A 72,089-nucleotide genomic window follows, 5' to 3' on the forward strand; every position below is an offset into this window, starting at 1 on the left:
TTCCCATATTCTTTTACATTTCCCCATATTACCTTATATTTCTTTGGAATTCCCCTTATTTCCTCATACTGTCCCATAATTCCGAGTATAATTCCTTCATATTATCACCAACTTTGGACAATATTGCTTTAGTGGTGTCATCCCTCAGTTTCACTATACACCATGACTTTGAATTTAAAAAAACCTCGAAAAAAACAGAACTTCAAATGTTGAGATTAATAAAATCTACGTCCTTTAAGAAATACCTCGAGAAATACAGAGGGTGTTTTTTTGGGAGCTTTAGTTAAACGTTTCTGGGAAAGTAAAATAGGTAGGTTTTTGAAAATTTGTACTTAAGGAGTTACTCTCCCAGAGCTCCCAAAAAAACACCCTGTATTGTGAAATGAAAATGAAATAAAAAATTCGTGAAAGTATTGTTTCTACATGAAAACTTATTCCTTTGCTCTTTGGTTTTTCAATTATACACAATAGGCTATGTGGTGTCCAAAGTAAACAATACCACCCTTCAATCCTCTGATAGAATAGGGACATTTTTTTTCATTTCATTATATTATAACTTTAAGGCTGGACAGTACACCCGTTTCGGTCCCCAAAACGCTTGATTTCGTTCCACGATATCTGAATGTTGAGTGAAGATGCAGATGGGGTCGAATATTCCTGTGAAAGGTGAATGCTTTAGCTCGACAATAACGCTGGGATTTCTTAAAATGTGTTGAAATAATCTTTTTTTTTTTAGGGTAGCGTAGAGGATGGTTAGGGAGCCATATTTTGAAAAATAAAAAAGGAAACAAAATGTTCCTAGCGTTATTACCTAGATATTAACTTTACGAAATTATAGCAATTTTGAAATTGTACCAACTTCATTTATTGATAAATTATCTTAGAAAAATGACTCAAAAGTTTACCTCGAGACGACGAAAATGTGCATTATAATTGCCCTAAGTTTATGTTTCTACCATCGAACCCAAATTAATATTATAAATAACCAAATTTGGGGATTGACAAGAGGCAACTTTACATACTCCGTTCTGTATGTACTGTCCAGCCTTAATGCCACATACACACGCTGGCACTAGCAACAAACTCCACATGTTTAGTGTCGCAAGCGCTTGTGGCAAATTCTCTTTGATTTGTGACAAAAAAACCATACGGATCGACTACAAACGCTTGCAAAGCTACACCAACACTCTATCCACGTTTGAATGGCAAGAGTGTGGACGCAGCATAAAGAATTCCAAAATAAATTGATGTGCACGACAAATAAGCCACTCTCTAGAAAATAGAACTACAACCTTACATCATTTTCTTGTATTCCGAGTTATATTTATGCTTACAAAGCTAGCAATGTATTAAAACATACTCTCGTATAAACCCACCGTTATGCTAACCTCATGTTAAGGGTAAAAGACATGCATAGAAAATGACCAGGGTGGGTGCTATAGCGTGCAACAACTGTGAGAGTATTAAAACGTAAATGTTTACGTACAGAGACTATTCTTAGGGACCTGGACACTCCAAATGCTGGAAATGAATAAACTTATTATAAAATATAAAACTTAGCTAAGCGTGCTAAAATAAATTATGGAAAATGCTGGAGAGTGGGAAATTATATACTTTTGCAAATACTTAAGTAAATTAAAATGATACATAACATAGCACTCTATTTGTACCCACCTCGGTATCGGCGTGTTGCACTTGCCATGGCTCGAAGGAATTAGCTAACGGCATGTTAAATATTTTATCCTAATTCTTATCATCTGTTACTTCACTTTTCACTTAATTTCTTTACGAAAGTAAACACCTTCAGCACATTACATTGACAACTGTTGCACATTAAAAATAAGAACATCAATAAAACCAATATAACTACCAACAAAACAAAAATAAAAAACCAAAAGGCTACGTTCAACCATTTACTGCTTTCCCCGAGTGCGTGAAGCACTGTTGCCGTTCGTTGGGAACAGCTCATTTTGCAAGTTGTTCATTTTGCACACATTTGAATTGACATTCACAGTACGTAAATAACCACAAGAGAGTTTCAAGTTTCAATTCGAAAATTGTATCTAGATACATTTTTAGATACTTACATTTGTTTCAGATACAGTAGTCAGATACTTATATTTTGAATCTAGATAACATACTTTATAGCAAAGAGTAACAGTACGCTTTGCTTATAGTAGAAAAAAGCAGTCTAGAAGGCCTCGGAATTGAATTTAAAAAAAAATTTACATTTAACCGTTGGGGGTTGTGTAAAAAGGTGATCATTCCTTTGAAACTCAAACGGAAATTACTATTCGAATGTTACAATCGTTTAATTATTTCACCAAGACCCACATCTGCCCTCATGCTGGTATATAATAAATCCTAGTTGTTAATACAAAATCCGTAGTTTACCAGAGGATAAATAGGAAGAAAGAGAAATACAAGTGAGGGAATATGCATGTGGTTTAAATTTACTTGATTCTTTCTCCAGCAAATATTTATTGTCCTGACATTATACTTAAACCATTAGTTTCTTATTTAGTTTGTTTTTAATTGCTAAAAATGTTAATTCAAAAGTGCAAAATAAGCGAACGAAATTCAAATTTGCGAAACGCTTCACTATTGGACGAATGAAAGTGACGTCAAATGCCACGCGATCGCATTTGTTGTGTCAATATTCATAAGTAGTAGTCCAGTCAAATTACAGTTTGGGCAGATTGAGCTGGGTGTTGTCATTTCACTCAACGAAATCAAGTGTCTTCTATGTAAAAAGATCCGCTGAATCCGAAAACCATAGTCCCCCTAGCCGAAAACTCCCGGAATACATTGTTATGTATAAACAAAGAACGATGAAAAAATGGCAAGATGTCGTTTCTTTTCGCATTTGACTTCAATTATCTCGTTAACTATTACTCTAAGGGAAAAAAATGAAGAGAAATGAATTGGTTTAGAATTGAATTTTCTATAAGATACAATGGGTATGAAACCTTCATTTTCAAATGTTATTGTTTTTTTATGGAAAAGTATAAAAAAGCTGAAAAAGATGATTCTTGCAATTTGATGGACTGTGGAATTTTTTTTAGTTAACTAACAAATTGAATAACTCCCGAAATATAACAAGGAAGGTAACTCTAATAGGCCCTTGGCTTTCTGATTAATAAAAATCATACATTTGGTAAAATAGAAGCAATAAAAAGCTCACCCTTTAAAGAATCGTTCATGCCACCCGATTTGCAAAATCATTTATGTTTAGTCGAAAACAAGTCCGAAGTCAAAAGCTGATTTCTCGTGAACTCGGATTTGGACGTATTTTTTTAATGTACTTCCGAGAGCTTTCCGTTCGCCTACTATAGATTTACATTTCTTGTGGTATAGCCTAGTCAGAATAGGAAAAATAGAGGAACTAATTCATGTATTACCATCAGTTCCTTCAGAATTGTGTAAGGGACGTTTCCCTAATCAACATAAAACAAAGTCCCCCCAACTATACCGACTGTGCTAAAAGGGGGAGGAGAGTGAGAGCGGATTTGAAGGTCCCATTTTATAGAGTTTTGCTTACAACGTGGAAAAGGTAGGCTATAGCACAGACAACTTTGTCTGTGGCTATAGCAAAAAATGTTGTACCTAAAAATGAAAGCTTATTAAATTTACTATAATATAACTTTGAGTGGATACATAATTAGGAAAAAACGCATCGTTTTTATGTTATAGACTATCCAAGGTTGAATATTTTCATATGTGGATACATATCAATGTAGTATATGACCAACACCTACTACATCTTGATTTCCTTTGGTTTTTTCCCTCCAAGAAACCTCATCGTAACTGCATAAAGGAGGGGTAGTAATTCGAAAGTGGATCGTGCTTTATATAATGTGTAACACATATTAACAATACCTAAGACTAATTTTCGCTATTCGAAAAAATGATGTCTTCTTCATCGCCGTCCTAGAGGACCGGTGGGCCGTTAAAGTAGGTACCTACGCACTTTCAGATCCACAAGCTGAAGTGCAGTTGATGCCTGTCTTACCACACCCACACCTCGGGCCGCATCCAGTTCTAGTTGTTCAGTGCCAGAAGATGCAACTTAGGACATTGGCATTCGATCCTCTCCTCTCATACAACCCCACCGCAGTTGAGGGTAAATCCCGCTATACGTATCGAGGTGGCTAGTACGGTCATGCATGTGTATAATCTACATATTCAATCTTGGTGGGTCAAAAACTTAAAAAGGGTGGTTTTTTAAGAAAGTGTATTGAATCAAAGTTGTAGCAAATTTAATGAGCTTGTATTTATATTGAAAAGAATTTTTTCTATGACGCACCGTTTCCGAATTGTAAGTAAAAAACTATAAATCCACGGTCTTCCCCCTCACCCCTCTAGCATACCCAGAAGTCGGGGGGACTTTATTATATGTTGATCAGAGAACCTTCTGCTACGCATTTCCGAAGGAATTAGTAATACATGATTTAGTTCCCCTATTTGCCATTTTTTGATCTATTCTTACTGGACTATTATTTTGGAAATTATTCCATTTGTTAATTAAGAAAATTCATCGGATTTTGAAACAAAATTGCATAGTCCGTCGATTTGCAAGAATCAACGGCACAATTGTTGAAAAACGTTTAGTTGTTTTAGGGTTCACTAACTGTAAAAAAATTGAGAACGCTCTGAGAGTCGTCCTTTTGGAACTGCAAAATGCACTTTATCGGGAATATTTCTAATAGTGTTTTTGCACTTTTGTACAAGACAATACCTATAAAATGGTTTTTTAGCTTTTTCCATGGTCTGAATAGCTATATTGCAACTGAAATTTTGTTTAAATAAATCAACACTAAAAGTAAACAAATTCTGGTCGTGGCTTGTGACGTCATCCAAGGCCCGCTGAAAATATGGCGGCGTTTAAACACATCGAATAAAGTCAACGTTTTGAATATTATTTTACAAGTTAAATTGAATTGTTCTAACAGTGTTTACTCTTTTTACTATGTTAGAACGATGTAAAAAATTTAAAAAATTACATGCATATTCCCTATTACATTACCAACAACATATTATATTATAGTAGTATTGTTGAATTTTGAAGCGCGCCGCATAAGCGTCAGTTTGACAATTATAAATGTCAACGTGGAATTGTCTAACTATTAGAGGCTCAGACTCAGACTTAACAGGATATTTTTGTAGTTGTTTTCTAGCGCATTTTTGCAAATTTATTTGTAAAAAGGGAGCTTTTAATCTCACTTTGGCTGGCTGACTGGCTGGCAGTAAATGCGAGCCCGTAGAAGAACGCTTGTAAAAAGAAAAGGAGTGATTGATTGATTGATCGATTTATTGTGCTGAGAGACCGTACAGTCTTTACACTTGTCAGGGTTTGTATATAAATTTAACATAAATAATATAAGACACTATACACTTATATAAGAGACATAAGACACAATTGCAGAATTAAAATGACACGATTATAAAAAAACCAAAATGTAAATTTTAAGAGGTTAGGTGACTAGACTCTATGAATTCTTCAAGCGAATAATACACATGTGGCACTAAAAATGAGTTTAACTTGTGTCTGAAATTGTTATACTCGTACGACAATTGTCCGACATTTCGGGGCACAGTATTGAACACTTTGACTTATAAAGTACACCGTTTTGGGTTACAGCGAGGCGAGAATATGGACGTCTAACGAGTGTACATATACCTATCGGGACCGTGTAATTAACAACTTTAGGGACGGGGTTACAAGATCTGTGGTAGGCGACATCTGTGCGCCATTCCCGAGCGTGTCGTACCTACTAACCTGGAGATTTTTCAGTTTTTTTCTATCTTCTTCTACAGTTTTTCTCCGATTGTTTTCGAATTGGTGTCGTCAGAAAGATCTTGTCAACGCGCACAACTCCTGCGTGGTGGAATTTTATTTTTTTTTCCTAGGGGCGAAGTAAATCACCTTTTGCTCGGCGCGCGTCGAGGAGTAGTCGACTTTGGGCGCTCAAAAGTTTTTTAGAGCTCAACTCGCGGTCTCTAGCTGTTTCTCGTGTCGCCAATAAAAGCTCGAACTATGATAAGTACCCAAAAATTGACTACTGTTTTGTGCCGGGTTTTTAGCGAAATCCACCAAAATGCGAATTGCGAGTGAACGGGACGTCGGAACTGTGTACCGACAAAGAGAATATGGTAACCCCCGATGAGATCTTACTGATGGTGGAGTCAAAACTTCAAACTCAATTGCGGGTGAACGGGACATCGAAAGTGGGTGCCCACAAAGGGAGTATGGTAGCCCCCGACAAGATCTTATTGATGGTGGAAACAACACTGGCTAATAGCACACTGATCTGCCACACAAAAATGCGCTGAAGTGCCTTCGATCCCACACGAAGACTTTGATAATTTTTAGCGCATTTTTTAAGAATTAAAAACAAGTAGGTATAAATTGTGCACAACTCTTGTGCAGATAAAGCGCATTTTTTTTAACCGAAATAGCTTTTGTTTTGACATCACGAATGGATATATTGTGATGTACCCAGACCACAGTATATCCCTTTTTTTGCGAATTGTTGCAAATTTATTTGTAAAAGGCAACGTACATATACCTACCGAGGCCGTGTAATTAACATCTGTAAGGACGGGGCCACATGATGTTGGGGTCGACGTCATCTGGGCGCCATCCCCGAGCGTATTATATTAACGTGATGAATTTTCAGTTATTTCTACAGTTTGGGCCTGATTGTTTTCAAACTGGTGTCGTGGGAAACGTGGCAAACGCCAACGCGCACAACTCCTGCGTGACGGAATTTTGTTTTTTCCTAGGGACAAAATTAACCACTTTTACAAGGCCCGCGTCCTCGAGAGGTATAGTCGACTACTTTGGGCGCCCAACAGTTTCTTATAGCGCGCCTCTCTTTACCAAATCGCCAACAGAATCCATAAGTGCCCCAAAAAATGAGTACTATTTTGTGGGGAACTTTTAGCGAAATCCACCAAAATGCGAATGAACGGGACGTCGGAAAGTGAGTCAAAACTGGCAAATAGAATATACCTACCCACTGATCTGCGTCGCGACACAAAAATGCGCTGAAGCCCCTTCAATCTCACACACTTTGATAATTTTTTATTACGAATGCAACGATGTACAGCACGCAAAAAAACAAAGGTTGGAAACTGTTGGTTTCAACAGGATGGTGTACCTAGCAGTGGCGTAACTACAATGTCTCAAAGGTACGCAATGAGGACGGGCCCCGACTTAAAAGGGGCCCCGGCAAAAATGTACAAAAAATGTAATTTTTATATAAAAAATACTGAAAAAAATTGAAAATTTCCCGAACTCCTTCAATGTTACGTTTGTGTTAATTATTTACATAGTTTGCGTTACTAAAGGAACAGATAACATTGTTCACAGGCGGTAAATAGGTACCTATAGGTGAAAAATCCGGACCAATATCTACAACATACAAAATTAACAATCCGAGGAAGTAACTATTGAATTTAAATCATCATATCATATCATTTAAACCTGACCTTAATTTAATTCGAAATTTGATATGCTCAAAAGTAGCCAGCTCAAAGAGATTTAAAAGCAACTCCACCCGTTTCCCATTTGTGAAACATAAAATTCCGAAGTCTCTTACATAAAGTACCTTCATGAAACACTAATTAGCGGGACCTTCTGCAGTCCAGAAGATATCTGAAGGTCCTGAATACGGTAACCTTAAACTGAATTTGTATTTCGAGATGAATGCGACTAAGTACTTTTAACACTCTAGCATTTACCTCTGCATGGACGAAACAGTTACCGTCATTCAAAAAAGGCGGATTCATACACAAAGAATAGAAATTGCTAATCAAACTTAATAACTAAATGAGTTTAAATGTATCTCCAGCGGTGTCTGTAGATACGCCACCTGTACTTGTCGTTTGAAATTTTGAAAGCAGACATCTCAGAATGGACGAAAATACCATAGTGGAACCTCCAAGAGAAAAGCAAAAAACGAACGTTGAACAGCGAAGAAATAAGTTCAGATCGGAAGATCGATATGAGGGTGATATCTTTATTAAAGAATCCGAATCTTCTGGAGTGTATTTCTAGTGAACTTTCATTTATATATTTTTAAGGTGGTTTTCATTAGAAATCCAAGCGGTTATATTAAGCGTAAGGGAAAGGGCCCCCAAATATTTTTGAGGACGGGCCTTTAAAATGAAGTTACACGCCTCTGGTACCTAGCCGCGCACAACGCCCTAATCGTGTGAGACTGAGAATAGGTACCTATCGGAGAAATTTTCCAAGTTCCAGGAAAGCTTTCATATATTGTGAAATATTAAAAAGATAGGTAAGTGAAAGCGAAATGAGCAAGACAACAACCCGAAAATGTTACCGTTAATCGCACCGATAAAGTGATTTAATAACAATGGGATAGGAGAAATGGTAACTTCCTATCGATGATTCATATATTTCATCCAACTTTACTATGATTCATACTATCCAATTTGAATTGAAACCCTATCTTACTTGGGTACTTTGTATTCCACAAAAGTTTACATGTGATGCGCGCGATTCTGTTTCTCCCCCTTTAATGATTGGTTGGCTAGCAACCAACACCCATTTTGAAAACGCCGACAGACTGCAACGGTATTTCTGCTTGTATTAGCAATCTAGCATAGTTCGTGATTTCCCTTAGCACGTACGCTAGTAATCCACCAACTTCTTTTCCTTAGACTTGTGAACATACTTTACCGAACAAAAGGTAAGATTACTTTTAATTAAATTTTTTTTAATACTTGATTCAAGTCGGTTTCATCGTTGACACGTAACGGGGAATAGGGTGCGGTTCCACATTTCCTATTCCATATCACAATGTTCTTCACTATCACATTATTGTTGATAATGATATGAGAGACAGAAACTTCTTTTGTACTTTCCTCATTTGTTGTAAAATTACGACAAATAAACCGCCTTTCAAATTTTCAATACAAACAGAACAGGTGCAATTATCACTTATAATAGAAAGATGAAGAATGAAGCACTTTACATGTAAAATTGATCTTTATTGTTAATGAAAAATTATTTATTCATGCATTATGAAGCTACTTATAAATTTGTGTATTCGTAAAAGTAAAGTGCAACCGCAACCTTTCATCCTTTCATGAGTAACAATCTATTTTTACACAGACGTGTCTTTTTCTTCAAGTTTTGGGGGTGCGACAAAATTGATCCAATGGAGTATAATTTTCTAAATAAGGCCCACTGTTTGCTTGAGTGCGTCTTAATGGCCATTTTATGTAAAGTAGAGATGTTATTCAACCTTCACTCGTGTAGGACGATGGATAAAGTTAAATGCCCCCTCAACTAATAAGTTTTAAGCAATTAAATTTTGTGTTGTTATTTGTAGCGTGTAATTGTGTTAAAGCAATAATTAAAACAGTACGAGATTTTTAAATAATTAATCAATGCCGCAGGAGAGCTCTAAACATTCTTTCGATTCGTAAATAAACCTTGAACTTGAAAAATACCACGTAGACCATACAGCACTAATTCTAAAAATAGTGGTTAGGCCGCAATTATAACTGTTTTTAATTGTAATCGTTCTTAATTACTAATTACTTTCGATGCGAACCTTATTCCAATTATATCACCTGAGAGAAGGGGAAGATGACATGGTTTAGGGCAATAGAAATAATTCATTTGCTCATCTTAATATAATATGTGATGTTAAATTTATTACTTTTAGTAATGTGTGCAGCCATACAATCTTCATGTAGAATTCAAAAATTTGGTTCCGGTATTAGAACACATGTTGTGTTGCGTTACGGTTCATGGCAGTTAATTAGCAAGAATTCAGTATATACGATCAAGATTGCAATTTATAAGCACATGCCCCAATGGTAATAGAAATTTGATTATACTACATATACTATAGCCACACAGGTGTTAGTTGCGATGTAAGTACCTACTACAGCAGTCAATTTTTAAATTCAAGTCGATGGTATTGTGAGACCCAGTCAACCTTGTAGTCGTGACTCATTTACGCGAAAAGTAAAGTGAATTTAATTAATTATATGTAATGATACGATTTGAGAATCGATCTACTGAGCTATTCGAAAGAAGTACTGAAACACTATTATTTGATAAAGTCAACAGGCCGATAAGAAAGAATGCAATGCGTTATAGAGCAAGAGAAACATGGTTTTATTGTACTGTTGTCGTTTTCAAAAAAATTAACATACACTTATGGCCACATTTTTTTAATCTAAAAAAAATTCAAGGGAAATAAACTAAATATGTAAGAAGATATTTTTATTGTGGTTCTTACAAAAATATTTGAAATGCTAGTGACAGATGTAGAAGTTGCTCTACGCACAGCCGTTAGTAATTAATGCGATATAATCGGCCGAATTCCCAGAAAATAGCGCTTTTGTAATTTATCCAGTTAAGTGTTGGCTGTTAAAAAAAAATGAAGAATCGTAAATTTTGAGGGGACCAAACGAAACTTTTATAACCTTCGGTTAATTTGGAACAAAACAATTGGGTCTTCTTTACCCCCAAGTTTTTTCGGCATACTTTATATTATGTTCATGCATGTTGGGACCTATGACCTAGTGTCCTAGTATGTATATGACTATATTTGTGAATTGTGTACAATTCCAGCGGAGGAAATCCTGAGTGCATTTCTTCGATACGTAATAAATAAATTTCCACAAAAATAAAAAAAATGGGCTATTGTGGCCTCTTGTCCGTCCGCTCGTTTGTTGGTAGGCTACTATAGTTCTTTATCTTAAGAGCTATTGTTATACTTTTTTCGCTATTTGGTTCGTTATGGTGTCGATGCTTGCACCAAGGAAGGAATTTTTTCTGCGTTTATTGCTAAAAAACCGTTTTTTACATGTTCCATAATTTTACGCTTTTGCCGTTTATTAACGATTCTAGAGATCGTTTATAATTTTGTATTGCTGTCTGTCTGTTGGTCTGTTCGTCTGTTCCTTTGTCTGTCTGTCCCTCTATCTGTGTGTGACCGATAACTTTGTTTAGAAATGTCCGATCGCTTTGACATCTCCGTTAGTTATGAACTGAATTGAATGAAATTCAATATGGGCATAACTTTAGCCATATAATACGCAATGCCAAAGGTTGAGTCGAATCGATTCAAAATTCACAGTGCCCTTTTCGCATCTCGACCATTTATAAACCGAATTGCAAACTTTTTTATTTATGAAAGTATTTAAATGAAATTTGATACATAGGCACTTGGAATAAAGGAAAATCCGAGGGAAAATCTAGCGCCCGTTTCAAAATTTTATTTTGCGCATGCGCAGTGCAACTTTTTGGAAGCATTTAAGTAGGCGCTTGGAACAAAGGAAAATCAAACATTAGTTTCAAAATTTAGGTTTGCGCATGCGCAGTTCCAACTTTCTGATTTAGAAAAGCATTGAAATGAAATCCTTCTTATACACTGAAATTGAAGTAGCACGTCAAAAATGTATTGCACATGTGCAACGCTATCTTTCATATTTGTGGCCGGATTTTTACGATTTTAACAGAAGTTGCATCTTACAAATGGGAAATGAATGCAAGTGGAAATAAATGCGCTTTATGTTAATCGTTTACGATTACTTTTTAACTTGTTGTGATCTAACTGTGGACTCGATTTTCTATAGATAACGTGCATATTTACTTCTTGTTGTTAATTTTAACTTTATGGAAAGAATCTACGACAAGTGTGGATTCATTTAATTAAGTTGTAATTGCATCGATGCGTCTAACTTAACTAAACTGCACCGAGGCGATTTTATGCAATAATTACTACCGTTCTATTTCGTTGGAAATCACCGACACGGCAAATATTACAGTCGAACATTACCTAATTAGATAGCATTTTTTAAACCAATTTCATGTTTCAAACATACGGATTGTAATTAAAACTAGGAATTCAGTTCGTTGTTCGTTCTATCCTCGACGTTTAACAGTATGCCGAAAGAGTAATGAAATAAAAAGCAATACGTTACTAGATTTGCCTATCTTTTTAACGCATTTCCCAACTCATATTATGATGGGCCACTTTCTCCGTCCGTCCATCCGCTACAGTTTTCAAGATATTTTGTTCGTTCTTTTTGCATGCGATAGCTAATAGCTCAGGGACCTCAACCTAGAAAAATCTTGACGGTTAAGGTGCGCATGCGCAGTCTGCGCAATGTCAACTTTCTTATTTATAGATATTTTTTTCAAAATTTAACCACAGATGCTTCTAGTAAAGACAAGCATATGATATGGTATGTCGTATAAAATCGAACGTACGCATTATGTCAACTTACTTATTTATGGGGATATTTATTTGAAATTTTAATCACAGTTCCTCCCAGTAAAGACAGTAAGCATATCGCACACTGTAAAAATTAGACGTGCGCAATGTCAAATTTCTTATGTATCGAAATTTTAAATAAAGAATCTTGTAGTAAAGGCAAACATATCGCATTTATGCCGTAACTTATTTCCCTCTGTAGGTACACATAAATAGTTCGTTATACGAGTTTTCTTTAGGTTAGGTTATCAATCAATACGTGATGGGTGACACCTATACCGGGTTATTGTATTTTATTTATCGCTTATTAATAAATACTTAATAATCACTATGGTACTAGTAGGTAATTTGCACGATAAGAGATAACGACGAGGATAACGAGCATGAGAATTTGGTTATATTTATCAGGAATTTAGCATTAGAGCTAAATGTGTTTGTCGTTATTAATTTCCACATTTTTAATCAAGTTTTCTATTTTGATAGTAGGTACCTACTACGCCCTTAAAACTAGATGACTTGAAATTTACATAAATGTTTGCTTGTAAATTATTAATATAGAATGCTAAACTGACAAGAGTCATTAAAATGAGAATAATGTGCGTGTATATCTTCGAAATTGAATCCAATTATCTAGGTAAATTAGCAAAATATTTTGATCTATAGAAATACTCACGGTTTTTTTATGCATCATAAGACTGCGTCTTATTTTTTTGCAGTTCATGATGGTCCGTCCATCCCGCCACAGGGCTATATGAAAGAAATGTTTATCTCAACGAAATTTGATAATCTGGGTGTTTTTCAACATGAGAAGAATGAATTCACACTATTTTTGAAAATTTACCAAATAAAATATAACTGTAAAGCTGAGTCGGGCACTAAAAATGGTTAGAGTTTCATAAAGTTGGGTAAGGTCCACTCTCACTGTCTTTAAAAAAATGCACAGTTTCCCTCAGAATCTCTCACGAGCTCTCATGTGTGTAATCTTGAGTTTGGTGCAGCCCTCGGTGCAGCCCTACAACAAAATGCGTCAATTGAATATTAAAGTGAAACCATTTTTTTAAACAGATTTGTTCCATGGTTTAAAATATCTGAAATTGTTTCCTTATTTTCATTTTCAAAAGTTCTTAGGTACTAAATCGAAATAAGAATATTTTTCGCACGCCCGTTTATAGGCGCGTCATCTTGGGGTGGGAATATTGGAAAATGTTTACAAAACGGGAAAGACCTATGTTAATGTATGTGTTAAGATCAAATGAAGCAAATTTAGAGACTCTTGGGGAGGGAACACCTTGGAGTTTTGATTTATATTTATATAGGAAATATGTGTCATGTCATGTGTCTTAATTCGTATTGTAACTACGTGCAAGGGGAAGTGGGTGATTTTGAAGTGTATGCGTCGTAGAAGTGTCGTAAATTTGAACCGGAAAACTCTTCACGCGGTAAATTCGCTCCCGGAATATTCGCCACCAGGAAGATTTGGCTTTCGGAAAATTTTCCCGTAGAAGATTCGTTCCTAGGATATTTGCCCCCGGAAAATTCACCAAGATTCTCGCGCGAGAGTTTGGGCCTTCGGATTTTCGCGCAAAAAAATGTATTGTCCTTATGAGCGATTATTTCAAAAGACAGTTTTCTATTTGGATGGAACTTGTTCGGGGCCAGTATTTTTAAAAGCAGTGATTATACCGAGGTCAATGTATCGACCATAATATGTTACACAGTTTTTGGTTGATATCATGTAGGTATTGATGTATCATAATAATTAAGATTAATTGAGTTTAGGAATTACTGGCAATCATATCATCATATCATATCTTTTTACAGTACTCAGATTAGTTGCAGACGCAAATATAACAAGTTAAAAAAGTAATCGTAAACGATTTACATAAAGCGCATTTCCACTTGCATTCATTTCCCATTTTTAAGATTCAACTTCTGTTAAAGCCGACCCAGCTGAACTGTGGTGCTAAGGGTCCCTGGTTCGAATCCGGCTTCGGGCATAGATATTTGTAAATGTATAATGGGTTGGGTTGGTAGAGCAGCCTTGGTTGAAACCCCGCTCACTCAAAAATAAAGGCAAAATAAAATAATAAAATCGTAAAAATCCCCCCACAAATATGAAAGATAGCGTTGCATAGGTGCAATCCATTTTTGACGTGCTACTTCAATTTCAGTTTATAAGAATTTCATTTCAATGCTTTCATAAATAAGAAAATTGGCACTGCGCATGCGCAAACCTAAATGTTGAAACGAACGTTACATTTTCCAAGTGGCTATGTATCCAATTTCATTTAAATGTTTCCATAAATAAAGTTGGCACTGCGCATGCGCAAAACCACATTTTGAAACTGGCGTTAGATTTTCTTTCATTCCAAATCAAATTGCTTTTAAATACTTTTATAAATAAAAAAGTTTGCAATTCGGTTTATAAATGGTCGAGATGCGAAAAGGACGCTATGAATTCTGAATCTATTCGACTCACCTTTTGGCACTGCTTATTATATGGCTTACTTAGCCCATATTGAATTTCATGTAATTCGGTTCATAACTAACGGATATGCGCGGATATGTCAAAGCAATCGGACATTTCTAAACAAATTGTTCACACGTATAGATAGATGGGCAGACAGACACAGGAACAGACGGACAGACCAACAGACAGACGGCAGACAGCAATATAAAATTATAAACAATCTCTAGGATCGTTAATAAACGGCAAAAGTGTAAAATTATGGAACATGTAAAAAATGGTTTTTTGGTTTTTTACAATAACTTTTTGTGTAGGCGATACAAATTCCTTCCTTGGCGAAAAAGGTAGAACAATAGCTCTTAAAGAACTAGTAGCGTCCCAACGGATGGCCGGACGGACAAAGTGGCCACAATAGCGCACATTTTTTTTTATTTTTGTGGAAATGCGCTAAAAATTATTCATTTTTTTTTTTTTTTTTTTTTTTTTTTTTTTTTGAGTTGGATCCATCGTTCCTCGAAATGGGGGTTGAAATATATTATGTTATCAAAAATCTCTAAACCTTCCCCATATAGTTTTATTCGTTGAAGTTTTTAAAAATAACAGCGACTATAGTTTCGGCGTACTGCCATCATCAGGCGACTAGAAGTGTATCACAATATAGCAAATTTGAAAACATTAAGAGCTAGTACTTACTGTGAAAGTTAACAGGAAAACGGTAAATTACAAACGTTGAAGACGGATAAGACGAACATGTTGTTTTTTTAATTATAAACTGGCCGAAGCCAAGTGAAAAACCTGAAGGGTGGTTAAAACGGAAAGGTTGTCCTAAGTTTCAAGACGAATTAATTATCAAGCCTTGTTAAGACAACCAACCGGGGGGGGGTTGAATTTTTACATTAAAGTTGAAATTTGGGTTAACCTAAAAATGAACAAAGTTTTAGATTTAAATCGAAACTATAGTCGCTGTTATTTTTAAAAAACTATATGGGGAAGGTTTAGAGATTTTTGATAACATAATATAATTTATTCATTATTGTTAATAAATGAACATATACAAATTCGTTTAAGCTTTCTGTTAGACGCCTATACTCCTTCTGAACTCGGATTCCCCTTGCCATTACTAAACATTTTGCGCCTGCATTTTCTGTATTCAACATGAAGCTGTCTAAAATGAATATTAATATACATCGTTCAATTCATTTTTTATGCGATGACTTGCCATACAAATTGACTACAACGGAAGTCAAGACTCGCACATTTAAATTTATAGGATACTAGCCGCAACTATAATTTTGAACACGATAAACATTAAATATTTGATCAACCCCTGCTCTAATTTGGGGTGCGGCGAGCGGATTATATTTAAAATAGTTTTCGTATGGATGCCGTATATTCTTAGAACTTGGGGTTGATCTCCGTTTCTATAAATAGCATATTCTTTGTTTCTAAAATACAACATAGCAGACTATATTCACCAGATGCATAATGAAAGTATGCAAATTATTCTATTTCCAGGCACAGCTGTTTGAATGTGGCTTTACTATTTAATGTAGGTATTTTGCATTAAAAAAAATTGATTGCACACTTTTAGATTCTTTCTCGGTTTCTTTAAACTCGAGTTTTGGCCCTATTTATAAATGATATGCAGTGCCGGATTTAGGTAATGCTTGTGCGCCCCTAATAAATAAAATAGTAATAGTTCAATTTGAAAAAAAAATAGTTTAGCACTTTGAAATTCCGAAATTTTATCATTTCATTGTGAATTTATTGTGAACACCCGTTTTCATTATTATCTTTTACTCGGATTAACACTATTGCTCAAATTCAAACTTCAAGAAACAAGATCGCTACGATTCATAAAAGTGAGGCTTGCTTGTATGGAATTATAATTAAACTTGATAAGATGGCAACATTGACAAAAAATCAAAAACTGGGATGGGCTCAATGTAGACGTTAACAAATGCTATCGAAACAACTAAAAATATACAGGTTGTTCTATTTAAGAAATCAGTTATTTACTTACACCGTAAAAATGGGACACCCTGTACGTTCAAAAATAATGTACACGCACAACCATCTATAGTTGGCATTTGCACAAAGGGTTTTTTTCCTTTTTACCAGGCATGAGCTCGGAAAGACAGACGCACTGTTACAGGACCCTGTATAAAAGATTCTTTAATTTTCAGAAAATGTCGAAAGTCTTGAAAGCGTATGAGAGTAAAAAAATTCCTCCTACCATTAATAACAGGGCGCCCAATTTTGTTGAAGGTCTTATTGTACATTGTTTCAAGTGTAGGTTTTCAAATCAAATGTGTCATAATTTGGCTATCGCAACCCACACAGTTTTGTTGCCTAGTAAAATGCGAATATGTGGGCATAAAAAATGGAATATTTATTACAGTTACATACATATAATTGTGTACCTGCTCTATTAAACGCGATTCCCTATCGTGTAATTAAAAACAGGTACCTATAGGTAGTAGGTAGGTAATTTATGTTGAGCATTTTTCCCCAGTAACCGAATTGTATCGGAGCCGGAAAACCTCTGCGATTAAATTATTTGTAATATCCGATTTGGTGCAGATAATTTTGAGTGTTTGTTTAACACTACCTCATACCAATTTTCAACTAATTGTAAAACTAATAACTATTTTTTAGTCGATTTTTTATTGATACAGTTCACATGCCACAACACGAACGAACAACTGTTGTGTTTGAAGAAAGATGTGATAACCAGTCAACCACTTACAATTTTTATTGGGAATTGCAATAGAACATGTACCTATTATATTATACAGGGTGGTGACTTGCGTAACGCATCATAGGGATTTCAATGTAAAATTCATAACATGCGATTATTGGCTCCCCAAATTATTTTAGAGCAAAAATGTATTAAAGATTTTTGTAGAAAACACTTTTTTACGCCAATCAACCGTATTAGTTTTCAATTTTTTTCATATAAAGACGGAAAATTGGAAAAATAAAACCCGCGCATCTTTTTCAATAATCTGCGATGCCATATGGAATTTTCTAAAACAAAAAGATATCCAGTTATCAATTAGCAGCAGTTCGAAATGGATTTTTCGTACTTCCGAGACTAAAGTGACAACTTCACTCCACTATGACAAGGACTGAAGTGTCACTTTTTGTCCCTCCGGGATTAAAATTGAACGAAAATCCCGGAAAGATTAAATTACTAATAAGGCATTTTCATTAGGTTGTTCCTAATTTTTTATGCGGAACCACTTCTTAAACGCATCGTACTGCTGCTCATATAGTTTTTTGGATTTCGGTGGTATCAATTCTTTACCTACTTTGGCTGCTCTTTTATCAATCAAGTATACACCTTTGTCACCTACGACCAAACTTATGACACTAGCAATGACAATTTGCAAATTATTTTTGTTACCATAGCATAGGGTTTGTCGTACCAACGCAACGTTCCTATGGTAAAATGTTAAGCAGCGATTTTTTGAAAGAAGGCGTTCTCTAACTCCCTACATATTATGTGTTTCAGTTTCGGAAGTACGAAAAGTACCGTATGTACCTTGCGACTGAAGCAGTAGTCTTAATCCCTCAGGTAAATTATACTTTACCTTCGGGATTAAAAGTACTACTTCAGTCCCGCGGTATATAATATATAAACCTCTCGCCAGGAAAGATTGCCGATCACAGAACACTTGATCCTGGTCTACAATCTATGTTTTTCTAAAGATGTGAGCGACTTCCGGGATAATATCATGTCAATGTTGAACAAAAAGACTTTTCGTTCAACATTGACACGATCCTATTCCGGAAGTCGCTCGTATCTTAAGAAAAACATAGATTGCAGATCAACACAAGGTGTGCTGTGACCGGCAATCTTTCCTGGCGAGAGTTATAGATAGAATTTGATTTGTTTTATAGCAGACATTCCATGGCATGACGGATATTGGCGTAGTTTTTGTATTATAAAATTCCATGGCATCATAAAATATTGAAAAAGATGGGGGTTTTATTTTTCCAATTTTCCGTCTTTATTATGCAAAAAATTGAAAACTAATACGGTTGATTGATGTAAAAAATTTTTTTCTACAAAAAACCTTAATTTGCTCTAAAATAATTTGGGGAGCCAATAATCGCATGTTATGAATTTTACATTGAAATCCTTATGATGCGTTACGCAAGTCACCACCCTGTATACCTATTATTTTTGTAAACGCGTCGTTGTAAAACTGGAATGACTAGTGACATTATCACCTATTAGGTGGTAATGCTAGTGACGGCTCGTGAAGTACAAAAGGAATTATTTGAACGGTTTGGCGAATCGAAAAATTAATTCATATACAGGGTGTTGTATTTAAAATAATAAATTCGATACTGCATGTCACCAGAGTTGGACTGGGTCAAGCATAGAGTGACCCGGTGACCCAGTTAGTTTACTGACCCGGTGACCCAGCTTGACCCAGTGACCCATCTTGACCCAGCTTTACTCAGTGACCCGTCTTGACCCGGTGGCCCAGTAATTAAATTATTGTTAGGTATCATCCAAAACAATTTCAAGTAACTTTTAATTTAAAAAAAACTTCCTCAATAATATTCGGCAAAAAGCACGTAGCCCAATTTCATTCAAGACAACTAATACCTAAAAAAATCAATGGCATTTGTTTATAGTTTGTAGTCAAGTAGTCAATGAAAGTATTTAGAGAAAAGATTTATTTGGATTAAGCTAACAAGTAGAAAAAAATTAAATGTGAATGAACACCTGTAAGCAAACTGGTAAGCCCTGAAGCAAAGAAATAACATTATTCTAATACAATTCGGGACATGGAAAGTTTTTTACGGCAGTATTAAAGCAAACATCACAGAAATGGCGTTGTCAAGCAATCGAGTATTATTTTCAACAAACCCGCATTTCATTTATTGCATAATCTGTACACTTGAACCGAGGGCACTGACTTAACTGCGTTATTCGATCAAACTAGGTGACTGGGTCGAATTGGGTCCCCGGGTGAAATTGGGTCGCTGGGTCAAACTGGGTCACTGGGTCAAACTGGGTCTAACTGAAAAGAGTATGACGTGACCCAGCGACCCAGTTTAATTTAGTGACCCAGGTGACCCAGTCCAACTCTGCATGTCACTACTGTTATATGACACCCTGTAGAGAAAGTTTTATTGAAGAAAATGCCCAGTTAAAAATACCAATCGACGTGTTCGAGCGTTAGTTTGAACCCTCTTCCCCTCCGCAAGTTACTTTGATGCCATAAGAATATATTCCTCGCGCTTTGTGTTTCTTGATTTCCGTAATTTTGCACCCTTGTCCAGAGTTTTGCTTCACATTCCATTTATTAACGAGCTCCTAGCGAGTTTATAATTTTGCGGTGTCTGTCCGTTCGTCCGTTAGCACGGAATAAACGAATGGACCGATTACGATGAAATTATGCAGGTGGATTCTTTATCAAATTTGTAGATCGAAGTTCGTGAATTGGCAATGTAGACCAAAAAATAAAGTAGGCCCTATTGATTGATCTGTTAGTTATGAACCGAATTGCATGAAATTCAATATGGGCATAGCTTTAGCCATATCATACGCAATTCCAAAAGTTGAGCCTAATCGATCAGCATTCACAGTGCCCTTTGCGCATCTCGACCATTTACAGACCGAATTGCAAACTTTCTTATTTAAGAAGGCATTTAAATGAAATTTGATACATAGCCACTTGGAATAACACCAAATTTAATGCCAGTTTCAAAGTTTTGTTAGGTACGACGAGGTACTCATTGGTACGGGCTTTCTCTCACTGGGAAAGAGTGTCCAAGATAAGGATGTCTATCATGAAGATTGAAACCATACAAGATACGATGATGGTCAAATTAGAGAAAAGATGCGCAATGAAACCATTATTATCGTGCTTTAGAGAAAACAAAAAAATTCCGATTACTTCCGAAAATATAACAGAAAAACAGAAACTTGCCGATTTTATGTTTATTTTTTGCTTGTGTTATTTGAATAGATACAACAAGAAAGACACTTTCTCATTACCACTTTTTCCACTCTACAAGATAGCACCCGCGCACAACTTGCGAGCATACCTATCGGACAAATTCCTGGAAAATGTTCGATACATATGCTTGCACGATTAAGACGTTGTGCCCGGGTGCACCATCCAGTTGACACCAACAATTTACAACTTTTTATTTGTGTGACGTACATAGTTGTATTCGTAATAAAAAGTGCTACTAAATACAGTGTGTACTTTTTCCATTGGCCATATAAAAAAGTATAGTTTGTGATAATTTCTCCGAAACAAAACGTTGTATTAAGAATCTTCCAACGGTGCTCAAAAAGAGGCAATGAGAAAGTATTTTTTGGGAACAAGAAAACGGCAGTTCTAGGTTCTAAAGTAAACCCGAGTGTCTTCAAAAAGTTCATGATCGAGTCCTATACTCCACAGAATTCCTTCCGCTTTCAGGTTTCGACTAGAACCAGCAGGATTATATTGTGCCAGTAGAAAGGTCAAATGACCGCAACCTACAACGCGACCTGAACCACTGAATTCATTACTTCTTTCAGGACAAAACCCTCTATCGAAGCATTTGTTGCAGAATATTCAACATTATAACTGATGTGTATTCCAAATGACATCATTTTTTGGTGCAAATATAATTCGGGAAAGGGGTTTCAATCCAAATTTTAAGGTATATGTTTTCTGTAACCAACATCATACACATCTATTCCAACATGTAACTACGAATACGAAAATTATAAACACCCGTGCGAAGCCGGGTCGGGGAGCTAGTTTTGTATAAAAAAAGATGGAGACTACTACTGGCATAAGGATAGTAACAGTGGTGTGTTTACATTCATTAGTGGCTAGTTTACTAGGCCATAGTTTACTGGCGCCAGCGTACTTGTATCGTGTCAACGCGGCTTTATGGACTCCATAAGATGGAAGGAAGGGTGATGCACTGAGCCATTGACCATACGTTGGATTCACTTTGTGCTTATACTAAAGATTGGGAGATCATGACAATAATGCGCAACAATCATAAAGTGCACCCGTACCTAACAAATTACCAGGTACACCAACAACAGTTTGAAAATACTACCATTGATTATGTAATGATACTACTCTTTCTTTAGTCTAGTAGTATATCTTTGCTAACAGTTCGTTGCGCCTACAGTAACACCCACATTGAAAATATATATGCTCTGCTCTCCGTTTGCAGATCCAACATAAACGCACCCTCATGTATACAATACTTACACATTATATTGAATCTTCAAATCGTGTACTATCAGAGAACTCAGTCCCGGTTTCAAGAGCAGTTGCGGCAAGATTTCTTTATTGTGGATAATATTACATCGGTTTATTGTTGGCAAACCAAATTGTAACTTTTTGCAATGCTTGTGATTTTAAGAACTTGTATTGTCTGCAGATGTCTTCCTGCCCAATGCCACCACCAGCTCTTAAGGACCTTCCACGTGTTACAGGCGATTTAAAAGGAGAATTGGAATCCTTCAAAGCTAGTAGTTTAAAAAATGCAGAAACTCATGAAAAAATTGTGTTACCATCAGCTGAAGGTAAGTCTCCATATGGGTCCCTAAATATACCTACTTATTCTAAATGCGCTTTGTTTTTTGCATGATTTTCTTGCATTTCAGTGGTTAAGTCTAAAGTGCCCATTTTATTGTTGTAGATTTGAGGTATTAGTATTTAAACAAGCAGTAGACACAGACAGTTATTTTGTTTTTCAAAAGTAGGTCTTTGCATGTGATCAACGTTCGGATTCCTTTTTAAGACAACAAGCAGTTGTTCATTCCACTTCCATGTAAGGACATGACTGGGTAGTATGTCACTCTGTTTAATTGATCTGATCACATTCATCTGGTCTCCTTTTTTTTAAATATCACTAACAGTAGCAGGTTAAGAGCAATATAAATTGTTGTAAAAATCATTAGCTAGTAATGCTTCCATTTGTGTAGATGTAGCAGCGGAAAAAACTGAAAAGGAATTTATAAACGGCATTGAACATTTTGATCAAAGTAAACTTAAACATACAGAAACACACGAGAAAAATGTTTTACCTGATAAAGAAGGTTTGTTCCACTTTTTTTTTTGCTATACTTTATTATCTGCGCTTTGTATGATTTTATGTAATTACTATAATTTTTGCATGTGTTTTGCTTTTGCCATAACCAGTCGTCCAACAAGAGAAAGTCCACCAAAATCTTCTAGACGGAGTAGAACATTTTGATAAGACTTCTATGAAACACGCAACGACAACAGAAAAAAATGTTTTACCAGATCCTGAAGGTAGGTTAAGTTAGAATAACGTTTAACGCTTATTTGAAAGGTGTTTGAATTGATCTAATGGTTTTTGTATCTTGTAAGCTGTGGAACTCGCAATATTCTAATTTCTGCTTAATGTACTTATTTCAGTTATTCAACAAGAAAAAGGCAAACAAGAGTTGTTTTCTGGAATTGAAAATTTTGATACTAGCAAACTAAGGCACGCCGAAACCTGCGAAAAGAATCCACTACCAACTAAAGAGGTGATCGATCAAGAAAAAAGTGCTTAAGTAACGCATAAACTTACTTTTATATATCCATTTGTATTATTTTATACTTTTATATTCAAATTTTGATATATCTATTTATAAATTACTAATACATTACCTACTTTAGCATTCTTACTGGGCCAAAGCTGTAGGCATAATGTTAAAAAAATTGCAATAATTTGTACTTATTTTTGTTTCAATTAACAACATTGCTCATTAAAATAGTTTTTTTTTTGTTATGGTGCTTAAATAAAAATATAGAAAATTTATGTTTTTCTATGAAACTCAACAATGCTGAAATTAAGTGTAGGAAGATGATAATTAATAATTTTCTAAGTGGCACTTGTAAGTGTATGTACCGATAAGGTCATATTTTAGGGATATTGAATAAGTGTATTGCACCATATAGTGAAATGGCGGTTTCTATGTAACCAAATTGCGGATTTTTTTCTCACCAGATTTATGTTTTTGGGATGCTGCTTCATCCAAATTTCAAGTTTGGGAACAAACTGGGTGCCTGTTTCATGACAAAAGGAAACTTAATGTATGTAAAGGTGCTCTCTTTTTTAAGTTTCACTTTCTTGACTCAAAAAAAGCGGTACATTTTAGTTTGTAGAAACTTGAGGCAAAGTTCGGCTTTGAAGCAATCCTTAGCTGCTCTTACATTACATTCCTCATTCGTGGCGTACTAAAATGTAAAACAAAACAGATTTACCAATGTTGATTTAAACTTCGTTAAATTTCTAGATAGAGTCTGAAGTATAATCTTGAATATAATTACCATGGAAAAAAAACAGAGAAGAAAGAAATTGATGGGACTGTGCCTTTGTGTTTGACTTTACACTGAAGTAAGAATTTTTCATGTGTCTCAGAGATGGGAATTTCCTTAGATCAGTTTCGAGCATGGTGAATAATATATTATTCACCGTGGTTTTGAGTTTACTGCCAGCTACTCTGAATTATGTATATGTTTTCCTGCAGTTTTCCTAATTCGTAAGGTAAATATACAGGAGTAGTATAGAACAACTTTAGACCTTATGCACGAACAATAAAAACCATTATACGCTCTGTAATTGGGCACAAGCCTGTTGAGGGCCCAGAACAAGAGAGGGACAATAAATAAATAAAATTCTAAAAACAGAGAACGTTGGTTATGTAGGTATAATTACGGCCTGACATCAACAGGACAGATAGTTTTTTATTAATTAAATTGTACACACTTTTGTAATCCAACAAGGCATCGCATGTATGGTGCATGCCATTCATCATGCCTAAATTTTTTTTTTTCGTAAACCATCACAGATAGCGATATACATCAAGAGACAAAAAATGCTTGCAAGTAAACTGTCTATCAGTGTCTAAAAATTCAGAACCGTCAAAATAGTAGTTAAAAAGTTTTAGACCTCTTCAGATGTGGATGGTCAGTATTTTACTACCTCCATAACAACTACAATCAAAACGATGATATCACAAAGACCCTTTTTACATTAGACATTCACATCCCGAATTTCATTTTAATCGGCAAAACCATTTTCCGATAAAATAAAAATAACAATTTTTTTAAATCTTTGGCGGTAGATAGCGCCTTACCGAAGCACTTTTGGATAGAGGTAATTGGGTTAAATCCTCCTATTTTGATACCAAGAACCCCTGGTAGCGCGTTGTACAGACCTTTTAGGGACACCCTGTATATACAGCGAATTTTTTTTTAATGCGAACATAGGAGTTTGCATGCAATGTAATTTCCCTATGTTCGATTTAAAAAAAAACACATCAATCTATGAGGTGTGCGCGGTTCAAATTACCAAATCGCGCAACTTGTGTGACTACGAACAGCAACTCTACAGTCTTTATGATGAAGAGCACTCGGTAAGATTTCTTTAAAGAAGCCATGTGAGGGGGGGCGGGACACTTCGCCGAATGCCCACAACGCCGACCCGATTTTTGGATGGTCCATATCGCCGACTAGGGACACTACGCCGACGGACACTACGCCGACAGTGCCCACATTGCCGACAAGTGGACAAGGGACACAACGCCGACCATGCCCACATCGCCGACAGGTGTACAAGGGACACAACGCCGACCATGCCCACTTCGCCGACGGACACTACGCCGACCGTGCCCACATCGCCGACAAGTGTACAAGGGACACTACGCCGACCATGCCCACATCGCCGACAAGTGTGCAAGGGACACTAGGCCGAACGTGCCCACAACGCCGACTATTCGGAAAAAAAATACTAGGGACACTACGCCGACAGCGACCACATCGTCGACAATGGAGAAGTTTCCAGTTTTTTGTTATTAATTAATAATGACAATTCCTCCACAAATGGCAAAGTTACAAGACTTTAAAGTTGCGATTGGAAAAATAATTTCGAGACGTCACTTCATCTAGTTTGCTAAGAGCATGCCTTGACCATGCGATCAAAAAAGAGTGGAGTCGCCTATGAATCGCCTTTACAAATTTTTGTTTGTATGGGAAATCGTATTTCGTGGAATTACGTAAAATGACGTCACCGACACTGCCGTTCCGCGCTGAATACCTAAACTTAAATAATATATTTCTCAGTCATTTATTGCCGGATTTTGAAATTTCTTTTACTGGTTTATTAGTTTTGATCTATACTTTGATGTCATTACGCATAATATAGTAAGTAATATCATGTGGTTGAACGGTAAAAGATTAATGAATATCGCGATTCTTAAATTTCACATTTAGTCAAACAAAGCGAACAATAACTAGGGCTGATTGTATAAAGGCTGGTTGAACTTCGCTTGTAGTTAACAAATGGATTAAGGTATAAGAATGGTTAAAATTTGACGTTTTGTCAAACTTCAACCAATTACTTAGGTATCTTAACCCATTGATATAATCCAAACGAGGTTTAATCTGCTTTATACAACCGACCCTTATGCCCTTCAAGAATCAAGACGGGATTCATGAAACTAGATTAGCAAATACGATCTTAAATAAACAACCAGTTATAATCGATCATTTGCGCATGAATCTACCATTATATCAACTATTGGTGACGTTTTCTGTCAATCCCAGAATTAATCTTCGATCTCGGATCAATCTACGAATTAGTACGGGCATTAGTGTCCGCTTTACTAACAATGACACTTACTAAAAATCTTATATTGCTTGGCCACCTTGGATTATAAGGTACGGTGCAATTCCATTCTGGTGCTAATCAATAGCCAGGTTGCGGACAGCATTTTCCGTTATGTTAGACGGCCATTTTTTCTTATAACATAAGAAATATAAATTTTTGTAGAAATAATTTACGGTATGAGGGCTTTTTGTACGATATATTTATAAATAGCGGAACCAATGAAAATGAAGTTCTTATAATGTGTCACTGCGCAGTACGTAATCACCAGAGACTTTCCATGTCTCTGGTAATCACTCATAAAAATAACATTTTCCTGCTAACCTACAATTGTGCAGTGTTTATGTTGGCGGTAGTTCTTTTCTTTTTGTCTAAGAGCATAGTAGGAAGGAAGGCTTTATAAATAAGGATACTTTCAATGTCATCAACTTCTAAAAAAAGGAGTTCATTTTCACCAACTTTGGACATTTTAACACAATGTAAAATAAAAGTGAGGTTAAGACTCCTTCAAACTTATAAGCAAAATTGAACACGCCCAGCACACACCGCAACTTCACTTTGCTATAAAAATGTTTTATACTTATAAACTTATATTATAAGGAAAAATGGCCGTCTAACATAACGGAAAATGCTGTCCGCAACCTGGCTAATGATTAACTTTGACCATCGTTTATATAATAAAGATTTATTTTTATTGTTTAATGTGTACAGAATATGCTAAACAAGATTAGTTCATATTTTATGAATTTAATATTAACATAAGCACATATTTTAACTAATGAATTACTTTTTACTCCGTATTCACATCTTCTCATAGTGGAATACATCCGTTTTTTCTCATAAAATATATTTTTAGCGCATTTTTGCAAAAATTTTTTTGTGTAAAAAGTAGCTTTTAATCTCACTTTGGCTGGCTGGCTGGCTGGCAGTAAATGCGCGCCCGTAGAAAAACGCTTGTAAAAAGACAAGGAGTGTACATGTAACTATCGGGGCCGTGTAATTAAGAACGTTAGGGATGGGGCTACAAGATTTGGAGTCGACGACATCTGGACGCCATCCCCGAGAGTATTATACTAACCTGGAGATTTTTCAGTTTTTATCTATCTTCTTCTACAGTTTTTCTCCGATTGTTTTCAAATTGGTGTCGTCGGGAAGATCTTGTCAACGCGCACAACTCCTGCGTGGCGAAATTTTGTTTTTTTTTCCTAGGGGCGAAATAAACCACCTTTTGCGCGGCGCGCTTCGAGGGGTAGTCGACTTTGGGCGCCCAAAAGTTTCTTACAGCGCGAATCGCGGTCTCTCTTTCTCGTGTCACTAATAGAAGGTCGAGCTATGTGAAGTACTCAAAAGTTGAATACGATTTTATGCCGGGATTTTAGCGAAATCTACCAACATGTGAATTACGAATGAACGGGACGTCGGAACTGTGTATCGACAAAGGGAATGTGGTAACCCCCGACGAGATCTTACTGATGGTGGAGTCGAAACTTCAAACGCGAATTGCGAGTGCACGGTAAGTGAGAAAATGGTACCGACAAAGTGAACGTGGTAGCTTTCGGCAAGATCTTATTGATGGTACGTGGAGTCAATATTGGCTAATAAAACACTGATCTGCCACACAAAAATGCGCTGAAGTCCCTTCGATCTCACACGAGGACTTTGATCATTTTTATTTCAATTTGCTACCCCTCTTCAGCTAATTTCTTAAAATGTACTGATTATCTATTCAATATCCATAAGGGTTTTAGAAATTCTAATCTGTTTTTCTTATTCCTCGAGCAATAATGAAATAACCTTTTCTGTAAATGTACGCTCTGCCTAATTTGCGCCTGCTATTTCCTGTCGGTCTCTGTATTCCCATTATACTCTACCATAAATTTACCAAAATGTTGTCTTAAAATCTGCATAGTTGCAGGTTTTTCTTAGAAAAACCCGTAAATACGGAATTGCGGATTAATGTTTAAAGTAGGTGAAGCTCTTAGTAAAATATTGTTTACAGGTAGAGTGAGAATTTTCACCCTTTACTATGGGAACCTTTGCTGGCGGTCTCTGTATTTCCATTATGTATATTCCATCGTGACTTTATCAAAATGTTGTCCCAACATCTGCATAGGTAATTGAAGGTTTTTCTTAGAAAAATCTGTATTAGGGTCATAGGTAAATACAGAATTGCGGATTAATGTTCAAAGAAGGTGCCGCTCTTAGTAAAATATTGTTTACAGGTAGTGAGATTTTTGACCTTTTTCTGTAGATAGGAACTTATACTACGGTAATTACTAACTGCATTTTAAACCAAGAAAGAATTTCTTTTAGTACAAACAAGGTAAATGTGTATTACTGTTTGTGGGGGTAGCAAATTATTCATAAGTAGGTACTAATTTACGACCTGCTTTAATTTTGCTATGACATGACGTCAGATACTGTGACGAAACGCCAGTGAAACAAAGTTACACACTTTAGTTTTATACGCACTGAAATAACTTGCATTGGCGAAGAATAAAAATAATGAATTCTACCACCGTGCCACCCTTTGAATTTGTGTTTATCTCGATAAGTGTAAAAATGCTTAAAATATTTACACCTAGGTAGCAAATTGAAATAAAAATATAGTTTATGAGAAAAAACGGATGTATTCCACTATGGGAAGATGTGAATATGGAGTAAAAAGTAATTCATTTGTTAAAATATGTGCTTATGAACATTAAATTCATAAAATATGAACTAATCTTGTCTCGAATCTTGTTTAGCATATTTTGTACACATTAAACATTAAAAATAAATCGTTACTCAATTACATAAACGATGGTCACAGTTAATCATTGATTAAAAGTACCAGAATGGGATACACCTTACCTTATAATCCAAGGTGGCCAAGCAATATAAGATTTTTAGTAAGTGTCATTGTTAGTAAAGCGGACACTAATGCTCGTACTAACTCGTAGATTGATCCGAGATCGAAGATTAATTCTGGGATTGACAGAAAACGTCACCAATAGTTGATATAATGGTAGATTCATGCGCAAATGACCGATTATAACTGGTTGTTTATTTAAGATCGTATTTGCTAATCTAGTTTCATGAATCCCGTCTTGATTCTTGACGGGCATAAGGGTCGGTTGTATAAAGCAGATTAAACCTCGTTTGGATTATATCAATGGGTTAAGATACCTAAGTAATTGGTTGAAGTTTGACAAAACGTCAAATTTTAACCATTCTTATACCTTAATCCAGTTGTTAACTACAAGCGAAGTTCAACCAGCCTTTATACAATCAGCCCTAGTTGTTGTTCGCTTTGTTTGACTAAATGTGAAATTTAAGAATCGCGATATTCATTAATCTTTTACCGTTCAACCACATGATATTACTATATTAAGCCTAATGACATCAAAATATAGATCAAAACTAATAAACCAGTAAAAGAAATTTCAAAATCCGGAAATAAATGACAAAAATATATTATTTAAGTTTAGGTATTCAGCGCGGAACGGCAGTGTCGGTGACGTCATTTTACGTAATTCCAGGAAATACGATTTCCCATATAAACAAAAATTTTTAAAGGCGATTCATAGGCGATACCACTCTTTTTTGATCGCATGCTCAAGACATGCTCTTAGCAAACTAGGTGAAGTGACGTCCCGAAATTATTATTCCAATCGCAACTTTAGTATTGTAACTTTGGGATTTGTGGAGTAATTTTATTGATTCTATCACATTTTTGTTTCATTTTACTTAAATTTTCATAATTAATTTATACCAAAAAGCTGGAAACTTCTCCATTGTCGACGATGTGGTCGCTGTCGGCGTAGTGTCCCTAGTATTTTTTTTCCGAATAGTCGGCGTTGTGGGCACGTTCGGCCTAGTGTCCCTTGCACACTTGTCGGCGATGTGGGCATGGTCGGCGTAGTGTCCCTTGTACACTTGTCGGCGATGTGGGCACGGTCGGCGTAGTGTCCGTCGGCGAAGTGGGCATGGTCGGCGTTGTGTCCCTTGTACACCTGTCGGCGATGTGGGCATGGTCGGCGTTGTGTCCCTTGTCCACTTGTCGGCGATGTGGGCATTGTCGGCGTAGTGTCCATCGGCGTAGTGTCCCTAGTCGGCGATATGGACCATCCAAAAATCGGGTCGGCGATGTGGGCATTCGGCGTAGTGTCCTAGACCCATGTGAGGCCATAGCAACTTTAGGATAAATTTTTCTTAAACTTACGATAACTTGACCTCACAGGCCACCTACTGACACCACAACTCATTGTGAACCAACCTTCAATTATTTGTAAAGTCATGTGTACCTGGTATTCTACTAATTTGATTTATATTTATTCAATACATAAATGAAGAAAATAAATAACGCAAACAACTACAAGAAATGTTCAAAGTGTCCTCCTTGACATTCTAAGCAATAACCTAATCGATTTCGTAATTAAATTGGACGGCGGTATTTTTAAAAATGTGACAGTTGTCAATTGTATCTACTACTCATTTGAACTACTTAATAGATTGATGTGTTTTTTTGTAAAATCGAACATAGGGAAATTACATTGCATGCAAACTCCTGTTCGCATTTAAAAAAATTCACTGTATATAGACAGTCATCATTCCAAATCGCGGCAAAACTTTGTCAAACGACAAAAACATTCATATTCATAATTTATGCACCTAAGCAAGACAAGAAATAAATCATTATGAATATTACTTAACGCCTGCAAGATGAGCAGGTGTAGCCATACAAAAGTCGAGCTAATAGGTATATAAGCACGCAGATGTGCTGATGTACAACAACAGAATTTAACCTACGTTAATTTAAGTATGATAGACGAGTCTACTGCTTTTGTAGTGTACTTAACCCCCACGTTCTACGCTAACTTCACACTACAAGAACACGGAAATAAAGTCAACCAGGCAACGTTTAAAAATGGCCACCCGAATGACTATTCCCTCCAAAACTAAACAAGATTCCGCTTAAATGGAAAAGTGGCACATGATGAAACATCTAAGGCAGGGCCCCCTTACGTTAGTTGTAGACAACGCTTTGACCAGAAGCACAATAGGGAAGGAACGTTAAATAAAACACTGAAATTGTGAAAAGTTTGTTTAATAATGATCGTAATTATTATGATTGTGAAAACCCGGAAATTTAGTTGATGTACGTTAATGTAAGCAAAGCCAGAAGGGTATCGTACTCTCGCAAAAGTCACTGCCAAGGGTAAAAAGAGTACGACGAAGAAAAACCTTGCAGTTTGATTAAAACAGTCCAAAAGTTAATTAACAAAATATTTTGTAAAAGTTTAAGCAGTAATTAACAAAGATAGTAAATGCATATACACAAGTTTGGTTACGCTCAAGGTTAAAGCAAGTTTTTGGGGACAATGGGTGAGGTAGCAGCAGGTACCAAGATTCTGAGAAAGGGTGAAATACACAGGATGTGACTCATCTTTGGTGCAATAAAGTCCTTTTGTTGAAAGCAAGATGGAAAATTACACGGCCTTATAGGCAAATTTGACTAAAAACAAGATATGTGAAATTATTGAATCGCGACTCATTTAACGCACATAGATTCTAAACTGAAGAGCTTTGATTAGCGTAATCTCGCTCCTGCAAGATGGGTAGTCCGCCCCTGGTTTCGAACCTATACAGTTGGATGTCGAAGACAATCACGGAATTAGGTGTCGTACTTCAATGTTGACTACAGTTTTTTTTACAAAATTGTTAGTAACAAACAACAAGTCAGTACAAACCTCAAACGAATCGGTAATTTCCACATAATAAAATAAAATGAACCAAACTTATATGAATGTAACATCAGGGACAAGACCAAGTAATCAACATCAATAAACATAAATTAAGCAAACATTACACCAAAAACGTAAACAATTACAAACAATAGCATAACGGTATCACACATATGATTCTGCATTGCGGTTAAATCAAGTAAATTTCAAAAACAAAGATTGAAGCACACAAAAAAATATAAAATGCGGCATACAAAACACAAATACGATATAAAGAAATGCAAAAATTACTACCTGCATTAATTAACACAAAATAACAACAAACATTTATGGGGCGACGCGTTCAAGACCGCCATTCAAGACAAGATGCCAAACGTAACTCCCGTTCGTGCTTTCCAGGTGGCGCAGGCAGCTTTTTCCCACCTAGAAATTGCATGGTTGCCAACTCTCAAAAATGTATGTATCATCGTAAGTTGTATATACAGGGTGGAACCTCTCACTTTCTACGAGATCTCAGACCGCAAGTGTACAACTTTCAACTGATCCTTCTTTCGCTAAAGTTTTAACTTCAGTTAATAGAGTACTATCATAGACGAATGGTACTTGATGAATATTTGGATTGTGGAATGAATTAACTATATGTATAATGCTTGCCAGGAGAATGTCTGTCACAGAACACCTGATCCCCGGTCTACAATCATACCTTTTTCAATTAAACCATGCAATTGTAGACCGGCATTGTCTCCTGGCGAGTCTAATATATTTCCATCAGGGATATAAGTATTTTGATATGATATTGATAGATGTAGATATTGTACGGAGCCTACAGTGAGCATACCAACAAACATGTCTTAAAGGGGCAGTATACCCAAATTTCATGTTTTCGTCTAAAGATAGATTAAAAATATCTAAGAGTAACGGTGAAAACCGCAAGTCGCTACGTCGTTTCGTTATTAAATGGTAAGGTGTCGAATGTAAAAAACGGTCGTTGTGACGTCATCCCGACAAATGGGTCGGTGGCGCGCTATAGCAATATATGGATTCGATGACGTTTGACGTGTTAATTTGAGACTGGTAGTCTGTGATCTGCATTATTTTCAAAAATGCCTAACTTTGTGTTTTCCCCTGCAATAATAATTTGAAAAATGCCAATGTTCCATTGCAAATTTTCCCCTAGAAAAGAAGGAGCCGTGTCGAAATAAAGTCTGGAAAATTAGAAAAAACCGCTGAATCATAGTATAGTCACGTCGTTTGCAGTGTCCACTTTAAAGATGATAATTTTTTTTGGAAGATACAAGAAGGAAAGGACCCTGTACCTCAGCATAAGGTTTAGAGAAGGTTAACATAACTGCAATCCCTTCTTTATTACATCTCACAGGAAACAAAGGTCCTAATAAAGCTACAAAACGCCAGTCAACTTATCTAAGAAAGTAAAATTGTGCCCGATTGCTTATTGTGGGTAAACGATCAATTTCGTAGTGGAGAAACCAGTTCAACATCAAACAGAAGAACTGAATCAAATGGTACCAATAACGCTTACTGAAAACATAGGTACCTATCCAATCTGAGCTGGGTACAGAAATTGATTACAAATATTCAAATTTATATGAGGATATATGTTCGGATGATACTTCAGTAAGGTTTTCTCGTTTTTTCAAAGGAAAGCGAACTAGAATATGAAAGAACTGACGCGTTTGGACTGCTTGGATCCGTGCCGCCGCACCTACGATGTCGGGATGACGTCACATGTTCTGTCTTTCAAACTTTCATCGTTAATAATTTGAAAACTACTCATCGTAGAAAACTCCGGTTTGATGTTTGTTCTTAGATTTTCTTCTACAATTTTTTTGATTTTGGGTATACTACCCCTTTAAGCTTTCGACAAAAATAGACGATTTTTAATCTTTCTACGTAACTTTTGTTACTCAAATTTAACGAAAATCACCTTTCACAGTGCACTACATAATATATTTAAAAAATGCATCTTCAGTTAATTTTATTCTTAGAAAACCCAACATAAATAATGATTTATACATATTTAAATAACAATAAACTAAATGAAGTGCTAACAATATCAACGGTTTTAGAGAACAGAGTGGAAGTTTTTTAATCACAAACCAAAAAAACAACTAAACTCCTATTCTGAATACAAAACAAAAATATGTTACCCGTGTTTTTTTAAATATATATCTTAATATAAAATATACACAAAAAAAAGATGTACTTATTACATTTGAGTTGGAACTAACTTGTATAACAATTGTAAGATTGAGCATTTACAAATCTATTTATCTATATACCTATCTTAGTTAAGTGGAGCTGGGAAAATAAAGCCTTGAGGGCTGACATTAGAAGGAAACCAGGATATAGGTGGAGTTTGAGGAGAATATATGTAAGGTGTGGTTAAGTACTGAACATCAGGCGATGTGTACACTGAAAGAGGTGAAGGTAATGGGGCCGGAGGACGCGGCGCAACTGTCGGATACGTAGGAGGATGAGAAGGATAAGAATAATAGACTGGTGCAGTATGTGGCTGGACAGGACACATGTAGGAGTAAGGATCCACTGTTGGAGTTACTGGGTTGCTACAAACGATTCTATCATTTATAAAAGGGTTAAGTGGTACTATAGTTGGCGAAGGCGTACTAATTGGCGGTGTCAACAAAGCAGATGGTGTTGTATAAGGGTTATCCATTTGATAATAAACAACATTCTGCGTACATCGGTCAGAATTTGGTGACACATTTTCGGTCTGGTTGAAAATTACACCTGGATCGGACGGTTGTGTATAGGATGGTGGAATCCATACAGGTACTTGAATGTGTAAATTTGGCTCGTAGTTATAATAGAAGTTATTGTCGCCCTGGGTAGTTTCTAAAAATGAAATCTAAGTGTTACACTAGTGATATAAGCAGCATATTCAAACTGGTGCAATAATTACTATTCCAACTTTTGTTGGGGAAGGTCAAGGACGGATTTAGATTTGGATTATATGGAAGAGGTAAAACTTCTAGGTAGGGCGCGTAAGACGAAATCACATGAAGAAGTGGTATTAAAAAAAAAACAAATTTAATCCCGTAGTACAAACAGTGCCCAGATTAAAGCGATTTTTAGCGCATTTTGACAAAAATAAAAAATGCCCTATTGTGGCCACTTTGTCCGTCCGTCCGCTCGTTCGTTGAGACGCTACTAGTTCTTTATCTTAAGAGCTATTGTTCTACTTTTTTCGCTATTTGGTTCGTTATGGTGTCGAGGCTTGCACCAAAGAAGGCATTTTTTCTGCGTTTATTACTAAAAGTTATTGTAAAAAAACAAAAAAAAACGTTTTTTACATGTTCCATAATTTTACACTTTTGCCGTTTATTAACGATCATAGAGATCGTTTATAATTTTGTATTGCTGTCTGTCTGTTGGTCTGTCCGTCTGTTCCTTTGTCTGTCTGTCCCTCTATCTGTCCGTGTGAACGATAACTTTGTTTAGAAATGTCAGATCGCTTTGATGTCTCAGTTAGTTAACTGAATTGCATGAATGAACTGAATTGCATGAATGAACTGAATTGCATGAAATTCAATATGGGCATAGTTTAGCCATATAATACGCAATGCCAAAAGTTGAGTCGAATCGATTCAAAATTCACAGTGCCCTTTTCGCATCTCGAACATTTATGAACCGAATTGCGAACTTTTTTATTTATCTATAAAAGTATTTAAATGAAATTTGGTACATAGGCACTTGGAATAAAGGGAAATCTAACGCCTGTTTCAAAATTTGGTTTTGCGCATTTATGGAAGCATATTTAAATGAAATTTGATACATAGGCGCTTGGAACAAAGGAAAATCTAACGTTAGTTTCAAAATTTAGATTTGCGCATGAGCAGTTTCAACTTTCTTATTTAGAAAAGCATTGAAGTGAAATTCTTCTTATATAAACTGAAATTGAAGTAGCACGTCAAAAATGGATTGCAGCGCTATTTTTCATATTTGTGACCGGATTTTTACGATTTTAACAGAAGTTGCATCTTACAAATGGGAAATGAATGCAAATGGAAATGCGCTTTTTGTAAATCGTTTACGTTCAGATTTTGATTAATTAAGTCAACCCTCCAGCGAGGCTGGAGACATTCCTTAGAATTTAAAATGAAATACCCATTTTTAAAGTTGTTCAATTACTTCTTCAAATACTTATACCAGATAAAATACCCAATTTATCTGTGCTTATACGTTATACCTACTTGACCTTTGTATTCAAGATTTCCATGAAAAGAGGCTTATAAGTATTAAGTTACTAACTATATTTAGGAATAAATTTGAAAAAAATACATATCTTGTTGAATTAGATATTTAGAAAGCAGGCCGCAGGGAATTGTAAAATTTGATAAGAAACAGTATCACAGCATGTGGACAAACTTATGACCGTTTGCACGAACAAAGTTAAGCGTAGCTTAAAACTCATGGCAAGTTGTATCTGCGCGTTTGTAATTATAGGTACCTAATTCATAGGAAGGCTATTACCCCCAATACTTTTGTTGTAAATCCGCCCTTGGAAGGTATTGTAAAATGTGGATACTGAACGTTAATTTTCAATGAAACCACTCAATTTAAAAATAGTATATTAAGATACAAGTGTATAATCAAGTCTTTAACGCACGCGCAACGAGTTTAAGGGCACGACGCAAAGCGGAGTGCCTTTAACGTTGCAAGTGCTTTAAAGACCAATTATACACGTGTATCTTATAGTATTTTTTTGCGCGATCGGTCATTTCTGACTATTTACCATGGGTGTTTCCATGACAGTACGTAGAATTTACCAGTTGCTATGATTACGACGACGCCAAAATTACTTACCGATCTAAAAACAGAACAGCAAAAATACTTACCGACGCCTTTTTAAAAATCAACAGTCTTACATTACATTTAATCTTTAATTATTGTTAGGTACATTAAACGTACAATTTGTGCTGTTGTTTCCTATAGCAAGACGCTCATAAAGTCATAAAGGAAGTGCAAAGCTAGTAAACTACATCAGACACATGCACATTTTTATGAAATTATTAATTTCAATTTTGACATTTAAACTGGTTACCTAGTGATGTACACCATACTACTTCGATTATTTCGATTTATTCTGCTCGTTAATTTCTTAGTGCATATTTATATTGGTTGGGTAATTTTAATTTCGATCGCGCAAAAAATGTTATAAGCACGTCGAACGTTAAGGGTTACCGTTCTCAGACAATAATTGGAGTCGTCGCTTCGCTCCTCCTCCAAACAATTGTCTTCGAACGGTAAAAATCCCTTACCGTTCTCCATACTTAATATACTATTTATTATACCTGCAGTATAATTTAAAAATAGGAAATTCAATGAAATCATATTGACGTTACACTCGAATACATGTCTAATTAAGTGGGCTGGGTGTTCGTAATTTCACGATTGCCATGGAAATGTCACTTGACGTTTGCTTATAAAAATCGTCGTCTTTGTGAATAAAACGATTTCCGTTGAAAAAGATAATACACCGTCGATTAAATCGCTTGTTGTAAAATCTAAACAAACGTTGGTAGGTGTAAAATCTCAATCCAGTAAAGCCTATTATCAAGCATATGAAAAGTTGTTTCCATAGATGAATAGGAAGTTACTTACGAATTAAGTCTTAAATGCATCGATAATGCTAGTATATATGAAGGAAATGTCAAAGGTATTTAAATCTTTGATCTTTTGGTGCATTCATTCAAAACTTCACTTATTGCTGGGACTAAAAAGTTGACCAGATTTGGAAGCATACCCTAAATTACGCGCGTTTGTAAAAGCTTCAACCAAAGGATAGGTACAAGCCAAAGAAATGTTCTGCATTTACAGAAAGCGACTTAGGAAGATTTTTTATTTCACCCAGATGACAGTTTCAAAAGTCATGCTTGAAGTATCGTTACTTAGCAACTTTAAAGCACGTGTGTTTTAAAGGCCTTTTTTCGCACGCATTTGAGTGTTTAAAACGGAGATTGTGATTCAGGTATAATAAAATAGTACATTATATATCAAGGTAGAGAAGTCCACTATTATTGCCTGAGCACCAAGATTACATCTCGAGGCGCTTGCGCCGAGGGGTGTAAGGTGCGAAGGCAATAATAGACTTCTCTACCGTGGTATATATACTATTTTTTTCACTACTAGCACTTGAAATCCTCTAAATTAACATATTATATTGATAAGAGAGTTAACGGTTGGACAGAATTGTTTGTTTCTTAATTTAACATGTCAATCAAGTACGTGGAAGTACAAGTCAAACAGGCCGTATTTTGTTCTGTCATTGAGATTTTTCAAAGAGTAATTTCGTTCGAATTTTTTCAAAATGTGATAATTTTAGGTATGTAATTTCTCTGGAAATTGCGAATGGTGGCAATTATTCGTTTTAGAGAACTTGTCTAAACGTTCATTGAGCGAAATTTCGGGTTGTGTTTTCTAAAAGTGACAGCGTGACAGTTCTCATTATTGACTACTAGTTAATAATAAAAAATTATTAACCACTTTGAACAAATGCCGAGAAAGCCTACTTTACAAGTGGAAAAAAGGTTAATAATCATGTCATCAGACGCTAGTAGTGAAAAAAAAAGTTTTCATATGATCATTGCGTTGAAACACTTGAAACTCACCTTGCTCGGCGGTAGGAGATTTATTCAAGCTGCTAAATCCATTCTCAGGTGTACATGTAGTGGATTGTTCCAACCACGGCAAAGATATGGGCTCCAATCGCCTTAAATTATTGCTCTGGTTCCAATTTTGATTCTCATCAACGCCAGCGTTATTGCAATTATTTGTTATCTTTAGAGTTAGATGCCTCTCCGATGCGTTTACTTCACTTGTTTCCTATATCGACATAGTTTTAGCAAAAATTTTAATAACTAAGTACTTACAAGATTACAACCCTGATAATCCAATGTTTTTGTATCATTTGCAGTATCCATTGTAGTTTTTGTAATAGCACGAGGCTTATCCCTGCGTTTTTTTAAGCTCATCTCACTTTGATATTTAATCAGCTCAGTAGACCCCTGAGGTAACTTCCTTATAAAACGAAAAGGCAAAGGCCATGGCTTAGCATTATCTTCAGGTTTTAGATCTGAGTAATTTACTGTCTTGCGTTGAGCTAAGGTTGTGATGTAGACTATGCATTGATTATTTTTTATTTCCTGTATATAACAGGGTTCCGACACACCATTTATATCAACAATGCAACGAGTGCCTAATATCAGTTTATCATCACCATAATACCAGTCTCCCAGGCGCATAGCTACAAATAATTGTTTTATATTAGATATTAGTGTAGGTGTAGTCTCAAAATAAGTCGTGCAAATGAGTCTAGGGTCCTATGAGTTATGACATATACGGGGTGTTTCTTTTTGGGAGCTTTAGTTAAATGTTTCTGGGACAGTAAAATACGTAGGTTTTTGAAAATTTGTATTTACGAGTTACTCTGAAGGCCGAATCGATGTAAAATATTTTCAAAATGGCCGCATTTCCGGAAACACCGGAAGTAGATAGTAACTTCGTTATTTTAAATGGCAACCTCTATTTTTTATTGCATTTTTGGATTCTGCGTGAAATTTCAGTTGTTTTGATACCCATATGTTGATACCTGCCATTTATGGTTTTTAAGTTATTTTGACTTTATGAAAAATACCTAATGGCGGATGCAGATGGTACCTTGATAATTGATTACTTGAAAACGGTTATAGTCATGGCAACCCATTTTTATCAATGCATAGAGGATGAATAGGGCTTTCTTTTAGTGTACTTAAAAAAAAGTTAAGTTGCGTACAATTGCACCCATGGAGATCCAAATTTAAGAAACTTCAAAGTCTATAAACTCAGTTTTTTGAAATGGAATGACCATGTTCTTACTATTGCATGATAGACAATCGAAATTGGCATATTTTGATATTACATGTTCCTATAGCTATCTTTAACAGTTCCTGATTTATTCCCATTTCATTGAATTGATCTCGGAATTGATGCCATTTTTTTCGCATTTTCTTTAAAGTAGTTGGCCATGATTTTGTAACAATCGAATTTTAAACAAATCAAGGAATGGATTCTTTAATATCATTGATTCTAGTCTAAATAATTCATTAATAAATAAGTCATTTATTAAGGATATAGGACGGAAAATTTTTTGAGAAATCTAGACAGTCTTTCAACTGAATTTCTTAAACAATGTATAGGTAAGTCTGGAAATTCAGAGAGGTAATGCGATATCTGTTCTAGCAACAATTCCATACCAAAAATGTTTCAACGAAGTTTTTTATATTTTGCATTGAATTTATTTTGCTAATCTTGCATTTGCAATTCAATTCATTTTCTTAAATATTCTCTTGTAGAGCTTTGTATCACTTGTGCTTCAACAGTTTGTAGTGCATTTGGGGGTATTACGTCTCAATGCGCGAAATCGAACTTCGCGCTCTTGTTATATAAATAACTATACAATAACAAGACGCAAGGTTTTTAAGGGCTGCAGCATATACCGTATAATAATGGATATGTAACCTAAATTTTAGCATTGTATTGAACAGTATATTGTCGAAGGGTCATCAAATCGATAAAGGATTAGTCACCGGCAATAAGGAATGAAAGCGGATGTGGATCTTCACTATTCAAAATGAAAGTACCTAGGTACATAAAATTACGAACGTGATTTTAGATTGAATTAAATTCAAAGTCCAAACAAACTAAAATAAAAATGGCAAAAAATGCATGGTAAAAGAAGATTATATCAAGAAATAATAAATAAATTTCTAACTTTGTTTATTTAACAAAATTTCAATTTAAAATATAGGTACCTCGTATATTACCTGATATCCTTAAATCGGGAATTAATTAGTCAAAGTATTAGATCGACAGTTATTTATGTACTCTGTTCATCAAGAAAGAAAGTTAAATAAAAATTAAAAAATGTACAAAGTGATAAGTAATTGACAATAATTTATGAGGCAGTGAAGCAAGAGACATTACCTCTGCGAACTTCCAACCATGTATCATACTCAATATTCCTATACATATTTGGATCCAATGCTTTTGCAACCTTGAAGGGAAAAGGCGCTACTATACAAGGCTGAGGTACACTTGCTAATGCCAATTTATCATCTGAATCCACCTCTTCTTCTTCTTCAAAGCATTCTTCCTTTACCGATACATCATTATCACAATTAAACACAGTATACACTGCCTGTTTTTCATGAAGCATTGCATTCACAATGGATGATACATTCGGAATTTCAAATACAGATTCATAAAGTAAATTGTACATGATTGCTACAAAAGTAATACATGTGTTAGTGGTTAGAATACGCTATATATTTAACACTTACATTGGCAAAATCCTGCATCAGTTATATGCTGCTTTGTATAGACAGAGTCATAATGGTCTTCGTTCATTTTACACAGTCGTATAGTATCTGTACCTGCGCTACTACAATTACATTGAAATTCGGTTACACTGTGATCATTTGCATTAAGGACGGATATATTAATTCTACAAAACACATGGTATGGTTACTTAAACACAAACAATTACCTTACCTGTAAGTGTTGCAAATTAACTGAATTTCCACATCGGAACAAATTTGCATATGAAGATCCAACTTTATCAATCGATTCCAACAATCTCGTTTGCTGATGAAGTATGCGCCCAAATCTTCCATATGTTTTTTGCCATATATGATACACTCTTTCCTAACTTTCTCATGATACAACTGAGATGTAAACAACTAAAAAATGATCATTCACTTTATTTTATTGACCTTTAAATGGACACCAACTTAACATAAAAAGTTTCCATGCAATTATAATTTTTTTTTCAATTAAGAAACATGTAGGGTTAAATCCCTACATTTGAAGAAAAGGTAAACACATCTCTGTGGTATGCTCACGATTTCTTTCAAATAGCCTGCTTTAGACGAGCACTCTTTCCTGCGCGAAAGGCTTGCGTGCGCGAAATCGCACGCGAAAGATTGTCCATGTAAAGACAAAACTGTCGCTAGGGAAAGAACGGAGGAATACTTGCAGGCTTTCCGCCTCGATTTCACGCGCGCCGATTTGTTCATGTAAAGGCAAAACTGTCGCTGGGGAAAGAAGGAAGGATTACGTCCGGGCTTGCGCCGCGCGCCTCGGTTGTTTTGGCTGTGTTGCAGTGTTGGTCCTGTCGGTACAACTGTACAAAATTGAGTACAGTTGCTCATAAAAAAAATACGTCACTGCAATCCATTCATAATTAAGTAACAAAGTACATGCTGCTTTAATCACCCAAAACATATAATCTTAAGGGAAAAATAGAGATCACCATAGTAATTTTAGGTGATGTAAAACAAAAAACTGTCGGTGTTCATGTTGCTTGTTGCTAGTTGGGAGATCCGCAATGTTTTAACCAGATGCATTGGATTGGTAAAAATTAACCTGGAAACCTAGATGATGAAGTTACCTTGCTCGAAACAACACTGACAATTTTGTACTTGAAACCCATTTTTGTATCAACAAGACAGGCAGTCCATTGCAGACTACATTGCGGATTTGCGTCGCGATATTTCCAATTGTGCCTTTGTGTGTCACGCAGAAAGTATTGTGGAAATATTTTTGCGTGCCCAACTCATTCGGGGCATACGGGACTATGCTATCCAGGAACAAATGTTGCAATTGGATGATGAAAAATCGAAATTCGACGACATCGTGAAAAAGACAGTTGCACTTGAGGCGTCTAAAATAGCCGTGAAATTTCTAACCGTCAACCAACTTTATCAGTATCTCTTAGTAGAGGAAACGACAAACAAAATTGGACAACCCAGATCGCATGCCCAAAATCCATCCACCAACCATGACAATCGAATCAGGTCTTCAAATAATTCATCTACCAATACACAAAGTTCGTCTCGAGATTCGCGTTCAAAATCACCGTCTCGACTCAATTACCAGCACCTAGGACTCGACAACCACAGTCTCCGTTGTTCTTTTAAGCACCCTACCAAAGATTGCCGTGCTGATATATCAAAACTCCGGTGCGATTCTTGTAAACGAAAGGGGTCAGCCGTTTGTATTTCAACTCTCATGCAAAAGAAAACCAAGAAGAAAAGATCTGTAACTCAAAACACAAATTTTGTCAACATAAACTCTTTTCATGACTTGAGTGCCATCAACCAAATTATCGACATCTCCGAAAAATCCAGCCCTGGTCAAGACACAAAAAAATATTTTGTTGAATCATTGAGGGTAAACCGCAAACCTTCGAAGTGGATTCTGGCGCCGGTATGACGCTCCTCCCGAAACCAGATTTTCAAAAACTGAATTTCAATAAAGCATTACTCAGGCCGACTCATGTTCAATTTCGTTCCTAAACCTCAAGAAAGAGTTCTCTTGGACCTGCATCGAACACATGTGGACGTCGTAAAAATTAAACAGCTGGCAAGATACCATTGCTTCTGGAACAACATCGACAAAGATATAGAAGCAATGGTAAAAAACTGCCAGGAATGCGCACTATCCCAGAAAAGTCCAGCTAATCAGCTAATGTTTCTCTCCATCATTGGGACAATACGCAGCATAATTTTGAACGCGTCCATATTGAATATGCTGGGCCGTTTTTGAATGACCATTTTCGAGTCCTTGTCGATTCCAAGTCAAAATGGGCATAATTAAAAACGCCCCGACGACTGCAACCACCATAGAGCTGCTATTGGACATTTTTTGCACTCATGGATTCCCTGAAATCATGGTATCAGATAATGCGACAATTTTTCAGCCTTCAAAATCTTCTGTCTGAACAATGGCATATTTTGCAAAAGTTTATAGCGCCAGGACATCCTGCAATTAACGAGTTGGCCGAACGCTATATACAAACCTTGAAATCAAAACTGAGGTGTGACCTAACCAGGTTCTATTCAAAACAAGGTCCGTGAAATATTATTTAGGTACAAAGCCACTCCTCTCCAGAATGGCAAAACTCCAGCCGAATTGTATTTGAATAGAAACATTAGGTGCCAGCTCGACGTCTTCAAGCCTCCTACATTCAAAGTCCAAAAACGAGTACAATTCGACCTGCCACCATCACGGTACTTCAGAATTGGGGACAGGGTAGGTACTAGCAAGATGGTATTCGAACAACAAGAATACTTGGAAATTTGGTTCGATCATCAAAAAATTCGGACATCTCCACTACCAAGCTGAACTTAATAATGGTTACCGGCTGAAACTACACACAAACCAGTTGAGAAAAACCAACGTCGATATATATCTCAACCGTCAGAAACCCATGCAATCTCCACAAACTACTTCAGATTCGGAATCACCTGAAATTGACCACCACCACGAAAAAATGGCGTCCCTGCTCCTACCAGCCACCCCTGGATCGGACGTCATTCCTGATGTCGAAATTGAACCTTCAGAAATTGGACAATCTCCAACATCCGTCTGACGATCTACTGAACCTCGCCGTCCTCCAGAACGTTTTAGAGACTATGTCATATGATTCAAACAGTTGTCACAACTCTTAAGCGCGGTTTAGACGCTACGATAAATTGTAACAATTTATCGTAACGATCGAATCGTTACGATTTATCGTTGCGTGTGAACAGAGGATTGTAGCGATTTATTGGAATTGGAATTGGATTCGATGGTTGATGGCGACCGGCTTCAATTTCTGCGAATCGTAGCGATAAATTGGAACGTGTAAATAATATCAGCGATTTATCGCTACGATTTGTGACTAATGTTGCCGAAGTGAACCATTTTTGTATCCATTTGGGCTACTTGAACTGTTCTCTAGCGCACACGTTTTACATTTGGCGAGTGGCGATCAAGTTTGGCCACCCCAAAAAAATATTTAGCGACACATGGCTACTCATAAATCATAATCGAGATTAAGATTCTATTATAAGCAATAAAATGCGAGTATAATTTATATTAGTGGACAGAACCAAAAGACAAGTTGAAAAGTAAAAAATAAAAACTGTATTAAACCGTGATCGACAATGAGATTGGAACAAGAAATCGATACATGTAAACAGTACGCACTCTTTCGATTTATTGAACGATAAATTGGACAATCAGATCGTTACGATTTATCGAAACCAAGATCGTAGCGTCTAAACCGCGCTTTACTTTTTAAATTTATAATTACTGTCATAATTTTGTGGGGGGAGACCTTAGACCATATAGTACATGGACTGCTAATTGTAACTAAAATATGGTCAAGGACATCGCCTGGGTATGTGAGTTTCAGGGTAAACGAGTCTGTCCGAAGTTGTCCGATGAGACACGATTTGAGACTGTCAACCTATAAATTAACAAACGTCAATTAATTAATCGCCTAGATATCCCAAAAAAAGCAAACTTATTCTTATTTGTGGACGTATAGCAAATAATGAAGAGCATTTAAAGCTTCCCGTACTACGCGGTTACTATAAAGCTGCTCTTTAAGCGATCCTATTGGTGTTTACACGACTTTAGTTTACCCTGAGATTCACATACCCACGACTACAGTGCCCTCTATCCGTGACCATCCATTTTGTATTGAAAGCATAGGGCGAATAGCAGTCCATGTACTATATGGTCTAAGGGGGAGACTATTAGGGGACTATTATGTTCTCAATTTAAAATGGAATAAAGTCGAAAAATCTAGCGCGCTGTTGCTAGGAAAAAAAGGGACTGTCAATTATTATTTTTTAGTTAGTTAACCATTGCTTTTCATTTAGAATATTAATCTTCGATATAAGGATATACTTGTGCGTTACGATTAATTAAAGTTCTAGTCCAGTCATTATATGCTTTATCTAATTTAATAATTTAATGGTCTACTTAGGTACACTAAGGATCAAATGATTGAAGTTACTTTCATATTTGCACATCATTTCACAAAACTCCATTTTATACTAATATAATTTTAGTGCAAATTAACTGTGCTTAAAATAATCACAATTTTAGCCATATTAAAATAGTAAACCTGAATGTCATTTTATTTACACTGATGAGTGATGAATACGAGCCCTAACACATAAATGTTCGGACATCTAGCATTTTTAAAACAGAACCGGGAAAAAAATAAATCCAGGTCAGAAATTAACTGACACATATATGTTCGGACACCACATATATTTGAAAGTTTGATCTAGATAGGTAACACAAGAAAAACAAAAAATAATAACTTTTATAACCTGTCAATACACTTTGACTTTTTGTTAAAAGAAAAAATGACACGTGGCAAAGAAACACGGAAAGAAATTAGACCATTAATAGTAAAATGGTTTCATAAGGGAAAAATCCTTTAAGACAATAGGTCAGGAATTCAATTTGTCCATGTCCACGGTGGCAGAAAATTGTAACAAAGTACCTATGGGAAAACAGCATCAATCGAAGTTGCAGGAAACAACACAGGAAGACGGCCAATAGTTACCCCTAGAATGCAGAGAGCGCTGATAACAATTTGCAAATCTGAACGAAGCACAGTACAGAATCTTACGGTAACATGGAACGAAGTAACAAATGCTCATCTTTCTCGCTAAACCTGTCATAGGTGGATCCATAAATCAAGATTACATTTTTATAAAGTAAGTGGATCTTTAGATTAAAATTAGTGAGCCTTAGAAAATACTTTTTTAAAGAGGCGAAAGAAAAACATTTTTAAAACAGAAAAACAATAGGTTGGCTTGGGCTCGGGAACGGCAGGCGTGGTCTTACCAAGACTGGAAAAAAGCCATTTTTAGTGATGAACTCGATTTGATATCAGTGTAGGCGATAATCGAGAAAGAGTTATCAGAACGGAAAACAAAGCATTTCACAAAGATTGCTTAAAGCGGTCTGTAAAATTCCCCAGTGGTGTAACGGTGTGGGGCAGTATGTCGGCAAACGGCCTGGGACAAGTTGATTGCGTTCACTTGCGACATTTTCACCTGATGCAGACTTTGTTTTTCCACAAGACGGAGCATCATGTCACAGCAAAAAACGACTAAGAAATGATTACAAGACCACAATAATAGTGTTTTAGAGGCGCCCTCATGCAGTCCAGATCTCACTGTCATTGAGACAGTGTGCCATAAAATAAAGCAACGTTTGAGTATTCATCCGCAACGCAATATTGCTTCTTTGAGTGAAAAATGACAAGAGATTTGGGGTACCTTTGGCACCGATTAATGTAAAGCTCTTGTGACGACCATGTCTACACGAATCAAGGCTGTTATTAAAGCCAAAGGGGATGTAACTCATTATTAAGGGGTGGTGTCCGAACATTTTTGTGTCCCTTTAAATTCTAATTTGATGGTGTTTTGTGTTATTTGACATTTGTAATTAATTAATTTTGCAACAAAATATAAAATGACAGTTACTACTATAAATATGTTTAATTTATAGCTATAGCACAGATCTACACATACACAGATTGCTAACCTTATGCATTTTTTGGGAAACAAATTTAGGTATACTTAAAAGCGCCCTCTATGGCGGAGCAGTATAAACATGTAACGTTTAAAACTGTAATATGACGCTTATGGATTTATGCGTTAGATGTCGTTGAAACAAAATTAGTTAAACAATAACACACTGAAACAACTAGTCCGAAACAAATCACAAAATAAATTCACCGATTACAAATATCAAATGCTAAAAATAACGAGTAACGAATTCGAATTATGCACACTTTACCGCTTCAAATTGTTTGCAGCGACATCTAACGCATAAATCCATAAGCGTCATATTACAGTTTTAAACGGTACATGTTTATACTGCTCCGCAATAGAGGGCGCTTTTAAGTATACCTAAATTTGTTTCCCAAAAAATGCATAAGGTTAGCAATCTGTGTATGTGTAGATCTGTGGCTATAGTAAGAAAAAATAATAAAAAAAAATACAATGATTTTAAGTTACAATATTTTTAAAATTTTGAGTGTCCGAACATTTATGTGTTAGGGCTCGTAGCATTTGTAAAAAGTTTTGGTGTGGTACCAGTCACACAAGGTGTGGTACTATTTAAGATTCCATGGCCAAGTGTGGTGCGGGGTAAAATTAGCAAAGGGAACAATGAAAATTACCATAAAATATGTCCCCCTTGGTAGTCATGTGATTGTAATGAACAGGTAGTCCGAGAGCTGGTAGTCATTTTTGGGTAGGTATTTGAGGCACGCTGAAAACTTGTCCAATACTTCTCCAATAATACCCAAACACAGAAATGCAGACCTGGCTGGAGAGAAGCGGGGCTAAATCAGCCCTTATTTTTCTGCTTATGAAATATTAAATTTATAAGTAATAAAAATTTCAAAGTGCCTCAAGATCATTTTTTGAAAAAAATTCCTATCTTTAAAAATATAAAGGGTTGATTTAGCCCCGCTTCTCCCCAGCCACGGCTGCATTTCTGTGTTTGGGTATTATTAGAGAAGTATTGAACAAGTTTTCAGCGTGCCTCAAATACCTACCCAAAAATGTCTATCAGCTCTCCTATTAAGGGTACCTACTACAGTTAAGAAATTATTTTGTACTACAATAGTAACTCGATAACCCAATGATGCAAAATTGTTTTTTCTACTCCCATCTCTCTGTGTCATCAGATACACATTGGGGCCCGTTTGGGTGTTTTCGGCCATTAAACACGCCCGAAGTTACATTAAACACGGCTTGAATTTTGTTGACTAAATCAAGTTGGTAGTTGGCGAATCCCCGTTTCACAAAAATTGGACACAGAGAAAGATAATGGAGAGAAAAATATTATTGCTGCTCCTTCTGAACTAATGCAAGTGGCAACAGAATTCTCGTAGAAAAAGTATAGTATGTATAACACATTTTATAAACTTCTCTAGACACAATTGTTATTAAACAATCGTGTATCGTGTCTAAAGTGTTGTTGTAAAAACTTGATACATAAGTAAATCACAATATTTCTAGGTTTGTCATGTGTTCATTCTCCATTCATGTTTTTAAATTATAATAATTTTAAAATCTTTGAAATCAGTTCACTTAAAATGATATTTAATTTTAAACTGTTGTACAGAATTGTTAGATTTATCTACCACTCACTGGGAGCCACACGTACAAACCTTAATCGGGAGTCTCAAAAATATTACACTGCCTTCCTTTGTAAACCTAACTCGCCACCAACCTAGGTATAGTTACTAACGGGCGATCAAGAATGAGTGACTGTCGAGTCGCCTTTGAAAGTTCAAGTTAAGTAGGATTTCCCATGTAAACAAAAATTCCAAAAGTGACTAGACGGTCACTCATTTTTGATCGCTATGTATAATAGTAGGTATGTGAACGATCGCTAAAATAATCTTTCCCCATCTTCGTCACGTTACCTACAATTTACATCAATATAGGGATATGTACACCTAATCCGTGTTTTAACACGAATGAAACATAAGTAGTCGAAAAGTTTCTGAGAAAAGCTAGTGTAAAATTAAATTTGCTTTGGTAACATATTTTTGTATCTTATAATGAAATTATGATTAGGTAGATTAACACAGGTAGGTACCTACAGTAAAGAAAATACAGTAAGTAACGCTGACAAAATGTTATGAAGTCTTTTACAGCCATTCTACCCTAGTAGGTACGAAAGCAGAAACATTGAAAATTGATTCGACATTTTCGAAATAAATTGTATTTACCTGCGTAGGTACTTTACCTGTTCGGCAACAGCTCGAAATAAACATGTTTCATCGTAGGCAACATTCTTCCTGTAAAATCCTAAGGAATCTAGCCAAGAATCTATAGCTCCGGGATTTTTTCCTCGTTTACTAAATTTGTTGGCCATTGCTAAAAGACCGAAAATTAGGAACAGGTAGGTACGCTTTTTGATAAGATCACAATTACACAAATAAATAGAAGTCATTATAATACACGCAGCGTGTATTATAACATCAAAAATTATAACACATAACTTACCTACAAGTTCACAACAACGATTCGATTCGACAGAATACTCAGAGAAGAATAACACTCAAAGCATAGACAGCGATACTAAAAGACCAGCACATGGCAAATACACTTACGTATTTTCCTTTAAAATTTGCCTTTGCCTGTGTCTGCTTAGACAGATAAAAACGCGCCGAGTACAAAATTATTATCATGCGCATGTGTTTCGTTCCTTTCGTAATAATTCGGTATGGGATATCTACCTACTCCTTATTTAAAAATTTTCATAATGAGATCTTTTATCGCTTAATTTACGCTTCGAGATCTAACAAAAATCAAAATCACAACCAGTTGAGGTACTCATTAATTACCTACTCACAGACCATCAACGGGAGGTACTGGCAAAAGCGCAAATGTGCGCACAAAGCAACATTAAATCCTTGGAATACAATTCGATGTAAGAGATTTTAAATAAACCACCTTTTTAAATCGAGTTCATTAATTAGTCCCATCGAAATCGAAATAGAGGTGACTGATTCATTCTTTGTGGGTAATGAAAATACAAAGAAACCATTATATTATCAATTATCACGAATGTATAGGATACGAGGTACACTCAGTTTACACTACTTAGCGCAGTAGGTAGTGCATTTTTCTTGTTATATTTTTATCATGAAACAAGCGTACGGATTATTTGCAGATTTGTTCTGTCCTTTTGTTAAATTAAAAAAAAACCTGCTATCAGCAATTCATCCGTTCATTCAGTACCCACTGGAAGTATTAAAATTGATTCGTTTGTACCCTAGTTTTTCCCAGTTTCCCTTATCAAGACCAATAGGCAATAAGTCAATTTTGATTTTAAGGTTCATTCGCAAAATTACTGTAAAAAGAGTAAATAGGTATAGTCAGAGGCTTAGAGTGAAGCGGCTTGCGTGAAGGTAGCCAGTACTACTTGCAGATGTGTTGCATATTGACTCCCTCGGACTGCGCAAACGCAAGCGCGCTAAAATTTGAATTTGCTTTAACGCACTCGAATTAATAAAGCGTTCGGTCATCACTGTGAATTCCAGTTACATTATAGTCCCAACTTGAAAGCAACCGGTATGATCCTTTACGTTTACACTTTACAGCATAATATTAAACAATTGTAAGAATTGTGACGTTATTATTTATTATAATCAAAACCCTTCTACCATCATGGTGTACGGAAAATAAATTAACATATTCTACCAGATAAGTCACTATAAACTAAGCTATAAACTATTGTGCTCCATTTTTTCCTATCTCGCGTTAACTTCTTAAGGCGCAGATAGACTAGCAAGTTACTTGCGACAATCTCGCGGGAGAAACTTCCACATGTATTTACACTGTGAGAAATAAAGTGTCGGGCAAGTTGGGTGAGCCATTGCTGCCGCAAGTTCTCACAAAACTGTTTACACTAGCAGCACTTTTAGCTTCCGCAAATGCTGTCAGTTGATACCATGGTGTATTATACACCATGGTTGATACGTAGCAGCTGTTTTCGAGAATTATCTCACGTTATGGCGTCAATAAGACATCTTTGTGTTGCCGCAGCTGTAGATTTATGCAATAATGTGAAACACAAAAGAAGTGTTGGGCGAGAGAATGGATTTCAAGAAGAGAAAAGTATGGGGCCTACAATAAATTAATTGATGTGCTGATAATGGAGAATCAATCCCAAAATTTAAAAATTTTATTCGTATGTCAGCGGTAGACCTTCGGTACTGTTATTACAAAATTAAAAGCAGGATACTCATTTATGTGCCACAATATAATAAAACTCGCAGCGTTTACTCGCCAAAATATCGAAACGAAATGGAAAGTTTGCGAGAACTTGGTGAGCTGCACTTTTGCCTGTTTAGACTGGCAAGAAAAGTGTCGCAAGAATTCTTCCGCGAGTTCTGTCAAATGGACTCGCAATGCTATTTACACAAGACAGTATAGTAGTGTCCGACAGTAAATCACGCGAGCTTTCTTTCTAGTCTAAAGACGCCTTTAGCCTGCTTTCATTCTATGCCTTGAACTTGAAGTATTCTTGCTACTTAGGTACCTGCATATTCCATGTTGCCTTTATGCTTCCCCTTTTCTTCCTATTTTGAATTCCGGTGTTCCAAATGTGTTTCGCAAGCCGACTGTTCCCCATTCTTCCAAGGCGTCCAAATAAGCTATAATGTTTGTCTATCAAAGGTCTCTATCAGAGTATCCACTTCTTTTTTTATCTTCTTACTAGGAATTCTACCAACTCCCCTTACCCTTCGCAAGTACTTGATTTCTGTAGCGTGTAGTCTGGTTTTTTGTGATTCGTTCAGCACCCAACTCGCTCTCTCTACCGTAGGTCAATATTGCTCTGTAACGTTAATGTTGTAAGTAGATTTCATTCACTAGTTCTAATTAACTGTTACAGTACTTACCGAAATAGTTTCTTTCTATCGCCTTTGGCAATGGCATATTCTAGGAATTCATAGCCATGTACTTGAAATGTAGATAACAACAAAATTCATCTTATAACATGGCATTAACATATACCTACTACACCTACTTATAATACGTAAGCAGGTATGAGGTAAGCTAAATTATCTTCAATTATAACGTTTGCAGGTTATGTGTATTATTTACCTCTTACACTTTTAGACAGTTGTACGCAAATTCAAATTTTAGCGCGCTTGCGTTTGCGCAGTACCGAGGGAGTCAATATGCAACACATCTGCAAGTGCCAGTACTAGTACCTACACGATAGCCAGTAGGTACGCGCCAGTACATACGTACTCTATAGTACCGTTTGAGTAGGTACTATCATTGAACTTATTCAATGGTACTATCTTAAAACGATAGCAAAAATTTAGTACCTATGAAGGACGCCGATATTTTGATGAACTGGATGACGGGACTTGGAAGCTAGCCATTATACACTGGATATAGATAACCCGCACATTAATATACAAGGTACTATTTAGTACTTCTTTGCCCTTTGGGTACTGAATAGTGAATACATACACAATCAGTTTCTTGGCACCTTTAAGAGTTGCCTTGTACTGGCTACTGTCCAAATGCCGTTAGCCAATACACGAGAAATTGATAACTAGGATATAAACAAACAACAGTACCATTTTTAGTACTGTTTAAGGATTGATTAAATATAAAATCAGTTTTCTGATACCATTAGGAATTAGGATTACACTAGTACTGGCTACCTCTTCCAAATCTCGATAGCCAATACAGTTTGTACAGTGGGTATTGATGTACGGCACATAATAAGATAAATAATATAAATAAATATAATAAGAAAAATAAAAAATAAAACGGTTCATTATGCCGATGATACATCATGTATTCTAAAAAGTGATCATTTAGCAGCACTATGCTCTGAGATCAATCTTTGTAAGTAATATCAGTGGGCAGCAGCCAACAATCTAGTACTTAACCACTTGAAAAAAAAGTTAGTACTGTAACGTTATTTATAAAATTCGGGTTCGATTTATATCAATATTTATTAAACAAAACTAAAACACTATAAAATCCGTACAATTTATATCGATTATTTATATCACTCACACTTCGAAATTTATATCAGCTTTTCGCGCTCTATGTTTCGTCCGTACTCGATCTCGTTCGATAGTAGACTAACTCCCGCGATGTTCGGTCCGCAACCATTTATACACGCAAGCAATGTAAGTCCCGAACATTCTCGAATACGCGTAGAAAATTCCAGAGCGCCAAAGGCGACGTCATGTCTGGAGCATTTCCGTTACACTGCCCCCTTCTTAATTCTGGACGTCTCGTTCAGAAACTGCGTTAATATTACTTTTTAATGCCTCGTGTCGGAATCTGCAATCAGAGCCTGCTCGACAAACACCTTTCTTGAAAAAGTAACAGTCCACAGTTTTGCGGAGGGTCGTCCCCTGTGGGTTGAAGCAGCATACTGTAATTCGAACGCTAGTGTTTCTAAAAATCACTTCGATCATGGTTCGCACTATCTTCCAGTCCAAGCCATCTAAACCACATCCAATCTTCGGGATCGCCAAGCTATTTATGTCATAGTATGCCATGAGTTTCTTTAAGCTTTTTAAAGCAGACCAGAGGTTTTCATAGGTGGGTTTGCCTTCTGACGTTTTCTTCGAAACCAAGTAGAACAAAGAGCGTTGACTATCTTCCAAGCGCAGTACTTTACCCACTCGTGGTCTTTGCTTTATCAATTCGTCTATTCTTCCAAATCTTTTCCGGAATACGGAAGCTATACCTCTACCCATGCGAAGGTCTTCGGCGACACAATGGCCGATGGAAACGTTAACCGGAAGCTCAAAAATATCTTGACAAATTTCCTGAGTAACGCCAAAGCGAGCTTTCTTCCGCTGGGCGTAATTTGACATAAAATCGTTAAAGTTTGGCTCGATCCCAAAGCTGCGTTCCTCTTCTCGAATACCTCTAACTTCTTCGTTGTTGTTGGATCCGGCATATCGTGCGAGTCGATTAATGTGGACAACTTTCGGTTTCCGGTGGTTCATTCTGATACGATATATCACGTCATTTATTTTCTTGATCACCTCATACGGACCTTCCCATTGTCTTTGTAGCTTGGGAGAAAGACCTCTTCGCCTCTGTGGATTGTGCAGCCATACCAGATCTCCAGCTTCAAAAGTTTCATTGGCCGAGCGGAGGTTGTATTGATTTTTCATGCGATCGCTGGCAATCTGAATATGACTTCTAGCCAAGTCGTGAATGTCGTTCATCTTCGCCTTTAGTTGGTCAACATAATTTTCACCTGCGACATATTCTTCATGGGGTTTACGCCCAAACTCGAGGTCACATGGAAGGCGTAGTTCACGACCCAACATAAGGCAGGCAGGAGTCTGACCCGTGGTCTCGTTGACGGCTGATCGATATGCCATAAGGAACAGGTGGAGGTACTGGTCCCAATTTTTCTGATGTTCTGCCACGACTTTTGAAAGATATTTACCCATCGTTCGATTCATTCTCTCAACCATTCCATCTGACTGAGGATGCAAAGGTGTTGTTCTGGTTTTATTGGCTCCTACCAATCGACAAACATCTTGGAACAAAGCCGATTCAAAGTTCCTTCCTTGATCTGAATGGATTTCTATAGGAACACCAAAACGTGAAAAGAACTCCTTTACCAACACTTCTGCAACTGTTGCTGCCTCTTGGTTTGGAATGGCGTAAGCTTCAGTCCACTTTGTGAAATAATCCATAGCGACTAGGATATATTTATTTCCGCCATCTGTCTCGGGAAACGGTCCTGCGATATCGATAGCAACTCGTTCCATCGGACTACCAACGTTATACTGCCTCATGGGTGCCTTCTTCTTGGAAACTGGTCCGTTTCCAGTAGCACATAACTCACATTTTTGACACCATCGCCGGACATCTTCTTTACGGTTGACCCAATAGAATCGCTCACGTACCCTTTGCAACGTTTTCGTAATACCAAAGTGTCCTCCGGAAGCGCCGTCATGCAATTTTCGCAATACTTCCGACACTTTGCTTCTAGGTACTACTAATTGCAGCGTCGATTCGGTGCCATCTTCACTTTCAAGGGTCCTATACAACAGGTTGCCTTTCAGAGTCAGGCTATTCCATTGGCCCCAATAACTCTTTACTTCAGGACTTGTGGCACTAATGTCTTGCCAGCCTGGTCTTTGTCCGTGGCGCATCCAATTCAGAACAGTTTTTATACTTGGGTCGTTTTCTTGGGCCGTTTTGATTTCGATTGGCTTCCATTCCTCACTCTCTACAGTTGTTCGTCGCAGATGGCCAATCTTGTCTTCTATTTTAGAACAATGTGTGCAGTTGTCTTTGCACGGTCTTCTTGACAAAGCGTCTGCATTATTGTGAACTTTTCCAGCCCTGTGTTCAATGTCGTAGTCATATTCCTGAAGACGTTCTAACCATCTTGCCACCTGTCCTTCTGGGTTTCGGAACTGCAAGAGCCACTTTAGCGCTGCATGATCTGTCCTTATCAGGAACTTGCGGCCGTAAAGGTACTTATGGAAATGTTCGCATGCCTTTACCACACCCAGGAGCTCTCGCCTAGTCACACAATAATTCCTCTCGGGTTTCGACAGTACTTTGCTGAAATAGGCAATGACTCTTTCCTGTCCGTCTTGCAATTGAGAGAGAACAGCTCCAATGGCGGTGTTACTGGCATCGGTATCTAGCACAAACTTTCCCTCATTTCTGGGGTAGCCAAGGATAGGTGCGCTAGTAAGAGCTTCCCGGAGATGTTCGAAAGCCCTTTGACAGTCTTCACTCCATTCGTACTCATTGCCCTCTTCTGTCAACTTTATTAATGGTTTGGCAATGTTGGCAAATCCTTTCACGAATCGTCTATAATAGGTGCACAAACCGAGGAAACTTCGAATCTCGTGCTTGTTCTCAGGAATCGGCCACTCTTGAATCGCTATAATCTTCTCTGGGTCAGCTGTAACACCATCACGAGATACGATGTGCCCCAAATATTTAACTTCTTTTTGGAACATAAAGCATTTCTTGGGACTTAGTTTTAAATTGGCCTCTCGTAATCGTCCAAACACCTCTCTCAGGTTCTTTAGGTGTTCTTCAAAAGTTTTTCCTACGACAATTACATCATCCAAATATACCAGACATGTCTGCCACGTTAGTCCCCTTAGAACTGCTTCCATAAGTCTCTCAAACGTCGCGGGGGCATTACACAATCCGAAAGGCATTACTGTGAATTGCCAAAGTCCAGAGCCTATAGAAAACGCGGTCTTCTCTCGGTCTGTCGATTCCATCCCCACTGCCAATAACCATCTCTTTAGGTCGAGTGTGGAAAACCATTGGGCTCCAGATAGAGTGTCCAAGGTGTCGTCTATTCTCGGCAGTGGATAGCTATCTTTCTTGGTGACCGAATTTAACAGACGGTAGTCAACGCAAAATCTTGTGGAGCCATCCTTCTTCTTTACAAGCACTATCGGTGATGACCAAGGACTATTCGATGGCTCGATGACACCTTGTTTTCTCATGTCTCTAATAATCTCCTCAGCTTCGTCTCGTTTAGCCAATGGGAGTCGCCTTGGCTGTTGTCTAATCGGTTGGGAATTGCCAGTATTTATTTTATGGGTGACTATGCTTGTCTTGCCCTTGTCCTGGTCGTTTACCGCGAACACATCTCGGAATTCCACAAGCATATTTTTCACCTTTTGTCGTTGTCTATTGTCCAAATCTGGGGTGTTTTTAATTATCTATCAGCTCTCTTGGATACTTTCCTTTAGATAGATTTTCCGATTTCACAGAGCGAATAGCCGAGATGGGCACACACTGTCCAACTGCAGTTCGTTTGCTTAGCTTAACAGGACTATCTTTCAAATTCATAATTCGAATCGGAACGCCATTTTGAACTTTTACCAGAGCCCTAGCCACTAGAAATTCCTTTTGGTTTAGTGCTTCGACTATCCGTAGGCTTCCCTGGCGACAATATCCATCTAAAGTGGTCATTATAATTTTTTCACTAAGTCCGGGTATAATGACGTCATGAGTGGTTAACAGGCGGATGACATCTTCTTTGTCTTCATGGAAAGGGAGTTCTTCATCGCCGACCTTTAACACGCCCTTTTTCACGTCTAACACAGCTCCGAGTTTCTTAAGAAGATCCATCCCCAAGATGAATTGATCAGAAATATCAGCAATTAGCACCTGGTGATTGATGGTGGTCTTTCCGATGGTGACAGACATTTGTATTTCTCCGTGCGTTTTTATTCTTTCACCAGTTGCTGTTTTTAACTGCACGGTCGAAGATGAGATCCGAGAATGATTCTTCAATAACTCTGGTCTTGCAATAGTTCTTGTTGCACCTGTGTCTACTAGCAAGGATCTGTCTTCTCCATTAACTCGGCCGTCGATGTACAAACTCAGAACTTTTCCAGACGACGAAATGTTTACAGTGAAGATCGGGGCTTTGTTTCTGCAGGTCGACGATAGCCCCTTCCTGTCGACCTTTCTTAGTTTTCCGACTGCTGCAATGGTCTTTGGCAGTTGCGGCGAACGTGTCCAATCTCGCCGCAATTCCAACATCGTGGTTCACGTTTCTTTGCCAGTGACTGTATTGCTTTATTGACCTTTTCTTCCATTACTTTACTGACCTTTTCTTCCACTACTTTACTGACCTTTTCTTCCACTACTTTACTGACCTTTTCTTCAAAACTTTCAGAGCCACCTTCCTCTTCGATGGTTCTTAGCCGGCTCTCACTGCGAGGTTCCACCATACGTACTCGCGCACTTCCATGACTAGCTTTCTTGGCGGCTTCGAATTCTAACGGATGGGCCAAAGCTTTCTCAATTTTGTCGTGCCTAGCCAGTCTCAAAGCCTGCTGGGCATCTCCATCACGAACGGCATCGATAAATGTTTGTACAGCCAGTTGATCAAGAAAGCTCTCCGGTGCCGTAGGGTATGCCAATCGAATCAGTCTAGCGATGTCCGCTTCAAGTTCCTGCAAACTTTCTCCAGGTTTCTGCATTCGGTTCTTGACTTGGGCATAGTAAACTTGCTGAAGGTGTTTATCGCCATATCGCATTTCGAGTCGCGCTACTATTTGTTGGAAGTTCTGTTGATCCTCGGGGATGGTCCGCAACACATCCAGAGCATCTCCTCTCAGAGCAAGAATCAGGGCTGTAGTTTTGTCTTGAAGAGTCCATTTATTTGCCGCAGCCGCTGCTTCAAACTGTCGAACGTACGTGGTCCAAGGAATCTTACCATCAAAAGTAGGTGGCTTTACTCGGGCTTGCTGAACGTCGCCTTCTACTCTTGTATTTGTTTCTGGGTCGACCTTCTTGTAATGAGTAGACTGTGGCACCTCAAGAAGACGGTCCATCAGTAATTCATCTGGGGCACTACTAGTACGCTCTTCCGTAGTCAGTCGCAAGAATTGCTCGCGCAGCTCTTCATACTTGTGCTCAATCTCAACGAATGTTGCTTTAAATGTTTTGGAAACTTCCGTAATTCTATCTTCAACTTTTTCTTCAATTGATGTAGAGACTTCTTCGATAATCTTTCTAGAATTTTCCTCCATCTTCTCAAATTTCTCTTGAATATTTCTAGAATTTTCTTCCAACTTCTCGAACTTCTCTTGAATATTTCTAGAATTTTCTTCCATTTTCTCGAACTTCTCTTCAAAATTTCTAGAATTTTCTTCCAACTTCTCTTGAATATTTCTAGAATTTTCTTCATTAATCTTTCTAGAATTTTCTTCCAACTTCTCGAACTTCTCTTGAATATTTCTAGAATTTTCTTCATTAATCTTTCTAGAATTTTCTTCCATTTTCTCGAACTTCTGTTGGTTGCTTTTCATTTCTTGTTGCAACACCTGTTGGCCATTTTGGATTTGCTGGAGCAACTCGAGCATCGTTTCTTCCATTTTAGCGGCAGCAGATCAGGCATACACAAGCACAAGCACTTAATTTAATCTTACTTTTAATTAATTTAATTAATCCCACACCTGACACCAATGTAACGTGATTTATAAAATTCGGGTTCGATTTATATCAATATTTATTAAACAAAACTAAAACACTATAAAATCCGTACAATTTATATCGATTATTTATATCACTCACACTTCGAAATTTATATCAGCTTTTCGCGCTCTATGTTTCGTCCGTACTCGATCTCGTTCGATAGTAGACTAACTCCCGCGATGTTCGGTCCGCAACCATTTATACACACAAGCAATGTAAGTCCCGAACATTCTCGAATACGCGTAGAAAATTCCAGAGCGCCAAAGGCGACGTCATGTCTGGAGCATTTCCGTTACAGTACCGTATTCGCTACAGAGATCGTCAATCGAAAACTGAGTTAATCTATTCAGTGATGAAAACATGTGTACGGAAGTTAAATTTCTAGGACTGCATCTTCACTTAACTCTGACATGGGGAAAGCACTGTCAGGAAATATCCAAATCCTTGAATTACTGGTGCTACTCTATAATACGGTTACGAAAACATGTCACACTAGATGTATTAAAAATTTTATATTTTGGGCACATTCAATCTAGACTTATGTATGGACTAATCTGCTGGGGAAATTCAAGTGCTGCACAGTCGATATTCTTAATCCAAAAAAAGAATAATTCGAGCGATATGTGATGTACGACAAGAACATCATGCCGACGATTGTTTCAAGACCTGAAAATAATGCCATTAGGATGTTTATACATCCAAGAATGTTTAATCCATACCTTTAAACGAAGGCATATCATCGCGAACACTGCAGCTACGGTTTCGGAACACAACACAAGAAGCAAGAATAACATTTTCCTACAAGGGCCACAGCATAGGACGGAATTTTTTCACAAAAATTTTGTATATGTCGGCATAAAACTTTTTAATAAATTACCAGACGATATTAAGGAACTAGTAAATTTAAACAAATTCAAAAGTAAAATCAAACATCTGCTCGTAAATAGCAGCTTTTACAACATAGACGACTTTTATCAGTCCACTCTAGATATTTAGATTTTTACAAAGTTTTAGAATAAGTTTTAATAGTTTTTGTTGTACGTTGTATTGTGAATACTTGTACATTTGTGACATGTCCATAATACATTTTTGTAAATGTCTTATTAACTGAATAAAAAAAAAATATAAGCGATAATACCAACGATTTCGTACTTCCTAGGTGCAAATATATATCCAATCAACTGAGTGGTATCTTTAAGGATTACCTTATGTACTGACCACCGTCCATATGCCGATAACCAGTACACGGGAAATTAATAACCAGGGCATAAGCAAACAGTAGTACCATTTAGTACTGCTCATGACTGATTAAACGTGCGGTTAATTTTTTAGATACCTAGGATTACGCAGTACTGTCTACCGTCAATGCTACCGTCTAAATCTCGCCTGACAGTACAGGGAATATTGATGTACCTACGGTACATAAATAAGCATTAGTACGAGTTTGTACTTTATATAGGTAATAAATCTAAATAAAATTAATTGTGTGATAGCTTGAAAGATATACAATGCGATCAAAAATGATTGGCTGTCTAGTCGCCTTTGGAATTTTCGTTTATTGGGAAATCGTATTTAACTTGAACTTCCAAAGGCGACTCGACAGCCAATCATTTTTGACCGCCCGACATTGAACGAATTCGACGAAAATTCGACCCTCCTTTTCTGGAAAACTGGGCATTTTTCCGAGAATTTTTGAGACAGCTCAATTTTGATTTTGAGGGGGACGAAATATCTATAACATACACTTCGAATCTCCACCCCGTGGGTGTCACAGCAACTCCTCAAGAATTTTAAGTGGAATGTGGAGTGCCACATCAAATTAAAGACATTTTTAATTTCTATTCAACCACATTATTTTTTTTGCAATATATATGTATAGCGTATAGGTACTCGTATTTTACTGCAGATGACAGTTTCAAAAGTCATACTTGAAGTATCATTACTTAGCAACTTTAAAGCACGTGTGTTTAAAGCTTAGACCATATAATACATGGACTGCTATTAGCCCTATGCTTTCAATACAAAATGGGTGGTCACCATAGATATATAAATACCTAGATACAGCCATCCTTAACAAACGTACCTCGGTTTTTAAAAAACATATCAAAGAAATTTGTACATCTCTCCATTACTTTCTAACCAAGAAGAAGCATGTTCTATCTCTTTTTATTGCATTAACCACTATGTCGTACGCGAATCGGACGCTTAAAACAAACTTAGCGCGTCCCATAAGTCATGTGACAGTTGACACATTTCACGATGGCGCGAAATCAAATCTAACTAAAAATATTCGCCCTAAACATGATGGGCGGTTTTTTCACTAAATATTATGTAATTATTGCGTTATCAATTGAATACGAATAAGATTAGTGCTTGCCATAGTGATAGACGCGTCCATAATTGTTATTCCTGAAATAGTTTTATTACATAGAGCTACGCCATTCAAATTTGGGACTATGTTTACCTTGTTTGGCATGATGTGCTGCAGTAAATTCATTGCTGGCTTGCAGAATATCAAAAAAACCGTACGTAAGTAAAGTTTATGTTCAACATTTTAATTTTAATTGCATGCTTTTAGGCGTAATGGTAACGGAGATTAAGTTGCGACAGGAAGTGAATTCGTTTCCAATTATCATTTTGGCCTATATGATGTTGATGCAGTGCGTTTGTATCATGATCACAAAGAAGGATCCGTGCAATATTCTTAGGAAAACGAGATTTATAGACTGTGTGTGCGTGCAATATCAAATTTTTGGTCGCTACGCGTCTTGCCTACCTTTCGGCATATGTCCAATCGGTGGGGTTTCTTTTTGAAATTATAGTGCTAATTATAGTAAGTAAGCTACACGTGTACATTTATTTAAAATAAATACAACATCTTAACAATGATATCCAATTGGTGATAATACTCATTTAGTGAACATTCATTACGTTTGTAAAAGTTCACAATCCGAATCATCGTCAGATGAAATTGACTAATCCGAATCATCACTGTCATTATTAACACTTATTATAAAGTTCAGAAACATCAAGCAATATAACTTCTCTTTTAAATTAATCACTTTCCACATGTTCACACACTTTCTTCCAGTTGTCAGCTGTAATTTTTTCAAATTCTTCATTTACCAGCTTTCTAAGTAACATCTTCCATTTTAAATGTAACATTTCTTGCTGCTATGCGATTTAAATAAATAAAAATGGGGTTTATTTATGTTGTAAAGTCTCAAATCTGATAATTTTCTGTGTGATTTGTGCTAACAATTTGATTGACAGTTATAATAAATAATGGGAATCTTGTCTTCCATGCTCAGGGTACCTCTATAAAGGATAGCGCTATACGTAATTAATGTGCCGAAAGTGATGGTAATAGATGGTACGTCCTTTTGAACTATGTTGGGGTATGGCTGTATCTATGTATTTATATATCTATGTATTTTGGCGGACCCTGGTGGGTGTACTGTGAACTAAAGCATCAAAATCAGAGTAGCGCCATCTGGTGACCAGCTTCTAAAGCCATGAAGTCATTTCCCCAATTCGATCTAAATCATAAATATCGATAAAGAATACACAGTTGTTAAATTAAAGTGTATTTAGATACAACCGCATTACATTATTTAACACAGAGAATTTGAATTACATGTTTACAAATTACCAAAATTACATATAAAACTCAGAAGTGAGTGGAACTTACGCTTTGTAGATGTTAACACTTTGCAGAAAGCTCCTTACATACCGATCGGCCTTACGAAATATTTGGTTTTAGTTGCTGTTTGGACTAAATATTTTTGTTAAAAAATATCTTGAGAACTAAATTTTTTGTTCCAAGAGGTAATAAAACTGCTTCAGCAAATTGTCCCACAAGTTTTTGACAACAAATGTTAACTTGATCCTGGTGCTTACTTGTTACTTGAGAAGCGAGGGTGGAAGTTGTTGAATTATCTAAAACGAATTACAATATAAGTATCTACGTCTATATATTTAAATATAAAACTCAAGTCTACCCCCTTTTGCGCTGGCAATTTATAAATTCTATACCTTGCATAAATAGGAGAGAAATAAACTTACGAACTTTTGCACGAGAATAAAACAGCACATTTCAACCCTCTTCGGTTTCAAGCATAAAACAATCTGTTGCAAAATATGGGAAGCGATGCCTTTTTGATATTTTATCGTTACAATCCGTCACACAACACTTTTTGCGGTCACATAACTTGTTCATATTTTAAATCTTTCAAAAGTCAAAATTGACGTGTAAAATCGACGGTAAAAATATTTCCTGTAACGAGGAAAATTACAGGTTTTGCAAAAAAATATTTGAGTCTGCGATAAATAGTTCTCCGTACAACCACGGGAAACGCTGTAATCAGTGACAATTTAGCGCCATTTATGTTTCTGTTCTGTGAAGGTCTTATTCTGTGATTGTATCTACTACTCATTTTAACTACTCAATAGGTTGATGTGTTTTTTTTTTTAAATCGAACATAGGGAAATTATATTGCATGCAAACTCCTATGTTCGCATTTAAAAAAAATTCACTGTATGGTGCCGATACGCAAGGTTGGTATATTACAGGTTGCCTCGTAACTGTAATAATGGGGATCAAGTCGCCTGCTAGTGACGTCACTGGTAGCCACTCAAATTTCGTTATCTTGTCATTACCGCTTATGTGACATACGCGTAAGGTTATAAATATTGAACCTCCTGTAATACATGTGCATTCAGAACCTAGAAATATTATTGACAGGGTCGTGGAGTTCTTTGACAAACAGAAAGCTGCCAGTATGTGGGCATTTCCTTTGGAAAGGGCTACAGAGCTAGCTGCTGCTGTGACGGCAAATCAATAAAACTCATAACTAAATTAGGTAATGTTAATTTCAATTATTGATGGAATGTTGATGGAATGTAGCGACATTTTCGATTGGCGGTCACGATATTTACGGAGATCGAATGAAAGATGATGATGCTTTAGGGAAAAATAAGACACCGGTCAAATGAACCTACATCTTATTTAATGCTTGCGGGCCGGCAGAAGATGAACGTGTTTAAAACTGACCGAAGCAGGAAGATCATATGGTGTCGTTGATACCGCCTATCTCATCTACAAATTGAAGACAAGTGTAGAGATAGAGACGATATAAACTACGTTAAGAGAATTAGAAGAAAAATGTGACTACGCGATTGATTCTTAGATGAAGCTGTTTATCTTTCACGGTAAACACTGGTACATCAGACGAAGATTGACTGTATTATATAACGATTTTTAATTACTACATTTTAAAATATAAAACTGAATATTTGTGTTTCACTAGTTAAACGATTCAAACATAATGAAAGAACTGTAAACAATAGGTACGCATCAAATTTTCCAGCTGTATGGCTGCATGCATTTATTATTTCGTTTAAATCGTGGGATACCAGTGACGTATTTGCGCCTCGATTGCTATTGGTCGATAGTTACGAGGCAACCTGTAATGGGTACGTTCCACTTAAAGCCCGCAACGACCACGACCGCGACCGCGGTTTTATCGTTCCACTAGCTTAGAGGCGTTGTGGGCGAACCCTTAAGTGGAACGCTTTTGAATGCGGTGTGACGTCACGCGTGAGTGAACAGTTTTCCAACATGGACGCCGTTGAGGAAATCGTAATGCGTAAAGGATACAAAGTGGGGTGGATTATGAAAAGTCACGTTAAGTTAGTAAATATTTTTTTATTTTTCAGTACCAATTATTGACACATACTTCTTCGCTTTACACAAGATATTGCTTCTTGTTAATAAAATATTGAAGACGACTTTTGAATTTCTATCATAAATGCTGCGGCCATACTTAATACGATGATAATGAACACTTCTCCCCAGAATTTCTTCTGGGAATGCTGCTTCGAAAACAATTTCTCTTCTTCATTCAAAACTAACATGCATTTTCATTAATCGCTGCATTACCATTTATAGGTACGAGTCTCATTCGCATTCCCTGGTAAAGCACTTTGCAGCAAACTATAGTTGCAAATCTAAGATCTACAATAAAGAAAATTGTGTTAGAGCAGAATTTTCCTTAACAAATAACTAACATTCACGAACCAGCATATATACTTACCAGTTTGTGCATGTAGAACATCCATAGTGTACCTAATGTCCACCACAAGGTTACGTTCTGAAACACGTAATTATATTTTCTCCATAGCGAAAACGAAAAATTTGTAACGCATGCGTGTTCAAACAATCAGTGTCTGACAGTTAAATGTCTCTAGAAATGTCTCCTGTCAAGAATGTAAGGTTATAAAATTAGAACGCCCACGCTGACCCAGGTACGATAGGCGAGCGCCGTGGGCTCGTTGCGGTCGCTAGTAATGACGTCATATCTGACGTCGCGATTGCGACCATAACGACTGTGGTCGTTATGTGGAACGGCAGCCGAGCGTCGTGGTCGTTGCGGGCGTTAAGTGGAACGTACCCATACCAACCTTGGCCGATACGCTCCATGCATGGCACGCGACGGTCCCAAATCGGTTCGCGCAGGCGCAGAAATGATGAACACACGGAAGTACATACGACATTTTTTTTCATCATCGACTAGGTCTAAATAATGTCCAGTATTCTCCCTCGACTTTTCGTTTCGCACCCTCTTCCTGGCGTGTTTGTTTACAAGTACAACCGAGCCAACGGGAACCGTACGGATACGACACGCGGATGCTACGGTCATATAACCGTTACGCACGTGTATGATACGGTGTTGATAGTGATACGGTCTAGTGGGCATAGTAGCCCGTATAGTATACTTTCCGTGCCTGATACGTTCCTATTGTTGTAGTTTATGATTTGTCTTAATTGATTATTATTTATTAATTTAGTAGGAGCGTGGAAAGTAACACACGTGTACATTCGGGATGTCATTTAATATTCATTTTTTGTACTGGTGTCGCCATCTAACATGTATTACATTAATTACATACATTCAAATCCCAACACCTATTACGGTCATCTTTGATTATAATAACTATATTCAAAGACAGTCATGATACGATACGGTGTAGTGGGCAGATACCTTTAAACGTTAAACCTTAGACCATATAGTACATGGACTGCTAATTGTAACGAAAATATGGTCAAGGACATCGCCTGGGTATGTGAGTTTCAGGGTAAACGATCTGTCCGAAGTTGTCCGAATAGACACGATTTGAGACTGTCAACCTATAAATTAACAAACGTCAATGAATTAATCGCCTAGATATGCCAAAAAAGCAAACCTATTCTTATTAGTGGGCGTGTAGAAGATAATCAAGAGTATTTAAAGCTTCCCGTACTACGCGGTTACCATAAAAGCTACTCTTAACGCGATCCGAGTGGTGTTCATACGACTTTAGTTTACCCTGAGATTCACATACCCACGACTACAGTGCCATCTATCCGTGACCACCATAGATATATAAATACATAGATACAGCCATACCCCAACATAGTTCAAAAGGACGTACCATCTATTACCATCACTTTCGGCACATTAATTACGTATAGCGCTATCCTTTATAGAGGTACCCTGAGCATGGAAGACAAGATTCCCATTATTTATTATAACTGTCAATCAAATTGTTAGCACAAATCACACAGAAAATTATCAGATTTGAGACTTTACAACATAAATAAACCCCATTTTTATTTATTTAAATCGCATAGCAGCAAGAAATGTTACATTTAAAATGGAAGATGTTACTTAGAAAGCTGGTAAATGAAGAATTTGAAAAAATTACAGCTGACAACTGGAAGAAAGTGTGTGAACATGTGGAAAGTGATTAATTTAAAAGAGAAGTTATATTGCTTGATGTTTCTGAACTTTATAATAAGTGTTAATAATGACAGTGATGATTCGGATTAGTCAATTTCATCTGACGATGATTCGGATTGTGAACTTTTACAAACGTAATGAATGTTCACTAAATGAGTATTATCACCAATTGGATATCATTGTTAAGATGTTGTATTTATTTTAAATAAATGTACACGTGTAGCTTACTTACTATAATTAGCACTATAATTTCAAAAAGAAACCCCACCGATTGGACATATGCCGAAAGGTAGGCAAGACGCGTAGCGACCAAAATTTGATATTGCACGCACACACAGTCTATAAATCTCGTTTTCCTAAGAATATTGCACGGATCCTTCTTTGTGATCATGATACAAACGCACTGCATCAACATCATATAGGCCAAAATGATAATTGGAAACGAATTCACTTCCTGTCGCAACTTAATCTCCGTTACCATTACGCCTAAAAGCATGCAATTAAAATTAAAATGTTGAACATAAACTTTACTTACGTACGGTTTTTTTGATATTCTGCAAGCCAGCAATGAATTTACTGCAGCACATCATGCCAAACAAGGTAAACATAGTCCCAAATTTGAATGGCGTAGCTCTATGTAATAAAACTATTTCAGGAATAACAATTATGGACGCGTCTATCACTATGGCAAGCACTAATCTTATTCGTATTCAATTGATAACGCAATAATTACATAATATTTAGTGAAAAAACCGCCCATCATGTTTAGGGCGAATATTTTTAGTTAGATTTGATTTCGCGCCATCGTGAAATGTGTCAACTGTCACATGACTTATGGGACGCGCTAAGTTTGTTTTAAGCGTCCGATTCGCGTACGACATAGTGGTTAATGCAATAAAAAGAGATAGAACATGCTTCTTCTTGGTTAGAAAGTATAATGGAGAGATGTACAAATTTCTTTGATATGTTTTTTAAAAACCGAGGTACGTTTGTTAAGGATGGCTGTATCTAGGTATTTATATATCTATGCATACAAATTTGTAACATTGCTGTTTCTATTCTGAGAAGGCCGTATTCTGTGGATACAATTGACAGCTGTCACATTTTTTAAAATACCGCCGTCAATTTAATTACGAAATCGGTTAGGTTATTGCTTAGAATGTCAAGGAAGACACTTCGAACATTATTGTAATTGTTCTCGTTATTTATTTTCTTATTTCCTTCATTTATATATTGAATAGATCAAATTAGTAGAATACCAGGTGCACATAACCTACAAATAATTGAAGGTTGGTTCACAATGAGTTGTGGTGTCAGTGCGTGGCCTGTGAGGTCAAGTTATCGGAAGTTTAAGAAAAATGTATCCTAAAGTTGCTATGGCCTCACATGACTTCTTTAAAAAAATCTTACCGAGTGCTCTTCATCATGACGACTATGAGTTGCTGTTCATAGTCACACAAGTTGCGCGATTTGGAAATGTGAACCGCGCACATCTCATAGATTTTTAAAATCGAGCATAGGGAAATTACATTGCATGCAAACTCCTATGTTCGCATTTAAAAAAAACTCACTGTATATATAAGAGAAGTATATGGATAACCGCGTATGATAGCAATGTGTAAATTGTTCGCCATAAAAGAGAGCTGCCCTATTCCTAAGTAGTCAAAACTGTATTTATGCGCAAACTCCCTAAGTAAATATTTACTTCTCTCCGCCTACTTTTAAGTAGCGCCAATTTCAAATTTCATAACCTATAACTCGAAAATAGGGTTAAAATTTTATTAAACTATTATTGTGTGCAATTACTATATGTAAACACAACCACGCACCATTCGGAAACGTCACCCAGACTTCTATTCGCTTCATGCAGGTTCATATGCACCACATTGGCTCCCACCTGCCGACTCCTATCACTATTGTCTGACCCTGTGATGTCTTTAGATAAGTGTACTAGGTGGCCGAGGCCCACCCTCCCAAGACCAATCGCCGCCGAAGCGTTTCTTACCTGTTGACTATATCGTTCGTTTCGATTCCCCTACTAGCATCTTCACCGATCAGCGACGACAATTTGAATCTTCCCTTTTTTGTGCCCTCTGCCCTCAACATTGTTTTCGGCACACAGGGATTCGGGACCTGCAGTGACCACCAAGCAGTCAATGGCCTACTTGAATGATTTCACTGCCAACTTAAATCAGCGCTCACGTGCCACCCAGTGCGTTCTGGTTGGAAACTGTAGTAGTAGGAATACAATGTTAAAAACCCAAGTGAGTTACCATGGCTGTTAAAGTTTGGCCGCCCATCGAATATTGTTTATTGGGGTCCTCTAATCAAATTTGGAAGGGAGGCCGGTGGATCCACCGGTAACTTCCGGTTTCATGTCGTCATAAAGTGCCCAATTTCGCTAATTCGGAAAAATGCTTTTATCTCAGTAACCACTTATCTGATTTTCATGATCTTGGGCTCATTGGAAAGGTATTAAAATAAGACAGAACTTTTATGAGAGGTGCAAATCGCGTTTCGCGAACGGTTTTCGCGAAATTTGCTAAAATTTGAAAAATTCGCGAATTATTTTTTTTCTTTATGATACAGGTAAAACGTTATTAAAACTTGTAACATTCGAATAAACATTTATATAACCTGTTTCACCTACGGTTTTTCGCAAAATTTGAAAAAAATTCCTTTTTTATTTGGATACTTGTAAATCACAAAAAAACATTTTTGGAATTTGTTTCTTTCTCTTTTAAACCTAATAATCCCGGCCAATAAAAATTTCTTCCATTATACTTACCGAGATGTAATCCGTTATTCTAGTATATCAGCCACCCATATTTTGCGTATATAACGTTTAAAAAATGTACTGCTAATAAAATAGTATGCAAGAAAATACAGCAATAAGGAAATATTACTGTAGATTAAGTATAGAAATATTGCAAGAATAAAGTTCTGTACAAATAGTAAATTGTATCTCACAGATCCCTTATTCTCTAACCCTATTGTATCACACCAGTGTAATATTTTTTTCTCCAACCACCTGAATAAGACGCTGCATATATCAATTAGGTGAAAGTTCAGATTTTTTTGGTAAAACCTAATCTGATATTCTACTTTAACCTTAATAACTTTATGAAAGAATCCAGTTAGGTACAGACAGAAAGAACAACAAAAACAAAACAAAAAAAAGATGAACGATTGAAAAGAGAAAAAGAAAGGCAAAGATCATACTACACTAGATAGCCAGCGTATATGCAAGAGTTGTTTCGCGTTTAAGTAGTTCCATAAAAATATTTATAGGGGGCTTTCAAAGTTAAGAACGTAACTGATTCATCCGAAGCCGTCTTCGTACGAGTTCGAATCATATCATAAATACAAAGAGTGATTATTGTCTAAACACGAGACACATAAACATGACCTACTGAACACTCCTCACTATCATTGGGATAAAATTACATTTGTAAGTGGGCGTCATTCAAGACGAGGTAGATTCTATTACAGTCAGGACGTTACAATGAAAGAAATAATTTGAAAGTTGTACACAATATTCCCTTTGCTTTTTTTTAACCAGCGCTAACCAATACATTTTCCAGATTTTCGGATTAAATTAATAATTGCAAAAGCGTCTTTTTTCTTAGCATAATTTCTGAAAACTTTTAGTTTCACGTATCTACGATACTTTAGCAAATCTTCAAATATAATATCACAGATTTAAATATACTATAAATCTGTGATAATATGCACCTACTTATCCAGGCATATTTACATTGTAACCACACATTTATCTAATTTAGATTTGTTGTAATTAAGCATTTTATGATTGGGATAAACGAGATATCCCGCTTAGCCTCCTACATAATAAAATTGTGTCCAGCTAAAGTGAGTCGGAACTAGAAGCGTCTGTGGTTAAAATTTCAAAGAAATATCTCCATAAATATGAAAGTTGGCATTGCGCAGTCTGCGCAAAATATGGAAAATACGAAACTGATCGAAATGGAGAAATATAGACCATAACGGCTATCAATTAGCGAAAACCCGAAGTCTCTAGGTGGCCGAGGGGCCGAGATCTCGATGGAACGGATGGACGGACGGACGGACAGACGGAAACACGAGCACATAAGCTTTACCTCAACTACGTTGTGTTACGATAAAAAATTTAATTTAAAACAAGATGTGAATATTCGGTATTTTAATTTACAGTAAGCAAAGATCATACTACACTAGATAGACAGCGCTGTATAAATTTTAGACTCTCATAATTCGTCCCGCCAAATAAGTCGACTGCGTCCTCCAGCGGCTATGTTTTTATGAGAATAGTACAAACTACCTGGCGGGGTAAGAAGACGCGCGAAATGGCAAAGCACAGTTATTTTTAGAATAAAGGGCTATTGTATGGGATATCGGTGTCATTCCTAAGCGCAACCTTGTGTGGGTGTTATAGATGTTTTTATCTGGTTACCTTACTGTAAATTAAAATACCGAATATTCACATCTTGTTTTAAATTAAATTTTTTATCGTAACACAACGAAGTTGAGGTAAAGCTTATGTGCTCGTGTTTCCGTCTGTCCGTCCGTCCGTCCATCCGTTCCATCGAGATCTCGGCCCCTCGGCCACCTAGAGACTTCGGGTTTTCGCTAATTGATAGCCGTTATGGTCTATATTTCTCCATTTCGATCAGTTTCGTATTTTCCATATTTTGCGCAGACTGCGCAATGCCAACTTTCATATTTATGGAGATATTTCTTTGAAATTTTAACCACAGACGCTTCTAGTTTCGACTCACTTTAGCTGGACACAATTTTATTAATTATTATGTAGG

At 36.6% G+C, this 72,089-nt stretch overlaps 3 protein-coding genes across 3 annotated transcripts in view; 1 reads left to right on the forward strand and 2 right to left on the reverse strand.

Annotated features, from left to right (window-relative positions):
• Nucleotides 1–1,861, reverse strand: part of LOC116164703 (ribosomal protein S6 kinase 2 beta) — a 16,810-nt gene extending 14,949 nt beyond the window's left edge. Inside the window, exons 1-2 of the mRNA XM_031478905.1 lie at nt 1,675–1,861; nt 1,487–1,521 (exon numbers count right to left, since the gene is read on the reverse strand). Coding sequence (XP_031334765.1) covers nt 1,487–1,521; nt 1,675–1,702 — 63 coding nt within the window. The 5' untranslated portion in view covers nt 1,703–1,861. The remainder of the gene's footprint in view (nt 1–1,486; nt 1,522–1,674) is intronic.
• Nucleotides 1,862–8,559: 6,698 nt separating this feature from the next.
• LOC116164378 (thymosin beta) lies at nt 8,560–23,542 on the forward strand. The gene is made up of 5 exons (XM_031478547.1): nt 8,560–8,717; nt 22,153–22,297; nt 22,700–22,813; nt 22,917–23,030; nt 23,157–23,542. Exons 2-5 carry the CDS (start codon nt 22,153–22,155, stop codon nt 23,294–23,296), a joined length of 513 nt encoding a protein of 170 aa, XP_031334407.1. The 5' UTR covers nt 8,560–8,717; the 3' UTR covers nt 23,297–23,542.
• A 10,700-nt stretch (nt 23,543–34,242) lies between these two features.
• On the reverse strand, nt 34,243–50,187 carry LOC116165038 (protein ovarian tumor locus-like). Its single transcript, XM_031479307.1, has 8 exons — nt 50,021–50,187; nt 49,761–49,891; nt 41,691–41,878; nt 41,480–41,643; nt 41,124–41,423; nt 39,032–39,405; nt 38,771–38,984; nt 34,243–34,994 (listed from the first exon to the last, which is right to left on the reverse strand). The coding sequence occupies exons 2-8, from the start codon at nt 49,887–49,889 to the stop codon at nt 34,426–34,428; spliced, it is 1,938 nt and encodes a 645-aa protein (XP_031335167.1). The 5' UTR covers nt 49,890–49,891; nt 50,021–50,187; the 3' UTR covers nt 34,243–34,425.
• Between the last annotated feature and the right edge of the window lie 21,902 nt (nt 50,188–72,089).

The sequence above is a fragment of the Photinus pyralis genome, unplaced genomic scaffold (genome assembly GCF_008802855.1).
Source record: "Photinus pyralis isolate 1611_PpyrPB1 unplaced genomic scaffold, Ppyr1.3 Ppyr1.4_LG2, whole genome shotgun sequence".
In the NCBI taxonomy this organism is placed as follows: Eukaryota; Metazoa; Arthropoda; class Insecta; order Coleoptera; family Lampyridae; genus Photinus; species Photinus pyralis.

Bases quoted from the DNA above. Each gene is read 5' to 3' on its own strand.
- LOC116165038 (XM_031479307.1), bottom strand. From the start codon at position 49,889: ATGGCCAACAAATTTAGTAAACGAGGAAAAAATCCCGGAGCTATAGAT. The intron at 41,879-49,760 runs GTAAAGTACCTA...ATCATTTTTTAG, and splicing joins TTCGAGCTGTTGCCGAACAG to TTGTTTACATCTCAGTTGTA. The intron at 41,424-41,479 runs GTAAGTGTTAAA...TTACTTTTGTAG, and splicing joins TGATGCAGGATTTTGCCAAT to CAATCATGTACAATTTACTT.
- LOC116164378 (XM_031478547.1), top strand. From the start codon at position 22,153: ATGTCTTCCTGCCCAATGCCACCACCAGCTCTTAAGGACCTTCCACGT. The intron at 22,298-22,699 runs GTAAGTCTCCAT...CCATTTGTGTAG, and splicing joins TGTGTTACCATCAGCTGAAG to ATGTAGCAGCGGAAAAAACT. The intron at 22,814-22,916 runs GTTTGTTCCACT...TGCCATAACCAG, and splicing joins TGTTTTACCTGATAAAGAAG to TCGTCCAACAAGAGAAAGTC.